The sequence below is a fragment of the Vipera ursinii genome, assembly GCF_947247035.1.
Source record: "Vipera ursinii genome assembly, chromosome: 5".
Classification (NCBI taxonomy): Eukaryota; Metazoa; Chordata; class Lepidosauria; order Squamata; family Viperidae; genus Vipera; species Vipera ursinii.
The window spans coordinates 91,096,309-91,147,519 of record NC_139518.1 but is presented as its reverse complement, the minus strand read 5'-3'; the positions used below and the strand labels follow the sequence as shown (position 1 = coordinate 91,147,519).

Sequence of the window (51,211 nt, the reverse complement as noted above, 5' to 3'; positions counted from 1 at the left end):
GACATCTCCACTCCGCCGCCTGGGCCGTTGGCAACCGTTATAAATGGGGCCAGCGCCTCCGCCCTGCCTCTACCGCTTGTCAAACTGCCGGGCAAGGGCGGCGTCTCCGCGGATCAGCTGTGCGGCGGAGGCGCTGACGGCGAGGACGGCAGCGGTGGCGGCGACGACTCTCCAGCCCCCAGGCTGGTCATCTATTCAGGGAGCCTGGCAGCGACGGTGGCAGTGGCGGCGGGGCGTCTCCAGGCCCGCCCCTGGACCACGACAGCCATCGCAGCCATCCAGGAGGGGCCGGAGGCTCTGCTCTGCCCCGGCCCCCTGACCGGCTCCCGGGCGGCGGCGGCGTCTCTGGGCGATCGGCGGAGACGCCGCAGACCAGCTGGACCAGCTGGGTGGCGGAGGCGGCGGCATCTTCGGCAGCGTCGGCGGTGAGAGCTCCGCGGGTCCTGGTCTGCGGTCTCCCACGATCCCGATCACCGGGCAAGGGCGGCGTCTCCGCTGATCAGCTGTGTGGCGGAGGCGCCGGCAACGAAATCAACAGCAGCAGCAGCGACGGCTCTCCAGCCCCCAAGCTGACCGTCTGTCCCAGGAGCCTAAAAGCGACGGTGGCAGTGGCGACGGGGCATCACCGGCCCGCCCCTAAGCCACCACAACCATTGCAGCCATCCAAGAGGGGCCAACATCTCTGCCCTGCCCCGACCCCCCCTGTTCGACTCCCGGGCTGCGGCGGCATCTCCAAGCGATCAACGGAGGCGCCGCGGACCAGCTGGGTGGCGGAGGCAGCAGCATCGGAGGCAACGGCGACGGCGAGAACCCCGCGGGGCCCTAGTCTGTCGTCTCCCCACGGGCCTGAACACCGGCGGAGGCAGTGGTGGTGGGGCGCCTCTGACCCGCCCCTGAGCCGCTGCAGCTGTTGCAGCCATCCGGAGTGGGGCCGGCGTCTCCACCCTCGGCTCCCTGTTATGCCTCCCTGGGCAACAGCGGCACCTGGGAAGATCAGGAAAGACCCCGCGGATCAAATGGATCAGCTAGGCGGCGGAAGAGGCAGCCGCAGCAACCGCCCTGAGCAGGACTGGAGTCGTTACTCTGCCTCACCTCCTGGCCTGCTCCTGAACAACGGCGGCATCTCCATGGGGTCTAGGAGACGCCGCAGACTGGCTATGCGGACCCGATCGACCACCACCGAGGGGCCTTTGACAGTGGCGCTAAGCTTCTCCAGGCCACGGTCGACCAACTCACCAAAAACCCTCGACGGCAGCACTACTAGACGCAGCGTGGCGTCTCCGGCCCGCACCCTGGGTGCCGACGGTGTCTCCGTGCCAATCAACAACCTAAAGATGCCACGATGCAGCTGACCAGTGGAGATGATGGCGACTAGACCACCGAGGCCATCATCATCTTGCCTCCACCAGCTCCGAACCCCCTGCCCTCCCTCACCCCACAGGACATGATGGGCCTGGGTGCAAGCCACAGTGGCAGAGTGGCCTGTCCTACACCTGCAGCCCCATAGAGGTGAGAGCTCTATGGGGTATGCTTCACCCAGAGTGGGTCCTGGACCACCCCCAGAAGCAGAGTCACAACCCATCGTGAGAGGATGGGGAGTGGCCTGCTTCTGAGGTTCACCCAGCCAAGTGGCAGTGGTTGGATGACGGTCCAGATACCCACCTACCCGACTTGACCCTCCTTCCAATGCTCCACCCAGGGGACCGCCTTCCCAATGCTTCCCAATGCTCCCTATGCTTCTCCAATATTCAAGCATAGATCTACTCGCTCTCAGGAGTTCCCCCCTCTCCTGGGTTCGTCCTGCCTTCAATACATCGAACCTCGATGACGGGCCCGACCATTGGGCCTCTGAGAGATGGCCAGGCAGGGTCAGGGGCCTTCATCACAAGACCAACAAGAGGCCCCTGGTTAAGTTTCTAGTCAAGTTTTTTGTCGGGTTAGGGAGGGGGGCGGGAAAAGACTATGGTTGCTCGGGAAAGGCAGGCCTTCCAGCTACCATAACGCAGGCCAGGCCTACGACCATCCGCGATGGTGAAAAACGAGGACCAGTCGCCGACAAAACCCAGTGGCGAACTGACGAACAGCCTATTCCCAGGATGGTGGGGAATGGCAGAAGGTGCACAAACAGAGGGCCGTATCGTCACCAGGAGTGTCATCTCCGCTCTGTGCAAGCGGTGAGACGCTCCGACCCTCTGTACTTCCCCGGAGGACCCGGGAGCGAAGGTGTGCAGCCTCCTATGCTAAGGCTGGTCTATCTGAATGCCAGGTCCGTAGCTAACAAGGCTCACCTCGTTCGTGACCTAGTGGAGAGCGAGCACACGGACCTGGCTTGCATCACGGAAACCTGGCTGGGCCCAGAGGGTGGTGTCCCTCTGGTTGACCTCTGCCCACCAGGTTTCCAGGTGCTGCACCAGCCTCGGACCCATGGGAGGGGCGGGGGAGTGGCAGTTATCATCAGGGAATCCCTTAGCCCGCAAGAGTCCACCGTCCCTCAGATGGTCGGGTGTGAGTCTCTCCTTCTGAGATATGGCCCGGGGGCGCAGTTGGGCCTGCTGCTGGTGTACATACCACCTAATCGTGCAGCGGCAGCCCTGCCCGAGCTACTCGATGTCCTCTCAGGATTGGTGGTTGAATTCCCAAAACTCATGGTCTTGGGCGACTTTAACCTACCGTCCCTGGGAGGATCGTCCGAACTGGCTCGGGAGTTCATGGCTTCCATGGCGGCCATGGACCTGTCACAAATAATTTCTGGACCGACTCATGAGGGAGGCCACACCCCAGACTTGGTGTTCTTGTCTGGACGGTGGCGTGATGATATCGGTGGGGGTGCCACGACTGTTACGCCCCTGTCATGGACCGATCATCACCTCCTACGGCTAGACTTCCCCTTTGCCACCCCCCGCCGTGGGTGCACGATGCCAACCAGATGGTACCGCCCTAGGCGCCTAATGGACCTTGATAGGTTCCAGGCAGCGCTTGGGGACGCACATGCACTCCCTGCTCACAGCTCGGCGGATGCCTTAGTGGAAGCCTGGGAAAAGGCAGCCACGGAGGCTCTGGACCGAGTTGTACCCCTGCGGCCTCTGACCCGGCGCAGATCCCAGCGAGCCCCATGGTTCACCGCGGAGCTCCGGTAGATGAAGCGTCGGAGACGGGGCCTAGAGAGCCGTTGGAGATCCAGTCGATCCGAATCCGACCGATTGCGATTAAGAATCCTCACCAGGTCTTATCTCGCTGCGATAAGGGTGGCAAAATCCAACTACTTTTCCACCCTCATTGCGTCCGCAGATAATCACCCGGCTGCCTTGTTCAGGGTGACTCGCTCCCTACTGAACCAAGAGGTGAGGGAAGAACCCTTGCAGGGTCGAGCCGAGGAATTTGGTCAATATCTGCTGGATAAAATTGCTCGGATTCGAACCGGCCTGGACTCCAACTGGGCTGAGTTGGAAGAACAAGACATGGACAGTCTTGTCGACGTCATCTGGGAGGAATTTGATCCTGTGACTCCTAAGGAAGTGGACAGGATTATGAGGAGGTTGAGCTCCTCCACATGCTTACTGGACCCGTGCCCTTCCTGGCTGGCTTATGCGGCTCGAGAGGGGACACGAGGCTGGTTCCTGGCGCTCATCTCTGCTTCTCTGAGTGAGGGTCACTTCCCCACCGCCTTGAAGGAGGCAGTGGTGTGACCCCTCCTCAAGAAGCCCACCTTGGACCCATCCTCATTGAATAACTTTCGTCCAGTCTCCAATCTTCGCTTCCTTGCGAAGGTTGTTGAGAGCGTGGTGGCGCACCAACTTCCTCAGGTCCTGGATGAAGCGGTTTATCTAGACCCGTGCCAATCGGGCTTCAGGCTGGGCTACAGCACGGAGACGGCATTGGTCGCTCTGATGAATGATCTCTGGAGAGCCCGGGACAGGGGCCATTCCTCTGTCCTAGTCTTATTAGACCTTTCAGCGGCTTTCGATACCATTGACCATGGTATCTTGCTGCGGCGCCTCAGGGGACTGGGAGTGGGAGGCACGGTTCTGCGTTGGTTCTCCTCCTTTCTCCAGGGTCGCTCACAGTCGGTGCTGGCAGGGGGAAAGAGGTCAACCCCGAGGCCTCTCGTTTGCGGAGTCCCTCAGGGGTCGGTCCTCTCGCCTCTCCTGTTCAACATCTACATGAAACCGCTGGGTGAGATGATTCGTAGCTTTGGAGTAGGGTACCATCAGTATGCTGATGACACCCAGCTCTTCATCTCAACTCCAAACAGCATCAGTGATGCCCTCGACGTGATGTCCCGCTGCCTGAAAGTGGTCCGGGAATGGATGGGGAGGAACAGGCTTCAACTGAACCCGGACAAGACTGAATGGCTGTACGTACCGGCAAGCCAGGTTACTTAGAGCATCCCATCCCTTAACATCGGGGATGAGTTACTACCCCCTGTTGATAGGGCCCGCAACCTGGGTGTCCTCCTAGACTCACAGCTCTCCCTGGAAGATCACATAGGAGCTGTGACCAAGGGGGCCTTCTCCCGGGTTCGACTGGTGCGCCAACTACGGCCTTATCTGGACCTGGATGCCTTACATACAGTCACCCATGCCCTTGTGACCTCTCGCCTAGACTACTGTAACGCTCTCTACATGGGGCTGCCCTTGAGATCCACTCGGAAGCTTCAACTGGTGCAAAGTGCAGCGGCACGGACACTTTTGGGAGCCTCCCGATACTCCCATATCACACCTCTCCTCCGTGCGCTGCACTGGCTTCCAGTTGCCTTCCGAGTGAAGTTCAAGGTGCTAACAATGACATACAAAGCCCTATATGGCATGGGTCTGGACTACCTACGGGAGCACCTTCTGCCAATGTCAACACCCCACCACCCTGTGTGCTCCCACAGAGAGGGCCTCCTCAGGGTGCCACCGCTCAAGGAATGTCGGCTGGTGGCCCCCAGGGGGAGGGCATTCTCAGTGGGTGCGCCAGCCCTCTGGAACTGCTTACCAACTGAAATCCGGATGGCCCCCGACCTCCGCACCTTCCGGCGCGACTTAAAGACTTACCTATTCCAGCAGTCCGGCCTGGCCTGATAGCTCTAATTGGGGTCCCAGTTTGTTTTGATTATTGTTTTTTTCAGTACTGTTTCATTATGTTTGCCTACCTTACTCTGTACACCGCCCCGAGTCCCTCGGGAGAAGGGCGGTTTATAAAAACAAACAAATAAATAAATAAATAAATAAGAGTCTCAGCAACCCCAGGGCACCACCACAGTCACAGGCACAGCACCAAGTGGACCTGCCAGGGCAGATGCCCTTGTGGGAACTGGCCTGGTAAGGCCAAAAAGTCAAAAGACGCTACTGCTTGGTGTGAAGTTCAACAGAAATCCCCAGCAATTGGAGTTCTTCTTGGCCTATGTCCTGACTTACATGCAGGAGTACAGCGCAGGTGGAGATAAACCAGGCACAAAACAAGTACTGCACGGAAGAAGTCACCTCCAGAGAAAAGAGAGACCACCTAACCTGCAGCCGCGCTCCTCAGTCTACTTTAAGTATGGCCAGGAAGGGCACCAAGCAGCGGAATGCAAGACCGGCCATCCCACCCAAAAGGGTGCTCCCAGTCCTACTGGGAAGGCCACCAAGCCATTGCAACAGCCCAGGGAGATGGTGCTGAAACAGATGGAGGTCATCAAATTTACCCCCTCCTCAAAAAGGAATGAGGGAACTCTGACCCCACAGGCGAAGGTCAGGGCTGACCGATACCAACCCTGGTGATGACTCCCTGGTAAGTGGTCCAATTGCACCACTAACAGGCTCTGTAGAGTTAAATTTCCAAACTTCAGAGCTGAGAGCCACCATACCAGCCCTCTTAGATTCAGGCTGCACCAGATACCTGGTCAGCCCAGCCCTCATAAAGGAACTGAGGATCTGTTTAAGGCGGCTGAAAGTACCAGTCGCATTTTGCTAACTAGATGGATTGGTAGAAGGAGGAATCCCAGCAACATTCATCACTGAGCCCATAGAGTTGCAGATGGGGGTCCATACAGAGACTCTAACCTTTATAGTAACACCCGGAATGGAGCGCCCCTTGGTGCTAGGACTGTCATGGCTGAGAAATTGGAGTAGGGGGCTGCTAAAGATCCGTGTGAACGGTTCCTCCCCCAGGGCTGAGAAGACCTTTATCTGATTTTGATTTTTTTTTATAAGTATTCTTTCCTCTCATGTTTTTGGGAGGGAGAGAAGGGCCAACTCTAGTTTCCATTTCTGAATTAGCCACCCCCTGTCAATCAACAGGGGTAACAGATGTCCTCCCGAGTCCTTTTGCATTGTTTGGCTAACTTTTTATAAGCTTTGCAAAAGACTCTTTCCAGGACACAATCTTACTTATGACTGTTGATAAAAGTTCAAAGATTGAATTTACAGTTTGAGCTGTAAGCAGACATTGTCTGGAAATGAATCTGTTACATTCTTCTCCCTTTTTAAATTCATTACATTCCCATCCTGTGTAAGCAAAACAGCTGCAGAGAAGTTCACTGAGTTCTGAGGATGGGAGATGTTTTCTGTGAGGAAAGAAAAAAGTTCTATAAGCTGTTTGCTTTCAAGTTCTGTTTGTAAGTCCCATTCTAATATGAGTCACATAAAGTAGATCTATCTGGTAAGGAGACTGCAGTTGAGTTACCTACTGGAGCAGGCTGTCTATTTGCAGTATAATCAGGGCTTTTTTTCTCATAGAACGCTCAGAACAGAGTTCCGGCACCTTTTTTGGATGGAACCTTGTAGGGTAGGCAAGGCGGGTTGTATGACATGTGTGAGTTCCGGCACCTTTTTCTTTTACAAAAAAAGCACTGAGTATAATCATCCATTTTTCTACTGTTTCAATGGCTTGGACGAGCTCTGTGCTGCAGAATGAACATGATGATGATGATGATAACTTTATTGTCACTTTGAATGTACACCAATCGGCATACATCAAAATGAAATTTTGTTGCATACAGCTCTCAAAGGGTCACCACCTCCGATATATACTCCTTGTTCGTGGCCCGCTCAAATTTCACATTGTCCATTTTAGTCTCTAGGGAGTGAACGATGGCACACAGGACAGATGGAAATGGGGCTCCATGTGGATTAGCCCTCAAATTCGCTTGTATTCTGACAACCTCACCTTCTTTCCTTTTTCTGATCCTGACTCTTCCACCCTTTCCTTAAAGAGGCCTTGCTTCTTTTTGCCCCTGGAACACGCTGCTGCCACCGCCACAAACTCCTCTAAAAGCCTCTCTGTCTGTCTCTTTCTCCTTTTCCCCATTCTTAAAAATCCTGGCTTGTAGTATTGTGAGTCAGACATGGGATAAAAATACAAGGTTTTGGAGGAGATCTTTACAGCCCTTGCTGCCTGTCCGCCATCTTCAATTCAAGTCCCGCCATCTTCAATTCAAGTCCTGTTAAGGCAGCGGCTCCCAACCTTTTCTATACCCCCTAGAACACTTCTGATATATTCTCGCACCCCTTACAAAAGTTCAAAATAACAGCTCTCTCTGTCTCTCTCACTCACTCACTCACACACATAACACACAAATACACTCAGTGGGGGAAGAGGACTGGCAGACCAAGGGAGAAAGGAAGGGAGGGAGGGAGAGGGAGAGGGAGGGAGAGGGAGGGAGAGAAAGGGGTGGGGGAGAGAGAGAATATGAATATATGTGATTGTCCTTACTGGACTTTTAGTAAAGAACGTTTAATGAAATATTTTGATTTTTTTTTAATTAAGAGATGAGGTATGGGGACAATTATGCTGTATTTAAAGATGGTAGATAAGCTACTAAAATTGTTTTTACCTGTTGGGATGAAGGAGAAAGGGGTTTTTTCCCCTCTTTCTCCTGTCCTTTTCTCTTCCCCCCCCCCCCCGCAATTTTTTTCTTTTCTATTTTTCTCTTTGCAGTTTTTATAGTTTGCACCGGCATTTTATTTCATAAATACGAGGAGGGCTCAAATAGACATTATTTTATTTGAAAGTAACCTTCGACCCAGCATCTCTTTTTTTTGGACTTCAAAATGCTTTTGTTGCATGCAGAAATAAAAATTTGTTTTCTTTGTATCAGTTCATTGATTTCATAAGTGCAGCACAGTATAGTTTTTTATACATAGCATAAAGGTAAAAAAAGTGATACATGCAGCGTTATCTTCATTTTAGATGTCGAAAGGGTTTTGTGGCTCCCAGTGTTTTCTTTTCGGTTCCAAGCGGCTCTTTCAGTGTTTTAGGTTGCCAACCCCTAGTCTAGGCCTAGGGCCTCTTATTTTTCTTTCTCTGCGACATTGTATTAAATTTGGTTTCTATAATCTCATTTTCAGAGTTTCCTAAGCATCTTGAATTGTTTTTCCATTTAGGTTTCCATCTATGGAAACCTTCCTAAAAACTCTTGTAGTTTGTTGAATCAGATCTCTTAAAGTCTAAGACAGTATTTTGATTTTGTTCAATTATTTGTCCCTGCATTATGTTGAATTCCAGTATGACATGATCACTCCCTCCCAAAGTTCCCACAACTTCAACCCCATCTATCATTTTATCTCTGTTAGTAAGAATTAGGTCCAGTATACCGGTAGTTGTCCCTCTAGTTCCCTCCTCTACCTTTTGGATGACAAAGTTGTCAGGAACCTATTCAATCTCCCACTTAATGCAAAACTTGTCTCCCGGTTGATGTCAGGGTAGTTAAAGTCTCCCATTAGGACTGTGGTGTGTTTCTTGCACACTTTAACTAACTGCTTAGCAAAAATTTCATCTATTTCTTCTGCTTGGTTGGGTGGCCTATAGTATACACTTATGGCAATGTCATTCTTTTTCCCCTGTATATTAACCCATATGCTTTCATCCTTGTTTTCATGTATTTCAGTAGAGGTGTAGTGATTTCTTAAATATAATGCACCTCCACCTCCTCTTTGGTTAGGTCTGTTGAATTCTCCCAGATTTCCTCTCTAACTCAAATGGTATGAAGAATGGTGAAGTTGTTCTCAGGACGCTTCCACTGAAGTGAAAGCAGTTTGTGCTGGCCTTTTGGGTATAAATTGGAAAAGAAGCAGAAAAATTCTCCATCAGGAGCCATGTCAGACATGGATGGACAGAGTGCCTAATCACAGCAGTCAAAGTGGAGGAAGGCCATGATACTACAAAGTGATGTTTAAAGCCAGCTTCATTTACAGCTGATTTATGCATAAGAGATGAACAGCTGAAGGTTGCAATGAGAAAAGCCCTTAATGCTCAATCACACATATCTGTAAGATAAGACAGCAAACACACACACACACACACACAGAGAGAGAGAGAGAGAGAGAGAGAGAGAGAGAGAGAGATGCACAAAAGTAAATTTCTTTTAAAATTAACAAAAATACTTTTTAAAAGGTTAAAAAATAAATATGTTGCATCAAAGAAAATACATCTGCCTGCTATGTCCATTGCTGGTTAAGAAGTTGTAAAATATTCCATGTCATGTTTTATTATCCTTTCTGACCAAAAGCAAAGTTGGAAAGAAAATATCTTCTTGATAGACAGATTACTCTGAACTAATGCCGGTTAACTATCCAAAAATAAAACACCAAATTTAATTTAATTTAATTTAATTTATTGAGATTTTTATACCGCCCTTCTCCCAAAGGGACTCAGGGCGGTTCACAGGGCATAAATATAAACACCAATACAAACATTAAAAAATAATTAAATTAATGCCCAAGTTAAAACCAGAATACTAAAACAAACCAATAAAAAACCCAAGTACCCCCATCAGGCCAGACCCGCTAGTTCAAATAAATGGGTCTTCAACCCGCGACGGAAGGATCGGAGGTCTGATGCCATCCGGAGCTCGACCGGCAGTTGATTCCATAACGCCGGAGCACCCACAGAGAAGGCCCTCCCCCTGGGGGCCACCAGTCGACATTCCTTGACAGGAGGCACCCTGAGGAGGCCCTCTCTGTGGGCGCGCACAGGGCGGAGGGGAGTCGACGCCGGCAGCAGGTGGTCCTCGAGGTATCGCGGACCCATGCCATGTAGGGACTTAAAGATCATAACCAAAACCTTGAACCTTACCCGGAAGACAACTGGCAACCAATGCAGCTCACGGAGCAAAGGTGTAACATGGGAGTACCGGGAAACTCCCAAGACAACTCTCGCGGCCGCATTCTGTACCAGTTGGAGCCTCCGAGTAGTCTTCAAGGGAAGTCCCATGTAGAGAGCGTTACAGTAGTCTAGGCGAGAGGTCACGAGCGCATGAGTGACCGTACACAAGGCCTCCCGATCCAGATAGGGCCGCAACTGGCGCACCAGGCGAACCTGGGCAAAAGCCCCCCTAGTCACGGCCACTATGTGATCCTCCAAAGTGAGTCGTGAATCTAGGAGGACTCCCAAGTTGCGAGCCCTATCCACAGGGGGTAAAAGCTCACCCCCCATAGAAAGAGGTGGAACATCCCAGGTGTCTCGGGAAGCCGGAATGTACAGCCACTCAGTGTTGTCAGGGTTGAGTTGAAGTCTGTTCCTCCCCATCCAGACCCGAACCGCCTCCAGGCAACGGGACATCACAGCGAGGGCATCACTGGGGTGGTTTGGGGTCGAAATAAAAAGTTGGGTATCATCAGCATATTGATGATACCCAACTCCAAAACCACGAATGATCTCACCCAGCGGCTTCATATAGATGTTGAACAGGAGAGGCGAGAGGACCGACCCCTGAGGAACTCCACAAGCGAGAGTCCTAGGGGTCGACCTCTGCCCCCCTGCCAACACCGACTGCGAGCGTCCCAGGAGATAGGAGGAGAACCACTGAAAAACCGTGCCTCCCACTCCCAATCCCCTGAGACGCTGCAGCAGGATACCATGGTCGATGGTATCAAAAGCCGCCGAGAGGTCTAATAGGACTAGGACAGAGGAATACCCCCTATCCCGAGCCCTCCAGAGATCATTCACCAGAGCGACCAATGCCGTCTCCGTGCTGTGCCCGGGCCTGAAACCCGATTGGTAAGGGTCCAGATAATCCGCTTCATCCAGGACCAGAGGGAGCTGATGCGCCACCACACTCTCAACAACCTTCGCAAGAAAGCGAAGGTTGGAGACTGGACGGAAGTTGTTCAATACAGCTGGGTCCAAGGCAGGCTTCTTGAGGAGAGGTCTCACCACCGCCTCCTTCAAGACGGTGGGGAAATAACCCTCACTCAAAGAAGCAGATATAACCGCCTGGAGCCAGCCTCGTGTCCTCTCCCTAGCTGCGTAAACCAGCCAAGAAGGGCACGGGTCCAATAAGCATGTGGTGGAACTCAGCTTCCCCATAATCCTGTCCACTTCATCAGGGGTCACAGAATCGAACTCCTCCCAGATAACATTGACAAGACCGCCCGTGTCCTGATCGTCAGACTCTGCCCAGCTGGAGTCCAAACCGGTCCGAATCCGAGCGATTTTATCCAACAGATGTTGACCAAACTCCTCGGCACGACCCTGCAAGGGATCCTCCCTCACCTCCTGATTAAGAAGGGAGCGAGTCACCCTAAACAAGGCGGCCGGGCGATTGTCTGCGGACGCGATGAGGGTAGAGAAGTAATTACACCTCGCCTCCCTCATCGCAGCGAGATAAGACCTAATATAGGTTCTTAACCGCAATCGGTCGGGTTCAGATCGGCTGGACCTCCAGCAGCTCTCTAGGCCCCGTTTCCGCCGCTTCATCTCCCGGAGCTCCGCGGAGAACCATGGAGCTCGCTGGGATCTGCGCCGGGTCAGGGGCCGCAAGGGTACAACCCGGTCGAGTGCCTCAGTGGCTGCCCTTTCCCAGGCTTCCACTAAGGCATCCGCCGAGCTGTGAGCAATGGAGGCAGGTGGAGACCCCAGCGCCGCTTGGAATCTCTCAGGATCCATTAGGCGTCTGGGGCGGTACCATCTAGTTGGCTCCGTACCTCCACGGCGAGGGGTGGCAAAATGGAAGACCAGCCACAGGAGGTGATGATCGGTCCATGACAGGGGCATAGTAAGTGGAAAGCCCCCACCAAGATCATCCAACCACCGTCCAGATAAGAAAATCAGGTCAAGGGTGTGGCCTCCCTCATGAGTTGGCTCAGAAATTACCTGCGTCAGGTCCATGGCCGTCATGGAAGCCATGAACTCCCGAGCAAGCTCAGATGAACCTCCCAGGGATGGTAGGTTGACGTCTCCCAAAACTATAAGTTTGGGGAACTCAACCACCAACCCTGAGAGGACATCGAGCAGCTCGGGCAGGGCTGCCGCTACGCGACTAGGCGAAATGTACACGAGCAGCAAGCCCAACTGCGCCCCAGAGCCAAATCTCATAAAGAGAGACTCACACCCGACTATCTGAGGAACGGTGGTCTCCCGCGGACATAAGGTCTCCCTAACGATCACCGCCACTCCCCCACCCCTACCCTGAGCTCGAGGCTGGTGTAGCACCCGGAAGCCTGGTGGGCAAAGATCAACCAAAGGGACCCCACCCTCTGGCCCCAACCAAGTCTCCGTGATGCAAGCCAGGTCCGCATGCTCACCCTCAACTAAATCCCTAATAAGGGGAGCTTTGCTGACCACGGACCTGGCATTCAGGTACACCAGCCGGAGCTCAGGAGGCTGCACATCCTCGCTCCCGGAACCTCGGGAAAGAAGCAGAGGGTCGGAGCGCCCCACCGCTTGCAAATAGCGGAGACGGCGCTCCCGGTAACGATATGGCCCCCTGTCTATCCGCCTGCTGCCATTCCCCGTCGTGGGAATTGGTAATCCCACGACCCGCTCATGAGCCCCGGAGACAACGACCCCTCGTTCTCCCCCCGCGCGGTCAGACCCAAGTCTGGCCTGAACTATGGTTGATTGGCCGCCCCCCAAAGCCAAACAACCCCTATCACCCACCCCCCTCCCCAACCCCGTAAAAATTTTTGATAAAAACAAAATCAGGGGCCTCTTGTTACATTTATGTTGACGGCCCCTACCCCTACCCAAATAAGGTGTTAAGGGAAGAACTAGCAGAAGAAAAACTGAATTCAAACAAGTGATGGGTCAGGCCAGGAGCTCTGGAAAAAAACATTTCTGAAAAATCCAACCAAAACGTCAATGGGGGTAGCTGCTCAGAGTGGGCCATGTATTGTAAACTTTTTGTTTTGTCTTCTGAAGACAGCTATCTTTGCCTATTGCACCTCTTCTCTGTTCCTAGCTAAACATAGCCAGTGTGTGTCTCTGTGTGTGGCCTATTATCAACATGATTTCTTTCTTCTGGATGTGGTCCAATGTGTCAAAATCCTTTCTAGAATCTGAAGTAGGCTGATCAAAGCAAAAAAGAAATAAATGAATTCTCTTCATTTATTCATAGTTCAAACTAGTACCTTGACTCTGATTTCTCACCAATCTTCTCTGATAACCTGAGCAAGAAGAGCGTCTCACAAATCTGTCCTTGTTGGCCTCTGGCCTTCCTCCTGAAGCTGACTCTTCAGTCTGGGATTCAGCTGGGGAAGAGAATGGGGAATATCTCTTCCTAGCCACTTGTACTATGCTCCAAAACAAGGTCCTTCCATAGCTAAAAGTTGGCAAAAAATCTCTCCTATAAGAATTTGTGATACATTTGTGTGCCTTTCTGCTACTTTTAATAATTAGACCTTTTGTGCATCATGCAAACTGCCTTTGCTGAGAGTTGGAGAATTGGATTTCTTTCTTCTTTCCAATGGCAGCAGCTGAGGAGCAAGAGAGAAAAGATTGACATACCTATGGCCACTAGGTGGTATAATTGTTTCTCTGTTCTAGCAAGATTTTAACATCCACCTGCTACAGTGATAAGTTGGCAGGATTTAAAATATTATGGTAGGCTTACTAAATCCATCCTCCTAATCTTTTGCTATTTGGACTTCACAGCGAATACTAAATACCACATACTTTCAGGGTTGCAAACAGAACCACTGGAAATAATTTTTATCTGCAACAACACAATTATAGGCTCATTAAAAAAATTGGCTCCATCTTGCAGTCAGCAATGATTTCATAATATAGCCAACATGTGTTGGTCATGCAGACTATTCTCAGGAGGACTTGCATTAATGTCTACAGGAGCTAGAGCAAAAAGATGAGCAAAAATGAACCAACCAACTGAAAACAAATATATCTCTGCCCCCCCCCCAAAAACATGATTTGAAAACAAGAATGGAATCCATATATTTCAGAAAACAAGCAAATCTTTCCACACTGTTCCCCATCCTGAGTTGATCTCTTTTGTTTGAAGTAGCATATCAGAAACCTCTGTTATGGAACTTTATATATTGTGGTTTGTTGCGAAGTCAATCAGATGTTCAGACTGGATTTGGCATTTTTATCCACCTATTGAGTCCTTCCCAAGGTCCTGGGATAGACAGATGTGGATGTTTGATGGTGTTACAGATATCATTGCAGGATATAAGTTGTTCAGAGTAAAGCTGCCTTTTGAAATTGACAGATGGTGAATTTGTCAATGCCGATGGTGTTCAATTAGTGCTCAAGTTGTTTTGAGATTGCATCTAAGGTGCCTATTACTTTTTATGCTGATTTTTGAATGTCAAAATTCTCAAGATTTTTGAATGTCTTTGAATGAGATTGACAAAAGACAAGTTGGGATGTTTTCAGAGCTAAAGAAGATTCAGTCTTTAACTGGGCTGAGAACTCCTTATTATGTTTGTAACCATGCAGAAAATGGAAGAATATGGAAAAAAATCTCTAAGACAGTGTCTTGTATTGTTTTATTTTGATAACATGTGGTGTAATATAAATTATTAGGATTTAGTCCACAGCAAATTATTTGGTACTCATTATATTCTTTTTTTCCAGTCATGGGGAGAAATTAGTTTGAATTCCAAATGTTACAGAATAAAAAGAATCATATATTTATTCACAATTATAATCTTCAGTTGATGTTTATATATACGCCAAGTAAACTGCTTACTATATGATGTGACTGGCTAATCAAACATTAGGTTTCCTACTTATAAATAGAAAAATTGCATGTACCATTACCTTTATCTATTTTCTACCTCTACTTCCTGTTTTATCATAAAAGAGTTATGCAAAATTTTAAGAACTTGAAAGTGAACTGAAACCAGAAAAGTGGGTTCAGTTTCAACCAATATCTATTCATTTGGCTGATGAAATCTCTGCTGCCCCTTGAACTTATTTTTTTGCCTGAGCTCTGTTCTGGGAGGTGGGATAGCAAGAGGAATATTTTGCTGTTTGTGTAGATGTCTGTTCATGTGATGCAATGTGACAGGCTCTATGTGAATATCAATGTGTTTAAACAGTATACTGATATTCACCTTTGCGGGATCTTTCATATTCTCATCTTGATACACATGCAATCAATATGTGTGCGTGCATGTGTAAAATAAATCATATTTCATTTTTAATTCTGTGTGCTTGTGTGTGCATACACAAATATAAAAACATTAAGGGTAAAATATAAATTTTTGGCAGTTAAAAATTATTCAAATTAGTGGCACACAAGCTTTTTCAATAAACTTCTTGTTCAATGTATTTATCTATACATTTAACAGATTTTTCATAATCGCTATAAAGTTTCCAAAGTAAATAAAAGCTCTAAAATCAGCACAGTGAAAATAGCAGGAATGATATAATATGATGACATGTCAACACAAATTCAACTGAAAGCTGGAGCAAATAAGCCTCTAGGTTTTCGGCCAGTACCAAAAATCACAAGATTTGTCATTGGTGAGGGTTGTACATTATGCCGGTAAGAAATGCTACTTCTTCATTTTATGAAATACAGGAGCAAATAGTATATATTGAGATATAAGAATAATGTGTATTTTAATGTTTAATGTTTCAGATACACAATATCTTTTTGGGAAAATACCTTTCTTTGGTTGCCTTCTTAAAATCACTTTGTAAACATGTTGAGTTAGTAGCATTATGGATTGCTCTCGGCAATTCTAGCCAGAGGCTCAGATGACAAGCCCTGTGCAAGTGCAGCAAGTGCAAGTGCAGCCTTGTTAGCCATGACCCTACTCCTGCAGGAATGTAAGCAGATACAAGTATTCAGGACTGGGAGCACTCATAGCTATATCTTTTTAGAAAGAGGCTTGACATTTTTTACTTTTTTAAAAAAAGCTGTCATGCCAATGACTTTAACTCTAAGGCCATGGATAATTCAGCAAGTTCGTTCTTTTGAAACATACAGACAAGCAACACTAAGTGTGGTAGATTTACGCCAGATGTGTCACACTAAGTCCACAACGTGTGTTCCCTTCAGACATATATATATATAGAGAGAGAGCCAGAGAGTGAAAATAGCCTCTGCTGGGCTGGAGAAGCTTCAGCTGGAGAGCAAAAGTGTTAGTGTATCATCTTTCAGAATGAGGGAAGCCAAAACCTGAACGCAGAAAATGTTCAGGCATTAAAGTTCCTGCACTGGAAACCCAGAAAGGGTCTAGCAGAGTCCCCAGCAAGAGGGGGACACAGGAGGCCCTTTGTGGGAAAAGCAGTGTGGAGGTGTATAGGTCCAGATTGCTGGACCTTTGCTGTTGCTAAAGGAGGGGCCATGAGGAACGCACTGCATTTCAGTCTAAGTGGGAATCACACAACAATGTATAAATTCAGAAGCTGCACTTTTCAATCCACAACAACTGGATTCCAGTGGCTGCCACAATAGGATTTTATATGTGTGCATTTCCTTATTATTGACAGACACTCTTTTATTCCTGTGAAAGAATAATAATGATGCAAGAATTTTGCATCATTAGCCAACTAAAGAAATAAAGCTAGCAAAGTTTCCAAGGATGCCCACTTGCACTTTGCCATCTTGCCATCTTTGCCCACAGCCTGTGGACACCACAGCCTGTGGACACCCGAAACTTTCTGTCCACAATTCCCTTTCCTTTCTGAGCAAATTTTCCCACTCCTATCAGACACAAGTTAAAGCAAAACACTTTTTAAAACAACATTTATTTTAAAATTTAATTTTTGAGAGGTGCAGGGATAGGATTTGATTTTCCTTTTGTGTCTTTCTCCCCTCAGCAGCATTCCACAGACAGGATTAGAGCCTATGCATATCAACTGGATTGTGAAATTACTCCCACGAGGATGAAATATATTTTATTTAATAGTGTGCAAGGAAAGATGATAAAAACAGAACCAGAGGGAAGAAAAACAGAATATTGAAGAGAGCGCACCAGGAGAATGTAACGAACAATAGTTTCTTGTTTGCATCTTAACCCTTCTTGCTCACTTGTAGCGGACTCAAATTTCAGTATATTATGTATCACAAAGTATGTCTGATTTTCCCATTCCTTTGGGGGCTTTTCTCAAATACTGCCACCCTAAATATGGTGAAATAAAAAAGTACATTCTAAAAATTCTTTGACAGCAACTTTACAATGTATGGATTTCATGGTGACTGGGGGATTCTGGGAGTTGAAGTCCACATATCATAAAGTGGCTAAAGTTGAGAAACATTGCTCAGGGTGAATAAATAGGTTGATAGAGACTGCACAGATAGCAGAGACTACAATTGCTCAGGTACAATCCTAGCTGAGGTTAGAGTCTAGTCCAGAACCTACGTCAAAAGGGCTGGCAAGGTGGATGTAGTTGTCTTAAGAATCATTAAAGACATATCTTAACCCAAGGAACGACCTACAGCCTCAGTGCACCACTTGGTGTTACAATTCAAAGGTTTCCATTTTGACATCTGACAACTCTGATTTCATTAAATTTATGAATAGGGTTTGATTGCAGTATGGATAAATAGAGAATGTGATAGATATTTTCAAAGTGCAGAACGAAACTTGGAAATGACTTCTAGGAAACTTCTCTAGCTAGTTTTACATTCTCCAGCCTCATGTTATGCCCTTGATTTCTCTAATATAAGCTTTTAAAGTACCAGATTGTTTTACACTATTGATAGACTATTAAACTCTTCACATTGAAGTTTTGAATTGTCAGGCCCAAGGCCATTTCCTTGAGTTTCTTCCTCAAGCATTTATTCAAGCTGGGCTTGTAAAAGTTCTCAACATAAAATATTTTCTATGTAGCCACTGTGTGACCTTTCCTCACTGCCTGGTCTTTTCATATTTATTATTCTGTGGGTTTTTTACAATACCTCCTTCTGTCAATTTTTCCCCCATCTCAACCTTTCGTTTTTTCAGGAAAAGTTCCTTCCATAGTTTCCTTCACATCAGAGATCCTTTCTACATAGGCAGTTTATAAACGGCTTTTACACTTAAATAATATTTTATTTAATTCTTGTGTTGATAAACCTGCAAATTTGAAAATAACATGCTTTCTTTCTAAGACTGAAGAATAGGGAAAAAAAGCAACAGATAACCATCTGACATGGAGCCATTAACCTGCATACTATGAAGCTCTGGAGTTCTGCTTGCCATGCCATCATCAATGGATTTATGTGATTTACTGGAACCATATGGAGTACACATCATATTTATACAAATGTAAACAATGCTGTCTGCGGGAAGAGAGGGATGTTTGGACCTGGTCCTGGAGTTGCTTATTGAGGGATGCTAAAATGTCCTTTCCCCCTTCCCAGCTTTGCCCCTGCTGATGCTATCTGAGATCCTTGGACTCTGAGTTCCCATTAACTATTAATAACTCCAGGATGCCTGTGTGAGCAAAATCTCCAAGAGTCAAATGCAAAGCACTCCCCATCAGCACTTTGTGCTGTGCAGACCAGGAGCAGGGTGTGCAGGCCCTGGAGGGTCACCGGTTACCAAGCCTCCTGCAGAATCCTTCAACAAGGGAGCCCAGAGACACCAATCCCTGCTCTTGCTACCGGAGGCTCCGTCGAGCAGCCTGTGGATGTGTGCCTAAGGTGAGTTCTCTGTGGTTATAAGACAGTAAAGATAACTAGAAAGGGAGATAAAAGAACAAAATGTCTAAAATCAGCATTATCTCGCATTTTTTGCTAGCAGTTGACTGTTGGGATAGAGGGTTATCAAGAAAAGCATTGTGATAAAAGGCAAAGGTGCCAACAGAAGCACTTGTGTCGACTGACTTCTATTGAAATCCTCTTTCCTCTCTCTGAACACTAAATGTTGGCTTACTTTGGAGTGATCTTTGTCAACCAAATCCAGCAGGAGCCTTTTCTTCCATTAGAAAAACGGGCCACAGGAAAAATATTCACTTAGAATTCCTGAATGCTGTAAGAATCCACTGAAATCCCTTTATGGTTGAAGCAATCCATTCAACATTTTCACTGACTGTCCTTAGAAGCTTTAGCATTCTGAATTAGCTGTCTGGAGCATTTTGGATGGCTGCCCAGCTTTTCCTGTCATTTTCTTGGCCTTGGTGAATGTCAAAAGAGATTGGATCTTCTTCTTGGATGTATTTCAGTATTTCCTTCTCCCAGGCTGTCCTGCTTGCTAACTTATTTCACTAATAGAGCAGAAATTCCCTACCATTCCCCACGTGATAAGCTAGAATGACTGCTGTCTTGTCAATGCAAAAATAAAACTTCCCAGCTTTATTCTCTCTACTGCTGCCCCAATTTTGTAACTGCATGAGACAGGTTGGCATTTGCCAAAAAGATGACACAGATTCAACACTTCTAATAGAAAACTGATCTAAATTAGTAATTAAACCCCACCCAGAAGTCATTTTGTTGAAGGACATAGACCTCTTATCCGTTGACTAAAGTGTCCATAGCAAAGGTCAGCCTTCACACTTCACCTAAAAAAATTAAAAAATACTATTAAAATAGATTGACTTTGAGCAGAGCCGAATACCCTGACCAGAATAGAGGAGTGTAAATCAGGAATTATTATGTGGAGAAAGAGAGCATGAGAGAGAAATACAGTCTTCTGCCCAAATGGGCAGATGAAATAATAGCCTTTCATTATTTAAAATGGGTACACTTTATAAATCCTCTCTGTTTATGCCTGCAATTCTAGTTGGATCCTGGAGAAGAGATGGCAGAACCAACAGAATTTAGAAGTCCAGCTAGCCAGTTTTTCCTTCTACTTTAAATAGAAGGAGGAATCAGCTCCATGGATGTCTGAACTCTATAATTATACCATTGGTCAGGGATGTCCTCTTTATTTTACTACAACTCAAATTTCAGTTCAATGCTTGTTTCATTTTTAAACACACCCACAGTTTCAGAATTAATTTGGGATAGCAAATCAAGACAAATAAAATTGATTTGTTGAATTCCTTTTTTCAAGCATGAACAATTCTTCCAGGGTACAGAAAAAAAGCTACCTGTTTCCTCTGTTCCAAGGCAATTGAATTCGTAGAAAATATGGATATTGTTATTTCTAAGGATTTTGTCATTCAATTTTTCCATGCTAGTATTTAACATTTTGATGTAAATAATCTGTCCATGAAAAAAAAAGATTTTTTTACTGCTTACAATCTTTTTTTTTGAGAAGGAAACATCCTATCTTTGAAAGATTCACCTCAAGACTATATTAAAGATATAAATGTTCAACAAATTGTATCTCTTCATTTATTATATTAATAACTTCTGTCTAGTGAAAAGATATATCTATATTTATGATTTGTTTTAACTATCATCCTATAGATAAAATACTGTATGCTGAGCCAAGAAAAGACAATGGATAATAGAGTGGGGAGATTATGGAAGAAATATAATGAATGTTCAGCTTGCTTCTATAATGCTGCAAGATTTCATAGTATTTTTTGAATCTCCAGTAAAACTATCTTCATATATCTAGATATAGGGAACAGAGCCAATATGCCTTTAAAAGTGTAGGTGCTGATGACATAGAGAAATGTCAGAGAGATGGCTTGGATGCTAAATATAGTTTGTTAGGTAAGCAAGAAAAGATGGGATCTCCATCTTAACTTTTTCTAAAATATCATATTCCAATATAATATTAATATTCCAATATAATATCATACTAGAAAGACAAGCAGGGAGATATATAGTTGTCATTATTTATGGATGAGAAACAAAGGCTGTTGTTTTTTAACTAAAAAATATATAGCAATAATACATTATATGAAGATCAAAAGAAATGTTAGTACTATGTTTTATACATGGCAAAGTTATTGGTGAAATAATGATGGAAAAAACTACTGCAGAGAAAACTGAAATAAAAAGGTTGAAAATATCAATACCTAGTGGAAGCACTGCTACAAGAGACTTCCTCATTTTTCATTGTAAAGTAATTGCTTGAAAACATAAATAAACCTACTTTCTCAAATATAATTTGGACTGAGAGACATTAACATCCCTTCTTAGTAATAAAGCAAATTGGGATAGCCTCCTCAGTTATTCCATTTATTTCCCTGCCTTTATTATTTTATAATAATAAAGGCAGCAAACATGGACAGTACTCCTTCCTCCTTCCATTTTTCCCATAACAACAACCCTGTGAAGTGAGTTGGGCTGAGTCAGAAGGACTGGCTCAAAGTCACCCAGCCAGCTCCTATGCCTCAGGCAGTGCTAGAACTCACCCTTTCCTGGGTTGACGCCTTAACTACTAGACCAGTGGCTCCCAACCTTTTCTATACCCTGCACCCCTAAAATGCTTCTGATATATTCTTGCACCCCTTACAAAAGTTTGAAATAACAGCAACATATTATGCATATACACTATAATTTTGAAAACCCAAGTTTTCGCACCCCCTGGAATATTGTCTCGCAGGGACCCCTGCACTAGACCAAACTGGCTCAGTGAATTTAAGGAAAATAAAATAGTCCAATCTGATGCAGTCTTGAGCCACTGGAGGAAAGACATAATATGCAGACAATAAATAAAAGAACCATGAATTTAATGATGTTCAGTTTATGAAATAAGTTAAGATTGTAGTTATGGGCTGAGAGTCTATGGGAGCAAGCACTTCTGAAAAATAAAACAACTATGATTTTGTGCATTAAATTTGTGTATTAAAATTGCACTGCTGAATGCATATTGTACATTCACCCAAATGCATCAGATTTTTGCAGCCTAGGTGGAGGAGGCCTTTTGAATATGTCAAATGTCTAGCATAGACTTTATTTCTATTTTTTATTATTAAATTGCTTAAATGGCCTTTCTCATGTATAAGTACAAAAGTCTACAGAATTAACACACAAAGCCCACAGATGATTTTCTATCGAAGCCCCTTAAAATAAAACGCATTAAAAAGACCTGTGTATCAGATGGTTTTTCTATTTTGCTTCCTGTGTTCTTACTAAATTGTCTTCATTTTTCTTATCCTCTATATTAAAACATAAATATTAATAAATATATATTTATCCCTCCATGTGAAGTGCTATCCATTTTTGCCAGAAACCCATCATCTGGATAACCCAGATTAATTTTATATTATTTCTATTATGGAATTCTGAAGCACTAATAAACTGTCTCCTCAGCTAAGCAGTCACTCCCCTGATAATAGAATCTGAACACTTCCAGGAACATTTTCTGTTGAAGATTCATACATGACAAGCATTTTCATCCTACTAGCCACTTAGAGCAGTAGAGGAAGTCAAAGCACAGTACTTCTAGGCTGCATTAACAGAGGGATAGAATCAAGATCATGTGAAGTGTTAATACCACTTTATGATGTAAGACCACGCTTGGACATTGCAATCAGTTTTGGTCGCCATGATATAAAAAAGATGTTGACTCTCTAGAATGAGTGCAGAGAAGAGCAACAAAGATGATTAGGGGACTGTAAGACAAAACATATGAAGAATGGTTTCAGGAATTGGGTATGTCTAGTTTAATGAAAATATGGACTAGAGATGGTATGATAGCAGTATTCCAATAGCTAAGAGGCTGCCACAAAGAAGAGGGGGTCAACCTATTCTCCAAAACATCCAAAGGTAGGACAATAAGCAATGGATGGAAACTAACCAAGAAGAGAACCAACCTAGAACTAAGGAGAAATTTCCTGACAGAATAATTAATCAGTAGGACAACTTGCCTCCAGAAGTTGTGGTTGCTCCAACACTGGAGGTTTTTAAAGAAGAGATTGGACAGCTATTTGTCTGAAATGGTATAGAGTTTCCTGCTTGAGCAGGGGGTTGGACTAGAAGACCACCTCAAAGGTCCCTTCCAACTCTGTTATTCTATGATTCTGACTTTCAGGTCAATCACTAGGACACATGATACAGGGGTGGAGCTTCAATCATATGGAAAAGGTGTAGGCAGGGCTTTTTTGTCATAGAACGCTCAGAACGGAGTTCTGGCACCTTTTTTGGATGGAACCTTGTAGGGTAGGCAAGGCTGGTTGTATGTCATGTATGAGTTCCGGCACCTTTTTCTTTTACAAAAAAAAGCACTGGGTGTAGGTATTGTATTTCATTCTTTATCTCCCATTCTTGGAAACTACCTAACATTCTTCTAATTGGTTAGACCATTATTTTTCACACTTGGCAACTTTGAGATGTATGGACTTCATATCCCAGAATTTCCTAGACAGCATTGCTAGCTGGGGGAATTTTGGGAGTTGAAGCCTAAGCATCATAAAGTTGCTAAGTTTGAAAACACTGGGTTAAATGCTCTCAAAGCTGTCATCACGTCTAGCTCCTTCTTGTTGTTTACACAATCCTTCCTTTGTATATGCCAGGTTCCATGTAGTCTAATAGTCTACAAGGTCTTTCTTTAACTCACTAATAAATATTCCTTCTTTGTTGTGTACAAGTCTCCAGAAATTATTTTGTAAATTGCAAGTTTTATTTCTGTTTTTCTTGGCACACCTGATTTGGTTGCACAAAGCTACTCCCACCATTTTGGACATCAAGCTCAATGTCTTGCTTGTTGGTCAGAAATCCAACAAAAGACGAATGGATGTTCAATCTGTGCTTGAAATCCTCACATAGAAGGGAGCACACCACTTCCTTGGTAAAAATCCAACTTTTTTCTAACATTCAGTTGGGACCTGCTTTTATATAATTTAACATTATTATTCTCTGCTCTGGAATGGTATTTCCAGGAAATCTTCTCATTCCAGAGAGCAACATCACATTTCTAGCTACTGGAGAAGCCCCCTATTCATTAACTGCAGTCAATCTGGACTACTTTAAGTAGAAGGATATCCCAGAAAACTTCACCAGCTTGAATAGTACAAATCATTAAAAACTATAGGAATACAGTCAGAAAACTGCCAAACTCAAGAGTAGCTGTTAACCAACAACATACTGGCTATTGCATAAAAATTTAAATAGGATAATAGACCATGGTAGTCTAAAAATCTTGACTGCATGGAGTGCATAGGGCATTACATAACATTGGGCAACAGGCCTAGTTGTTACTGCATTATCTGCAAGCAGGAAGAGAATAGAATCTTTGCCTTTTATACTTCTGCCATACTTAAATAAAATTATTATTTTTTTAAAATAATATGCCAAGATAAATAAAAAGGTCAGTAGTGAAGTATGTTCTTTGTTGGCTCACCATCTTAAGTGTGCTGATGGCAGCATATCATTTTTAATCAGGGTAAAAACTCATCCACAATTTGGGCTAAGAGGTTGGTAAATAGGGAGCAACTGAGAAAGGTTCTTGGGGTAAACCAATGAGGTAGAATACTTAGTAGGAGCTTAGAACTTTGTGGACCCTTAAATAAAAAAATCCACATGGGATGTCTCAAAACCGACCAAACATACATATTAAGCAAAAAAGCCACAGATTTTTAATACAAAATGTATTCCCTTTTAGCCATGAGGATTGGCAGGAAAGTCAATAAGCCAGTGGCTCAGCTGGCAATGCTGCATGCATGCTTCAGTTATCATCAAGTTCATCTTGACTGCTTCTTCCATGCTGGTCATAATTTTGAAATACTCTTTTCCCTTCCTCTCCATTCCTATTATGAAAATGAAGAAAGGGTTAAGGGATTCCATATAACATTTCATGAGTAGACAGTCGATGGAGAATAGGTCAAGGCTTATCTTCTTCAAATATCTGAAGAGTTACAGTATGTGTTATACAGTGCTTTTTTGTAAAAGAAAAAGGTGCTGGAACTCATGTCATACAACCTGCCTTGCCTACCCTACAAGGTTCCATCCAAAAAAGGTGCCGGAACTCCGTTCTGAGCGTTCTATGAGAAAAAAAGCCCTGGTGTTATATAATATACTACATATCATATCTCCACTATTATTTTCTCTACTTGAGTCTGAACAAACTCACTTCCCTCAATCTCATTTTATATCTGCCAGTCCCTGAATATCTGTCTCTTCACGCCATCCACTTATCTGTTGTTTTTTCTTTGCACGTAGTGCCCAGAACTGAACATTCAAGGTAGGAATTGACCAGAGCAAAACAGAACAAAGCACAGTTCACTTGATACAATCTAAAATAATATTTGAATTATTCCTGTTATGTCACACTTCACATTCTTATTCTTATATACACTAAAATACATACCTAGAATAAATTCTATCCAATGCCATAGGTACTTTTCCTGTACCATTATATGTTTATTATTCTTTCTACAGGTGCATTTCCTCTAAACAAACTTGTAACTTCATCCTTGATATCAAACTCTTGAAAAAGAATCAAAAAAGCTCCAGGTAAGTTTACTTACTTGTCTCAGTTATTGTACAGTGGAATCCTATAACCTCATCTTAACCCCATGGAGTCTATAAGACCAGAAACCATCACAAGTAATAGAAATGTTTGAGTCAATACAATTAAACATTTTCCTTACTTTTTTCACAGGGCTTTATTTTTATATTTTCTTTGGAACAGTTCCTCTGTTCTCTTACTGAAGTTAACAGGATAATTTGTTCCTCCATGTTTTCATTAATTTTCCATGATGTGTATAGATGATGGCCACTTCCCATTTCTTTCTGCAGTGACCCTATTCCTTCTTTGATATTTTTTTATTGATTTTTTTATTTTGAAGATTCATATGGCCACACATCTTAGAGGACATCTCTGGACTCTCCGTATAGTAGTCCCCAAGATGTCTGAAATCTTCTCTCAGTGACCTGGGTTACATTCACTACAGCCATTGCGAGAGAGGCTCCCTGCAATGATAAGGGATGAAGCAGTCAGCCTTCCCCACTTCCACTCCATCTCTTCCCAAATGGCTTCACCATGTTAGTTCTGGGTGAGGACAAGGAAAGCTAGCCTGGCAGCCCAAAGCAGCCCTTGTATCTCATGTGAGGCCACTAGGGAGTTTCAGAGGCCTTGGGAAGAAAAGGGAGGGGAAGGGAAGGGATGGGAAGAAGGGAAGAAGCCAGGCATTGACAGAAGTCCCTACCAATGGAACACCGTCACCTCCCTGGAGTTCATGTGTCTCAAATTGCAAAAACAGATGTTTTCCAATTTTGAATTTTTTGGCAGCCCAATAAGGGATAAGAAGGTGTGGCAGTGCTTTGAAAACAGCGCCTCTCTGGAAGCAGGGCCAAACCCCATGTGGAAATGACATCATGCTAACAACTAATGAAGATAAAAAGCATAAAACAATGCCCACACAAGTACGCAAATTTCCATACCAATACACAATATTTCCACCCATTCCAGCATCAAAAGTTTAGGGAACTGAAAGCTACATATGTTCTGCAATAGTTCCACCAAGTAATCTAGCTAGACTTGTTACCAGGGTATTCCAATTCAAGACCATAAGTCTACATTTAGTTTTGGCCACTATGTCTCAGGAAAACTTAGAGCCTCCCTCACCCCCAGCAAAAGACCCATAGCCTTGCAAATACATATATGTAAGACATATGGAGACACAATGCAACATAGCTGCAATGCTACACCACAGAAAATCTGGCTATAAAAAAAATCAAAATATAATGAGGTGAATTGTTTCTATCCCAGGCAGAACATTTAGGAATCTATAGAAATTCATAGTTCTAATGGGAACCAAACAAAAGAGAAGGTAGAGCTCAGACAGGTTAACACTGCAGCAGAGTCATCTGTGGAAGAATTAACAGTGTGATAATGGTGGGTGCAACCCAGCCATCAAAGCCTCACTCCATAAGGAGCATTGCACAAAAAGTGGCCAGGATCTGATTACCCAATTATGCCAGCCATTTTCACACTGTTAACCTGCTCCCACCTCTCAGCCACTGCACTGCAGCAGATCATTATGGTGATGTAAGCAGGGCCATCTTATTCTAGGTATTTTGATCTTAATAACAAAGCTGGAGAGAATCCCTGGAAAGAGACTGCATTAGAAATCTGAGCAAGCTTGTCTCCTCACAGTTTGGAGATTGGATAGGCATGCCTACCATCTGCTGGAATCCTACATATTTTTATAAACCTGAGCTCCCCATGGCCTGCTAGATCCTCTCTAATAGTCTAAATCTGTAGATGAGACAGGACAGTTCAAACAGTGGAGTTTGTCTTCTTTCTGCCCTGGAACACCACTTTGAGAACCTACAAGGAGCAAGGTCTTATTTCCAATAGATCAGGTTTTGCAGCTGTGGCAGCTTTTCTTTCTACCTTCTATGTCCTAACAAACTGGAATTCTAATCTATGTTTCTGTTTTACAACCACTAAATGTTAATTGTCCATGTAGAATTTTATGTGTTTGAACCCTAGGCTGGACTGTGATTAGCTCACCTATCAATTCTACCACACATGCCTTTAACAATACTTGAATTACCTAATTACTATATCATATTTTTGGGACAGTAACTGACAACTACTGTTCCTCACAGCTTTTCCCATCGACAAGTCAGGTTGCCTTGAAATTATGTTTTTATGTAGCACCAATAGTAGAAGAGCCCTGGTGGTGCAGCAGTTAAAGTGCAATCCTGCACTTTATTCTGCCCACTGCCTGAAGTTCGATCTTGACTGGCTCAGGGTTGACTCAGCCTTCCATCTTTCTGAGGTCAGTAAAATGAGGACCCAGATTGTTGGGGGCAATATGCTGACTCTGTAAACTGCTTAGAGAGAACTCATGAAGTATGGTATATAAGTGTATATAAATGCTATTGCTAGTAGACTTCAATGTCATAGAATGTTACAGGAAACTAGAATCCAGGAAGCAAATATGACTTTCAGTTCTGGCTCACTCATTCTGTTCTGCCACGTTACAGTTCTCATTATGAAAACTGGGCTAAACTCATTATGCTAAGCACTATACAAGAGCTGGAATTGGGAGCTTGATTAAGTACTTCCTATCCCTTCCACTCTAAATGATTGTGATGATACATTGCACTTTTTCTTCTAACAAACAACCCTTTTAGAAAGTGTTGCCTCAGATAAAAAGGTGCATTGGGCATCTAAACAATGTCCCTGAAAAGTAAAGGCAGCAGAGCATGTACCATTATTTCACTCAGGAGCAATTACCATCAAGCAGTCATTTGTTTTTTTTATGATTTTTTTATGATAAAACCCTACTGGGTTAGACAAAGTCTTACCTAATACAACAATCTCACTCTATAATAGCCAATGACACCTCTAAGAAGCCTGAAAGAAATATATGCATACAACAACAGTCTCACACATTCATATCAAAGCAACTTATACTGAGAATCAGAGTACCTTTGACCTTTGAGCATGAGCAGTAGACTCTTCATGGTTATTATTTTGTGTATCACAGTGCGATAAAAAACATTGCTATAGCTCTATAGAAAATTTTGATTAACTGAATATGATAAATCAATTAAGGATACATATTTATTATAACAGGCTAACTTGCAGAAATATAAACATTGATACAATAACGTCACAGTATAACTTCATTACAATAATACAATAATAGATAAAAGAGATAAAATAAATTTGCAGATTTATTTTCAATTAATGGCAAGTAATTACATAATTAAGGTTACAGGAAACAATCTGCCATGTAGACTAATGTGAGAGTATCCAATTGAACCTTAATTTGAAATGACAGTAATAAAGACAGGGCGAACTTTATCAAATTCCAAACTGATTCAGTCCAAAGTCTTATTCAAACCAAGATTTCTTTCCAACTCTGCTATTCTGTTATTCAGGAGCTGATTTACACAATGCCAATGTTAGATTTGGAACTAGTTAATTCTGCCAGCCTGTAAAGATCTTGGAATAAGTACATTGCTTTTAGATCATCTACAATCGTAATCCTGGAAAGGACATTTGAGATCATCTACTCTAACAGCTTGCTTACTGTCAGAACATCAATCCAGTCTGTATTTAAAAGTCTCAATTGAAAGAAAACTTTCCCTTTCATGTGGCAGGAATTGGTTTTAAAGACCACTCATCATGCTGGACCTTTTCTGAAGCTGCTCCAATTTGTCATTATCTTATTTAATTTGAATGCTCAGTATTGGACACAATATTCCAAACTGGGTCTCATCAGGGAAAAATGATTTTGCAACTAGCTCTTTGGTATGTTGGGCAATTTTGGTGATGGGTTTGCCTGGGAAAATGCAGAAGGGTTCGGTATGCACTTTTATGTCCTTTTGTTTGGGGACATAAAGGTGGCTGTCACCTTTTATATAGATATGTGGAATTTAAAATTGCTCCATCATGAAACATCATTAGTTCTGCATATGCATCTTACAAGAATCAGATTCATTCCACTATTCCATTCTCACACAGAAAACCCCTCGAACAGCATGCCTCTTGCAGGAACCCCAGCTCCCAAAAAGAAGAGAAAACCTACTAAACTCATTTTAGAATTAACCCAAGAAGGTAAGAGATATCCCATGAACACAAATTCCTTTTCCAATAATTCTTCCCTAGTATCTAGAGAATGATTTACAAAAAACATAGAGGTTATTCTCCCACACAGAGGAATCACTTCGACATAATATGTAGAACTACAGTTTTTGATAAGACAAAGAGATGGAGAAGGAAATTATGATAAAATTATGGTGATAGCCAAAGAGCAACACATTTGGAAACAAATTACAACCACAGAGGTTGAAATCCAAAGGAAAAAACAGGTGTTTCTCATGAATGTAAAAATATCGAGGTCATTCAACACCTGTTTTTATGTCATTAAGTCAATTGTTTTAGTTCATTCAGCTCTATAGAAAGCTAAGGAGTCAGTAAAACTATATTTGGTTGAGGACACAGAGGAGATATTTTAGATGTCCATGATTTTCAATCATACTAATTAACATTCAGACTTATGTAGGATCAGCAGTTAAAGCTGCAAGAATGTCTCCCATTCTCCCACAGAATTCAGGAGTTTATAGCTTTACTCATCTTCAGATAGGTTAAAATAAGGCAGCCTCAGTTGTGAATGTTAAAATCTCTCAAAGTCACCAATCCCAGGAGTTTTCAACTACATGTCTTGGACTACTTGATTAATTTAATTAGGAGATAGTTGTTCTGGCGGAAGAAAGGCAGTCCCAACATCAAATGTAGTCTTCCCAACATCAGGCAGAGTAACAAATCAGAGAGATGGAATTCCTTCTTAAGCTACATGTTATTCCTAATAACTTGGCATATTTAGGAGATGTTCACATGTCCCCTTCATCCTACTAGATTTCAGTGAGGCCAACTGGCCTGGTTTTTCAGGGAAAGTTAGTGATATGATATAGTAATCAGTAATAAGAATCAGTAATGGAAGAGGAGAAAGGGAAGATTACAGTCAAGCCATCAGCTGTATTGAGGCAGAAGTTTAAATGAAATCTTAGACAGCAAATATTGAGCTCAAGTAGGAACTATATGTTCCCAAGAGTTGAGATAGTCACATATTAGAATTTCTAGTATGCATTTGCCCATCTTTATTTGAACTACAGTGAAAATCACACAAAAAACTACTAAAAATTTAGCATTTTGCCATTTGAAGTACTAATGGCATAGCCTCATTTACAAGGGTGCTTCAAACATTCTGAAAATGTCTTACTGAAATTAGTTTTATTGATCTTTCCTTTGCCTTTAATGCTGTAAATAATGTGGGTACAGTGATTTTCAAACCATGATGTTAAACTAGTGCACTGAGAACGGAAGGATGGTATGAAGATCACCCATTTCCCAAAAGAATTCCTTAACATCTAGAATAATATTACTTTTCCCATTTTTAAATATACAGTATTTATTTTTACTGCCCACCTCATTTCCCAGGCTCAATACAACCATAATTGCTGGTAAACAGTCATATCCTAAAGTTTTGGTATATAATTCAACATCACATTAACATCTTTAACATTTAAAGGTTATCCCATAAATTGTCAACTGTGCAGCTAGCAAATTCCACATTGAGGAAATTTTACAGCTTTCAGGTGCCATAAAAGATAAACTTTATTGAATGCATATCTCAGTACTGAAGAAGCAAAATCAACTCTAAGTTTCCTGCATGAAAATCTGGTTAGTTAACAATAGCTTTCCACAGTGCTTTTTTTTTGTAAAAGAAAAAGGTGCCGGAACTCACACATGTCATACAACCTGCCTTGCCTACCCTACAAGGTTCCATCCAAAAAAGGTGCCGGAACTCCGTTCTGAGTGTTCTGTGATAAAAAAAGCCCTGGCTTTCCATAATCTCACTTCTTTGGTTTGTTATGAGAACTTCTCCATCAGACACCTGCTTTTGTGACCTTGGTTCTCACAGTCCATGGATGGCTTCTTAACACTCCCTTTTCTTTCCCAAGTTTCCCCTCCTCCCTGTTTCTATGGCAAGTTGAGTAGGGACAGAGGTTAGCAAGCAGTTTAGCTATTCAATCTTGACATAAATCTATTTACACAGCATATCCTAAATACAAGTTTTTAACAAATCAACTTTAACCTCAAATCTGTTGATACCATTAATAAACATCTTTTTTAAAAAAATATATTTTCTTAATTTTCTATTATTACAATTCATTAGTGTTTAATGAATAATGAACTACAGGGCTGCTGGGGCAAGACAAAGGCCCCAGGATCAGCATTTCCAGTTCACCCAGAAGAGAAAGGAGGGCAGAGACAGGAGAGGCTATAAAAGGAGGCAGTTTTGGTGGGAGAGGGAGGGGGGGAGGCGCAGGCTTGGGAGGAGTCAGATGGAGCTGCACCAAAGAGAAAAGAAGGAAGAGGGGGGAGAGAGGAAAGGAGATCAAACAGTTCGTCCAGATCTACAACTTTGTGGCAGCCATCCATGCCAGGCATGCACACAGGTGGCAGCAAAAAACAGTGAAAGGGAAGCACTCAGAACAAGATCAGCCTGCAAAGCAAAACAGTCTCCCAGGATGCCAGGCCCCATGCGCTCGCTGCCCAGGGAGGTTCGGCTTCTTGCCAGGTTTGCCCCACCCAGCCCAGCCGCACAGTGAGGAGAGGGTGCTGCTTCCTGCCAAAACCAGGCAGTCTAGGGGCTGGGCAGCATAGTGCAAGTAACATGGACTCTCACGCTGCTCGCAGCGTTCCCTCCCCCAGAGTCCACAGAGCCGGGTGTGTGAAGTGGGCAAGGGCCATTTGCTGGTATCCTTCAGGGGATGGTGCCTTTCCTCATTCCTCTTGGAGGTTGACCCCTCCCCTGCTGTATTTCTTGCCTGTTTTTCTCCCTTCCTCATTGTAAATATCTTCCCACCACTCTGCTCTTAAGGCTGTGCGGCTCTTGTACAGGAATTTACAGTGGCCTTTCAAGCCATGGCCACCAGCCTCTCCCCCTCCCCTTGTCCCTTCCTGGCCACATACACCCCTCAGCCATTGACTTTGCTTGTCAAAATTTTGCAAAAGGGGATCACATGACCCTGGAACACTGTGACCGTCATAAATATGAATCAGTTGCCAAGCATCCAAATGTAAATCACATGATCCTGGAGATGCTTCAACAGTCATAAGTGTGAAAAATGGTCATAAGTCACTTTTTCAGTGCCGTTGTAACTTTGAACAGTCACTAAGCAAACTGTTACTTTTTTCCTTTTTTTTTTTTGGTCATCAAGTTTTTGACACCTTGCTAGGTGACTGGTGGTACTCAAATACTGCCATATCCTAAAAGTGGTACAATCTGTGAAAGGTTGAAAAGCCCTGCCTTAGAACATGCTTAAGTTGAAGATATTATCACTGTTGCAAACTGCGGGGACAAATTCAACTTGAATCAGAATGGTGGAAATGACTAGCAATTTAGAGATGCAGATAATTTGCATTTGCCATGATCAGGACATAATTAATCAAAACTAGCTTTGGGTTAAGTTGCAGATGACACTCTAGGTAGGCCTAAAGATCTAGCAATAACGCCAGATCCAGAAAAAGCCAGATGAAGATACCTACAGAGAAATATTCAAGAAAGGAAGGGAAAAGGAGAAGAAGGCTTAGCAATTCCAGAACATGGTGGTTTTCTCCTGTAATTCATCCTTGGGCATTTAACTTCTTATGAGTGCATTCTGTCAGGGAAAGCAACTTTTAGTAGTAATACTAGGTAGAGAGAGGTTGTTAAGCTGTTCTAGCAGCCTTGACTGAGGAACTGAAACATGGGTTAAGTTTTATAATAGGCTTCTTCTGCTTTTATAATAGGCTTCTTCTTGTACCCCTTCAGTCATGCCGCAAGAAGGGTCCAAGCTGAACCTGGGGAAGAAGATCAGCATTCCCAGGGATGTGATGCTAGAAGAACTCTCTCTCCTTACCAACAGGGGATCCAAGATGTTTAAACTTCGACAGATGAGAGTAGAGAAATTCATATATGAAAACAACCCTGATGTTTTCACCAGCAATTCTGTGGTAGGTACAAACAGGAACAGGAATGGATGATCTGGTAAATTCACATTGTCAGACTGCATCTAGGTAATACATATGTAGATGGAAAGAGAATTTCCATTTGTAATCCACTCAACTTCTTTTCCATACCATAAAATCTCTAAAAGGGAAAAGTTGGAATAGCTGCATTCAAGCCCTGTCCTTTTGAAAGCACCAAGAATTGCATTTGGGGAGAAAAATAGTAAATTTGTGTGCATCTAAAAAGAAAAGCATTTTTTAATCGTTTCTATCCTTCCGTTTTATTCTGTAGTTCTGATACATTGTCAATGGCATACAAAATTGCTTTTGTTTTTGTTTTGTTTTTCATTCATTGATCTTCCTCATTAAGTTGGGACAAAACATTGTTCAGGTCAGCAGGAACAGAATTTCTTACTTTTCTAAGATTTGGCAGCTTTTAAAAAGGGACTGGACAGCCATTTGTCTGAAATCGTATAGGGTCTCTTGCTCAAGCAGAGAGTTGGATTAGAAGACCTCCAAGGTCCCTTGCAACTCTTATGTTAATTCTGAGCTCACTAATGTGAATCACTCCAAGACTGCAGCAAAAATATATGAAAACTCTAACTCTGCTGCTATCCAGTTTTTTTACAGTCCAGTTCTTAGGAAGTACTGCACAACCATCTCTTGGTAGATTAAAAACATATTTATGATGAATTATAATAGAGACCAAAAATAATTTTGAAATACGTGCAATTCCTGTTCTCACTCTTCCTATCTGTTTCTTGTTCATTTTATATTTATTCATTTTCTGTTTTATAGCTTAACTATAGATTTTGGTTACTATCCCTTTCCTTCCCGCTTTCCCCCCCCCAAATCACTTGTTTTGCACTTTTTTTTCAGTGCCAGTCTGAGGCTGGTTACGCTCAATAGGTGAAGGTTGCTCATCTCCCCCTGTGGCACAATGCCCTTCCTCTCTCTCAGCCTTCAACGGAATTCTCTGGGAGAAGGCAGGTGTGTCTGTTGCTGGCCGCCTCCTCCTCCTCCTCCTCCTCCTCGCCCTCTTGCCCTCCAGCTACTTTCTGGGCCATTCTTTCTTTGATTCTAGCCTTGTCTCTGCATAACAAAGGGATGGGAGGGGAGAGACAAGGCTGCCCCACTCTCAGCTGTCATGGTTCCAACAGAGACAAATAAAGCAGAACTCCAAGGCTTGCAAGTTCCTCAAAGAACATGTATATTTTTTTCTTTATTAAAGAGTTTTACAAAAACAAAATTTTACAATATATCCCCAAAACCCTCCCACCCCAAACCCACCCACTTCCCACCCACTTCCCAGAGCTAAATACAGGATTATAGTTACGATAATCATATTCTAAATAAAAATTATGCATAATATACAATTAACCAAATTCATAATGTGCTTTAACTCCCCTTTAATATAACTACAAACAACGTGCTAATAAGAATATCCCACTAAAATCTACTCATAAGCTAAATCAGGGGTGTCCAAACTTTTTTCAAAGAGGGCCAGATTGGATGAAGTGAACATGCTGGAGGGCTGAACATTTTTCCGAACATTATAACAACCTCAAAATTCAGAGCTGTTTTCGAACAGGTACAAAATTCTTGCATGAAAATACCCTTGGGCATATGTGTGTGTGTGGGGGGGTCGCTAGCAGGAGGCCCCCTAAGCACGGCCATCTGGAGGTGCGTCCTCCCTCCCTCCCCTCCCTCCCTCCCCTCCAAAGCATGCAGCAGCCCCCCGCCCTTCCCCGGACGTTGCCTTCACCCAGGAGAGCCAGAGGGCTTCGGAGCCAGGGCAACTCCCGGGCCAGGCCTGCCCTGCCGCTGCCTCACCTTCCTCCCTGCCGAGGAAAGAACCAGCGTCGCACGCCCCAACCCGCTAGCCGCACCCCGGTAGCCTCCGCTGCCCGCACCGGGCTCAGCGCCTCGCTGGGAAGGAGGGGCGCTCCTGCCCCGCCCAGCGGAGCCGCGGCTTACCTGGGCCGCGACTGGAAGGCATTCTGCACGTGCCCAGAGGCGCCACGCCCCTCCACCAATGCGGGCGGCCCCTCTCTTGAAACCAAAAAGCAGCTCTCCCCAATTTCTGTAAGCCCCCCTGCCCCCTTCCCCTAAAGAACGCCACAGCCAGCTTTCCGTGCAGGAGCCTTGCGCCCCCTGCGCGCCGGCTCCCTTGCCCGGTCAGCCCCTCCAGTCTTTCGCAGAAGAAATGGGCTGATAGATGTTGGTGGAAAGGACCCCCCACCCCTTGCCTCGCCTTGAGGCTGCTGAAGAGCCTCCAGCAATGACCCGACCTACTTCCCTCGCTTGCCTTCTCCAACTCCAAACTCGCTTGTCCTACGCTCGTCTTCCAAGTTTGGGCGGTGACGTCAGGATCAGGCTTCCAATGCGGCCCTCTCACCGCCCTCTCTCCTGTGGCACAGTCTTCTGCTTGCCGCCCTCAATCAGAAGGGAGGGCCGCATTTACACAGAGCAGGGAGGGCTGTTAGAGGGCCGTATTAAACCGCCCCCCGGGCCGCAAGTGGCCCCCGGGCCGGACTTTGGACATGCCTGAGCTAAATGGAACTTTTTAGTCCCATATTTGTTCTGAATATAATTTATCCATCTCCAAACTGAAATATATCTTTCCTGTGAATGATCTTTCAAATAAGCAGAAATCTTAGACATTTCTGCAAGATTTGAAACTTTAAACACCCATTCTTCTATAGTGGGCAAACTATCCTTCTTCCAATATTGTCCCACCAGTAACCGTGCTGCTGTTATCATGTTCAACATCAAATTAGTTTCTTTAACATCACAATCTACAACAATACCCAATAGAAACAATTGCGGAGAAAACTTTATCTTTCTCTTAAAAATCTTTTGAATGTTCCACCAAATTTTAATCCAAAAAGCTTTTATATTTCTACAAGTCCACCACATGTGAAAATAGGTAGCTTCTAAACTACCACACCTCCAACATTTAGACTGTAAATTAGGATACATGTTGGACAACTTCTTGGGATCCAGATGCCATCTATAAAACATTTTATAAAAATTTTCTCTTAAATTTTGAGCCTGAGTAAATTTAACGTTTCTGACCCAAATTATCTACCAGGTGTCCAACGAAATTGGTTCCTGAATATTTTGTGCCCACTTTATCATACAATCTTTACCTAATTCTGTTTCCGAATCCAATTCAATTAAAGCATTATATATCCTCTTTATATGTGCACAATTTAAATCTCTAATTTGCTTTACTAAATTTTGATCTGTAATTGTGATGCCAACCTTTTGATCTGACTTCCACCTAGCTTTCAATTGGGTATATTGAAACCAAGAGTAACTTATGTTTTCGTGTCTTAACTCCTCTAATGGTTTAAGTTGCCAATCATTCCCTTGCAGTCTAAGTAATTCCTTATAAGAAACCATATCCATACTCACTCCCATAGATACGCCCTCTATCGCGTGTCCAGGAATTCCCCAAATCGGTATTTTATAATTTAACTGATAATAATACTTTTTCCAGACACGCAATAAAGCACTTCTAAGAATATGGGATTTAAAAGCCCTGTCCACCTTCTTATCGTAAAGCAAATATGCATGCCATCCATATACCAAATCCCATCCCTCAAGATGAAGTATTCTCTTGTTGGTTAAATTAAGCCAATCACTAATCCAGGTCAAGGCAACCGCATCATAGTACAATTTCAAATTCGGTGCCTTGAGTCCCCCTCTTTCCCTGGCATCTTGTAAAATCTTAAATTTAACTCTTGGTTTTTTCCCCGCCCAGATAAATTTGTTAATACCCTTCTGCCATTGATCAAGGTTGGCATCCTTTTTCAATATAGGTATCATTTGAAACAAAAAGAGAAACTTTGGTAGAACATTCATTTAGCAACTGCAATTCTTCCCAGTAATGATAATTGTAATTTTTTCCAATTATTTAAGTCCCCTTGTACCTTCGACCATAGTGTTTCATAATTATTCTTATACAATTTTACATTTGAGGCTGCAATATATACTCCTAAATATTTAACCTTCTTCACTATTTCAAAACCTGTTAATTTTGATAACATATCCCTTTCACTCAGAGATAAGTTCTTAGATAATATCTTGGTCTTATTGCTATTCACCTTAAACCCAGAAACCTTACCATACTGAGTTATAATTTCCATCAAATCTATAACCGACTGTAACGGTTGGGATACTATCACAACCAAGTCATCAGCGAAAGCTCTCAGTCTATAATCATTCTGTTTTATTTTAATTCCCTTTATCATAGAGGACTCTCGAATTTTGATTAATAAAATCTCTAATGTTAAAACAAACAATAATGGTGATAGGGGGCAACCCTGTCTTGTATTTTTTTCAATTTTAAAGGTCTCTGTTAATCCCCCGTTAACTATAATTTGTGCAGTTTGTTGTTGATATATAGCTTTACTAGCATGTAGAAAACCTTCTCCAAAATTCATCTCCTCAACAATTCTTAATAAAAATTGCCAATTCAATTAGTCAAAGGCTTTCTATGCATCCAAAAATATCAATGCTGCAGGGACTTGGTTGTTCTTATCCAAGTATTCAAGCAGGTTAACAATTTGTCTCACATTATATTTCATATACCTCCCAGATATAAATCCCGATTGATCACTATGAATCATTTATTTCAAAACTTGCATTAATCTATTGGCCAATACTTTAGCAAAAATCTTATAATCTGTATTTAAAAGCAATATAGGTCTATAATTTTTAGGTTGAATAAGGTCTTGATCCTCCTTTGGAATCAACAAGACAAAAGCTGTCCTCCATGATGGAGGAACTACACCTCCAGTCTGAATTTCATTAAACAAAATCTTTAAGGGTTCAATCATTTCAGGCAACAACTTTTTATAGTAAATTGCTGTTAATCCATCCGTTCCCGGAGCCTTGCCCAGTTTCAACTGTTTAATAACTAAAGAAATTTCTTCTGATGTAATTGGGCAGTTCATCTCAAGTTGTTGTTCTTGTGAAAGTCTTGGAAAGTGAGCTCCCTGTAAATACTTGCCTATATCTAAAGCTTGTATATTTTCTTTAGAATATAATTTCAAGTAGACTTGTGCCTTTTTTAGACTTGTGCCTTTTCTTATCTCAAAGTTCTCAATATAGTCTCCATTCACAATCACTTTCACTGTTTGTTTATTATATATTGTTTTTATCATGTTTGTAAAGTTCTGTCCAAAGTCCATTATTTGTAATTGCTGAATCATAAATTGTCAGGAAACATTATCAAATGCCTTTCGGGCATCTAGAAATATTAATGCCAGTTGTTTCCCTGGATGTAATTCATAATTTTCTAATGCATCCATTATCACTCTTAAATTATTTTTAATTTGTCTCTTTGGCAAAAAAACCATTTTGGGCTGAATGTATAAATTCAGTTACCGGTAAGTATCTTTTCAGTCTCTCTGCCATTATTGAAGTAAAAATTTTATAATCCACATTGAGTAACAATATCGGTCTATAATTTTTTATCTGTGTCAAATCTGAGTCTTCTTTTGCTATTAAGGTAATATTTGCTTCTATCCATGTATTTGGGAGTTTAGCCTCCAACAAAAGTTCATTGCAAATGTACCGGTATTTCAGCAGTTCAATTAGTATATCTTGTAAAGCTTTATATAACTCCGCCGATAGTCCACCTGGCCCTGGTGTTTTCTCGTTTTTGTTTTTGATTTGTCTTCTTATGGCCTCTGTTATTTCCATCATTGTTGTTTTTTTCCCTCTAACATAAACTTACAGGTTTCTGAAATTTTTGCAAGGTAATTTTCTTCCAGATATTGGATCATTCTCTCTCTTTGAGTTTCTTCTATATCATTCAGTTTCTTGTAATATTCTTTAATTATCTTTTTTATTTCTTCATTTTTAAATTGTAGGAAACCTTTTTCATCTACTAAATTATTTATCATTTTCTTCTCCTTCTGTTTTTTAAGTTTATAAGCTAACCATCTTCCTGGTTTATTTGCATTTTCAAAACAAAATTGTTTTGCTCTTTTTATTTGCTGCGCCAATTTTTCTGAATCCAACAGATTTAGTTTGTGTTTTATTGTTTCAATTTCTCTTTTCACAATCTTCTTTTGCTGATGCATTTGCAGTTCTGATTCTAGTTTTCCAATTTTTTCTTTTAATAGTACATACTGCAGTTTTAGCTGTATCCCATACATTTTGTAATGTTGTATCTTCTTTTTTGTTTTCTTTGAAGAAAAACTCCATTTCTTTTTTTGCTATTTCCCCTCACTCTCTTGATCAGATTTCTCTTTCTGTTCTTCTATTTGTATAATTGCTTCTTCAGTTGCTTCTTCTATTTGTTTGTGATCTTTTCTCTCCTCTTGTTGATGTTGCACTCCTTCATCTAAGAATACTCAATTTCTTTCATCAAAGTCTTCTGTTTTCCAAACTGAATCCAATCGGTATCTTGTATTACTCCAGTTGATGAAAATCCATTCTGGCATTAACGATCTGAATAATAATAATAATAATAATAATAATAATAATAATAATAATAATAATAATAACAACAACAACAACAATAACAACAACAACAACAACAATAATGACTACTGGAGAGACCAAACTGCCCTACAAGAAAGACCAAATAAACAACAGAATAGAGGCATGGGAAGACAAAGCATTACGTGGCCAGTACATTAAAAAAATAGCTGGGAAAGCAGATAATAACAAGACCTGGCAATAGCTAAGAGCAGGAAAGTTGAAGAAAGAGACCAAGGGACTAATTCTGGCTGCACAAGACCAAGCCTTAGGGACAAATGCATACAAAGTCAAAATTGAGAAGACAGCAACAGGCAGTAAGTGCCACCTATGCAAAGAAGCTGAAGAAACAGTGGACCACCTGGTAAGCTGCTGCAAGAAGATCACACAGACCGACTACAAGCAGCGGCATGACAAAGTAGCAACAATGGTGCATTGGAAGATCTGCAAGAAATATCATTTGCCCGTAAGCAAGAACTGGTGGGATCATAAAATAGAGAAAGTCATAGAAAATGATAAAGTTAAACTGCTCTGGGATTTCAGAATTCAAACAGACAAGCACCTGCAATGTAACATCCTGGACTTAACAATTGTTGATAAGAAAGACAAAAAAGTCTGGATAGTGGACGTGGCAATGCCTGGAGACAGCAGAATAGACGAGAAAGAACTGGAGAAGATAACAAAATACAAAGACCTACAAATAGAAATAGAAAGACTGTGGCAAAAGTAAGCAAGGGTAGTACCAATAGTAATAGGCCACTTGGGTGCAATCCCAAAACAACTGGAGCACCACTTGAACACCATTGGCATTGACAAATTCGCCATTAGTCAATTGCAAAAGGCGGCCTTACTAGGAACTGCTTCCATCCTGCGACAATATCTGTAATACCATCAAACATCCACATCTGCCTATCCCAGGTCCTTGATAAGGACTCAATAGGTAGACAAAAATGCCAATGCAGCCTAACACTGTGTTGGCTTTTTTGGCAGCTGCAGCACAGTGCTGGCTCATATCTAAGTGATTGTCCACTAGGACTCCGAGATTCTTCTCACAGTTGCTACCACTGAGCAAGGTACCACCTATACTATAACTGTACATTTGGTTTTTCTTGCCTAAATGTAGAACTTTACTTTTTTCACCATTGAATTTCATTTTGTTAGATAGCGCCCAGTGTTCCAGTTTGTTTAGATCCTCCTGTATCTTAAGCCTATCTTCTGGAGTGTTGGCTATTCCTGCCACCTTGGTGTCATCTGCAAATTTGATGAGTTCCCCATCTATCCCCTCAACCAAATCATTGATGAAAATGTTGAAGAGCACTGGGCCTAGAACAGAGCCCTGGGGCACCCCACTACACACTTACCTCCATGTAGATGTAGTTCCATTGAGGACCACATGCTGAGTATGGCCAGTCAGCCAGCTACAAATCCATCTGGTGGTGATGCTGTCTAACCCACATTTTTCTATATTTTCAAGTAGTAGGTTGTGATTTATCAAATGCCTTACTGAAGTCCAAGTAAATTATATCCATAGCATTCCTCTGGTCCACTAATTTTGTCACTTGGTCAAATAATGCAATAAGATTTGTCTGGCATGATCTGTTTTTGACAAACCCATGTTGGCTTTTAGTAATGACTTTGTTTGCCTCTAGGTGTTCGCTGATTTGTTGTTGATTATCTTTTCCAGAATCTTCCCAGGTATTGAGGTCAGGCTGATAGGTCTGTAGTTTCCTGGATCGAAGTTCTCCTTTCTCCCTGTTGCTTGTCAGCTTCTTGCCACTTTCCCCCACTAATGGACCAATCATTTCCTTAACTTTTTTCTTATTTTTTACATGTTGAAAGAAGTTTTTTTTGTTATTTTTGACTTTGGTCACAAGCCTTAGTTCATTTTGAGCCTTAGCTTTCCTCATTTCATCTTTGCAGGCTCAGACTATTTGCTGATATTCTGCTTTAGTTATGTACCCCTCTTTCCACTTTTTATACTTGTCCTTTTTATCTTTCAATTTATCAGAGAGTTCTTTATGCAGCCATGTTGGTTTGCCTTTTTCAATTGCCTTTTGTAATCAGTTTTGTAGCTAAGAAATGATATTGTCTTCGAGTATCTCTTACTCTCTTGCATATCTGCTTTAAGACCACAATTTCTTTATTTTTGTAGTGTAATGGCTCATCTCTAACTTTTCTCAGTATTTCATCTCTTGTTGTTTTCTTTATAAATCTCACATGCACTTCTCTGGGTAATTTGTATTTCCTTGCGTAGCTTGAATTCATTCAAAATATTTCATCTATCTCCATTTGCATCTCTGCTCTGTCTGCTTTCAAAGCCTCTGCCAGGAGATCAATAATCACTACTGCTATATTTTCCTGTAGGTTACGTAGTCTTTTTTTGAGTCAGTCTAAGTTCAGTTTTTAAGAGTTCTTTTATATTCCTTAAAAATCCTTCCCTCTCACCGCCTTTAACTCTCTTGTCCCCTAGTCCTTCTGGGGTCTTTACTTTATAGCTCTTCCCAATCAGGGGATCAACATTTTTAGGTCCAAAAGGAAAAGGAAAAAGAGCAGGCTCACCCAGTTTCAGCACACTGTTGACAATCAGCTCTTTAGCGGAGCACCGTGGTTCCTCGCTTTTCTTCCGGCTGGTGACGACTTGGACTGCCTGGGCTTACCAGGCAGCCTTTCCTCTGTCCTTTTACAGGGTTTCTTCAGTCCATCTGGACTGACCACCATCTGGTCCAGATTCCTGAGGCATCCCTCCTTCTTCGTTGCCCCTCCAGGGCAACTTTGTGACCCTTTGGGGTCGCTGGGCAGAACGAAATCGGGCTAAGAAGCGGGAGCCCCAGCTTCTTCCACCCATCTCGTTGAATGCCAAACCGGAAGTACACCTATCATGCCTCTCCTGTTATCCTTAAAATAGGGCACTCATATAGGTATCAGATAGGGAGATTCCCCGGAGCTTTGTCAGGATCATTTGCTAATGGCTTTGTGCCAGATTGCATATTAAAGTGACCTGCTCTGAAGCTTTATGACTGGTGCTAAATGCAGCAAAGAGAGTATTATAACTCAGGCTTTGGGTGTTCCATTTCTACTCACCTATATTTAGCAATCCAGATAGCTGATACTGGAAGCCTGTTTACAGCCTACGGAACTTTCTTCCCTAAACTGTGCTGCAGATAGAAGAAATCAAATGCATGTGTTTCTATGTGCAAGCAGTAGCCAGTTGTGAGGCAGGAAGAAGGGAGACTTCCACTTGGAAAAGACTAAGTTCATAAATTTGTCCCCTCATAGAGCAATATAGTAATTTAAATCTTGATTCTGCCCTTTAATGCTGGCCTATCTGTAGCTGTGTCTCAAGGATACCCCCTTCTAATGATTTAGTTCTCAAAATTAAAATAAACTATTGAAAATACTACAATTATCAGTGGCAGCACTTCATTTGCATATAAATCAACCTATTGTTGCTCATCATCAAAGCACAATAGGGTTCAATAATATTAGCATATTAAAAAAGAAATATGAAATGTGTTTCTTGATAATTATTTAATTTGCCCCTTTCTTTTACTTTATCCTTCTCTTTCTTACATTTCCCTTCCACCTTCTTACCCAGGATCACTTCCAGAGGTTTATCCCATCTGTTGGGGGACATTATGGAGCTGATTCCTATAAATACTCTCATAGTAGTGGGAGGATGGTGAGTGGTATAACTGTAGGACCATATGGATCCACCAAACTGCAATATCCCCCCACTCCTCCTGCAAAGCCTGGGAGTAAAGGTGGTGCTGGAAGAACTGGAACTGGCCACAGCAAGGGATCTGCCGGCAGAGAGGGAGGAGTGGATGGAGGTGGAAATGGAAATGAGACTGGGAGCGGAAAAGGTAAGTATTTATTTTCATCCAATAGATTAGTAAAGAAAAATGCTTAGTATTGTTGAAAGAAAAATCTTCATCAGGGTCCAGTCCAAGCTGGGAATAAACAACATGGAGACTGCTTTAGAAAGAAGGTTGCAGTTTATTGAAGAGCAAAACCACAAGACAGAAATGTGGCTCTTGGAAAGCTGACCACACGTTGCTGGGAGTTGTGGGTTTTTATACCTGCTGGGGCTTTTGTGTTTGAGGATGTTTCCTGTTCCTGTGGCATGAACTTTGACCTGAGCTTTTGAGTATGTCCTTTTCGTGGTGGTGGGTTAATCCTATTATGTCCTAAAGGTCATATCCTGCTTCCCTGGGGCTGTGGCTGATGGCTATATCAAAGACAAGATAGGAAATAAATTAGAGTGAGTAGGTGTATTTGTGTACTTTGTAGAATGATTACTAAACAGTTAAAAGTAAGTGAAGAACTGTTCATGGTCCAGTGCAGAGGATGAACATTTGTTGAAAGAAATGAAAATAGTTTTATTTAAAAACCCAACTTGTTATCAAGGAGTGAGAGCCTTACAGGTTAGATATATATAAAACTGTGAATGGGGTACTAGGAAAGTGTAGGTGGTATCATGAAAAAAAGTATAAATAATGAATGGTGATGCATGTGGCTTGAACACAAATGTGAGTAAGTACACTGAGGTAGTTTTATCATAAAGAGAAAAGAAATAAGGATCAAATTGCCGAACAAATATATGAAGGAAAAGTGAGTAGTCTGAGAGGAGGGAGAGATTCAAGGGAATTGTGGTTGAATTGATCTTATAAAATTTATTTATTCACCAAATTTTGAAACCACCCATCTCCCTCACAGAGGGACTCTGGGCTGTATAAAAGTATGAAAACATAAAAAAGTATATAAAATGTTAAAAAGAGCAAGAATAATTAAAAAACAATGCTAAAAGTTAATTAAAAGGAAGGGGAGGGGTTTTCAATGCACTAACTAATCCCACATCTGCATGTTCCTCTGTGAGTCCCATGCAGTGCAGAGCCATGTTTTCACACCTTTCCAAAAGACCAGGTGAGTGGGGGCCTGTCTCATTTCTGGGGGTAGAAAGTTCCACCGGAGGGAGGGGGGAACCTACAAAAAGTTTGAAAACATTAGTATTTGGATGTGGTGAATCAAGGATGGATTGCAAGGGTAGAGAAATATAGAGAGGTATAGTGACTTTTATTGGTGTAAACTAGATTTAGTTAGATTTCCTTTTTTCTCATACCTTTAATTTCTTTCTCTTAGTATTTCTTACTCATTGTCTGTATTTTGTATAATACAGGTAGTCCTCAACTTAAAATAGTTCATTTAGTGACCACTCAAAGTTACAATAGCACTTGGAAAAGTGACTTATAACCGTTTTTCTCACATATGTTGCAGCATCTCCAGGGTCACATGATCAAATTAAAATGCTTGGCAACCGACTCATATATGTGATGGTTGCAGTGTCCCAGAGTCACATGATCACCTTTTGTGACCTTCTGACAAGCAAAGTCAATGGAGAAACAAGATTCAATTAACAACCATGTTACTAACTTAACAACTGCAGTGATTCCCTGCAGCAAGAAAGGTCGCAAAATTCGCTTAGCGACATAAATTTTGGACTCAGTTGTAGTTGTAAGTCGAGGACTACCTGTATTGCTTTTCACAGAAGAGAAAAGGGATATGGGCAGGGAGGAAACGATATGGTTCATAAAAATGAATCATTTATTGAATATCCATATTCTGAGCACAGACGTTTAGTTGCTTTGGTTAAGTATATGCTTGAAACAACCTTTACTCCCATCATTCACTTGACTCTGCATAATACAGGTAGTCCTCAACATAAAACCATTCATTTAGTGACTGTTTGAAGTTACAACAGCACTGAAAAAAGTGACTTATGGCTGCTTTTCACACTTACAATGGTGGCAGCATCCCCACAGTCACGTGATCAAAATTCAGGCACTTGGTAACTGGCATGTATTTCTGACAGTTGCACTGTCTGAGGGTCATGTGATCCCCATTTGTGACCTTTCCAGTCGGCTTCTGACAAAGTCAATGAGGGAAGCCAGATGCGCTTAATGATCACATGTTTCACTTAAGAACGGCAGTGGTTCATTTAACAATTGTGGCAAAAAAGATTGTAAAATGGGGTGCAACTCATTTAACAACTACCTTACTTAGCAATGGAAATTTTGGGTTCGACTGTGGTCATAAGTGGAGGAGTACCTGTATTCATTCCTCAGTTCAGGATGTTGCTTTGTATGTTTTCTCCTGACTTACGTTTTCTTGTTTTCCTTTATATTGTAGGTGAAAATAAAAGTGGGAGTGGGAAAGGAAAAGTTTCCCTTCTTAAGACATACATTTCTCCATGGGAAAGAGCCCTAGGCCTTACCCCACAAGAGAAAAGTGAATTCAGCATTGATTTATTGTCTTATGGCACCAAAGCAGACCTCTGTCATTATAAATCTTTCAATAGGTAAGGGAAACTGCTTGCAAGAGTGGTGGGGCTGGCAGTAGATAGAAACTTGAGGGTTGATGAGATAAATGATATGTTGATTGTCCTGGCATTTCAGCTTCTTGACCAGGAATGCTTTCTTTCAAACTAATGAGGAGGCATGAAAAACAGTCACCATTGAACACATTCTCATGCTGTGTTACTTGCAGAAAAAAGACAAATCTTTCATGAGCCAGGGATGGAAATTGTATGAGAGGAACCATCATTTCTCAGACTCAAGTGTACCATAACCTGTTCATAACCAAGCTGTACTCTATAGCCTTGTAGATCTGTTGACTAAGAAGGGCAGTAGAAAAATGTCTAAAATTTAAATCCTGGAAAGTAGACCCCAGCAGGTGTTGTTGCTATGTCTTGCAGCAGGCAGTTATTTTCTGTGAATACAGCTCATTTAAAGAAACTAATCAAGATGTGTCACGTTTGCAAGATTTCTGCTAAGTAGTTTACTAAGGTTAGTATTTAAGTGTCCGTAGAAAAGAGACTTCCTACCCTGCCTCATGTGAAGTTTGATAGCAGGATCTCCAAGCACTATGGGACGACAGCCTGCATCTGGACACCAATAATTAAGCAATGGCTACATACCCTCTATGACAGGTCTAGGAAAACTCACCACAGCCAACTCACCACGATCACAGCCAACTCACCCCACGTTGTATTGTTTCATTCAGTTATTTTTATTATAGGTGACCATGTTTACGTTGAAATTATTGTAATTCTTGTATTTCTGGAATGACTTTCTTTATTTTATTATTATATAATTATTGGCCACAATTCCATTGAAATTAATTTAACTTTAGTATTTGTTGAATTGCAAGTTGGCCGCAGTGAGTTGGCTGTGGCAAGTTGGCCATGGCGAGTTGTCCCTTTCTGTTAGTGACTCAGTTGTCTGTTAATCAAGTTATCAGTGCTTTACTTTAGTATCAGAACCAAATGGCAATCCAATTAGAGTGAGGTAGTAAACCAGCAGCACCAGGACTAGTCCACCAACTATTGCTCTAAGCAGCTTAAGCCAGTGCCATTCTTCCAAGGCCAAATACCTGTTTGACCTGAGCATTTCCCCATTGACCTCAAATAGGTTTTATCATATACAAACAGCCCATACATGAGACTACACTATTCCCATTTTCTCTAGGGAATTCATGATGCTTGAATTTCCTTAAGGGTTAAGTTAGTGCAGGGGTAGGCAACCTTGGCTCTTTTATGACTTGTGGACTTCAACTCCCAGAATTCCTGAGCCATAGCTGGCTCAGGAATTCTGGGAGTTGAAGTCCACGAGTCATAAAAGAGCCAAGGTTGCCTACCCCTGGGTTAGTGATTTACCCCAAAGACTCCTACAAGAGCTCTACTACTCTTCATCAATAGAAAGGATCCCCTCACTGCTGCAGTAAATCATGTCTAGTTTTCTATCAGTTTTGTCATCTCCACACAATAATCTAAGAAGCTGAATGCTAACTTTACACTTGGACCAGTCCCTGGAATAGCACAGATCAATCATATGGCCTTTTCTTAAGCTTCCAACCAACCTGAAAATACATGCCAGCCTTCCCTCATTACTTTCTAGAATACCTCATTTGTCTGTGTATAGCTCTGTCCCCTGTTCCCACATCTTATTGTGGGAGTGGAAGAATTCAATATGGAATGTATTTTGAATTCTTAGCACACAAGAGATAGATTATAATATCTGATTTATTAGCAAATAAGGAAATCCACTTCTAGAGTCTTCATCTTCTAGCACATGAAGTTAACAATTCGCCAGGAAGAACAAAACATTTAACCTAATTCCTACTCATTCTTTTTGGAACTGGACAGTGACTGTTAGTTAATAGAGTTATTAGAATAACTAAGTATAATAGGTCTAATAGAACTAAGTATAATAGTTAGAATAACTAAGTATAATAGATCTGACCTAAGGGACTGTAAATCCTCTGCACATCCTATTCTTTAAGAAGAAATATATAGAAATATATAGTAAAGATATAAAGAATCAACCATAAGAACAATAGAGGATACTCACTTAGGACATAATCAGAAGCAGAAGCTTTCATTAAAGATACAGTAGTCCTGAAACTATTCTATGTTTGGTCACATCATGTTGATAAAGGAATCCTACAATTATATTTTAAATAGTGAGGAGACCACAGTTTTAGTAGTGTAAGAAAAAAGGCATTAGGATAACATATACACTGGAATGTTGTCACTTGTCTTCCCTGAACTCTTGTAAAGAGTGAGTTATTAATACAGAAGCAATCTTACTTAGTTTTTTATCACTATGTATTTTTTTTACTTTTACTATTATTTAATAATAATCAAAAGGCACCTGCCACATAACACTCTAGACTTAACAATTGTTGATAAGGAAGACAAAAAAGTCTGGATAGTGGATTTGACAGTACCTGGAGACAGCAGAAGAGAAGAGAAAGAACTGGAGAAAATAACAAAATGCACAAACCTGCAAATACAAATAGAATGGCTGTAGCAAAAGAAAGCAAAGGTAGTACCAATAGCAATAAGTGCTTGGGTATAATCCCAAAGCAACTGGAGCATCACTTGAACACCATTGGCATTGACAGATTCACTATCAGTCAATTGCAAAAGGCAGCTTTACTTGGAACATCTTACATACTGTGATGATATATGCCTATTCCAGATTCTCAGGAAGGACTCGATAGGTGGACAAAAATACATCTGGCTGACTGCAATGTACAATAACTAGTAACAATGGTGCATTGGAATAGCTACAAGAAATACTATTTGGCTGTAAGCAAGAACTTACATGGTGGCTCAGTGGGTTAGGACGCTGAGCTTGTCGATCAGAAGGTCGGCAGTTTGGCGGGTCGAATCCCAAGTGCCGTGTAACAGAGTGAGCGCCTGTTATCGTCCCAGCTTCTGCCAACCTAGCAGTTCGAAAGCACGTAAAAATGCAAGTAGAAAAATAGGGACCACTACGGTGGGAAGGTAACAGCGTTCCGTGCGCCTTTGGCGTCTAGTCATGCTGGCCACATGACCACGGAGACATCCTCGGACAAGCGCTGGCTCTTCGGCTTTGAAACAGAGATGAGCACTGGCCCCTAGAGTTGGAAACGACTAGCACGCATGTGCGGGGGAACCTTTACCTTTTAAGAACTGGTGGAACCATAAAATATACAAATATACAAATGAAGAAACTAAAGTGCTCTGGGACTTCAGAATTCAAACAAAAAAGCACTTGCCACATTATACCCTAGACTTAGTAAGAAGGGCAAGATAGTTGCAATAGTGGAAGTTGCCATTCCTGGAGATAGCAGAATAGAAGAGAAAGGAGAAAAATTACAAAATAAACTATGACAAAAGAAAACAAACTTATTACCAACAATAATAGGCCCTTTGGATGCAATCCCAAAACATCTGGAGCACCACTTGGACACCATCAGCACTGACATTTCCAATTCTTGGCAGTTTTGCTTAGACAAATCAACCATCAATAATCAAATCAACATGTACATACCATTCAAAAGAGACAATCAAAAAGTGATAGCTTGAAAACATTACTAGTATTCAAAAATAAAATTGCTACAAATTGAACTTTGTTTATATAGTTTGTATCGACCAACTTTTTTACATTAAACCAGCATTAAATCTGGATAGCTGCTTTTAAATAATTTTCTTAGAATTTAATGTGCCTTATACAATCTACAATGTAAATGATATATAAATGTTATATATACCTAATTATTAATATATTTCTACACATTTCCATATCACATTTGTGACAGAGGCTTTTGTCTACCCATTTATTTGTTTGTTTGTTTTTTCTGAAATGCACTCTCTGTTTTGTGAGAGAGAAATGGACCTGGTTGCTTAGAAATAGAACTATGAATAGTTATTAATACAAGATTGGATTGGTTGGGTTTGTCAGAGCAACATAAATAGCTAAAATCTGTTGAACTATTAAGTTGGAGGGAAAAGGCTATAATGTCTATAAACCCTGATGGTTGATTCTGCTTTTCCTTAGGACTGCAATGCCTTATGGGGGATATGAGAAGGCAGCCAAACTGATGACCTTCCAAATGCCTGAATTTGACGTTGGCCCTTTGGTACCTGAGCCTCTTATTGTGTATAATCAAGAAGTCTCCAATCGACCCTCCTTTAACAGGACCCCAGTACCCTGGCTGGGGTCGGGAGAACCAACTGAATACAACATTGAGGTGAATGTACCACTGGCAGGTGAAACAGAAGAATTATAGAAATCCCCTTTCCTTTCATTAAATATGCTTATTTGCATGTCTGTATTTAAGGAGCTGAACATTCAGAAATTTCTCAACTTTGCCCTAAGGACAACCACATTTTAATACATCTTTGCTGTGGTATTGATCCATATTGGGGTTTGAAGAAAACAAAGCACTAAAATAGCAAGGGGGAGAGAGTCTTTTTATTTGCACTCGAAAGCATAAATACAAACCCTGTGATACTTAATGCTTCTGGTCTGGTCTGTCCCAACTTTGTTCCATTGTTTTGTCATTTGGCAAAATGAATAAAGCATCTACAAAGATAGAAGACAATATGATATTTCTTTCTTGGTTTTATGGGTTCTGTCTATGAGATCATCTTTCCTTGATTGATTTTCATTCAGGAAACAGCTTGATTAAGAAACTGAGAGCCAGATTGGTGCTGTGGTTAAGATGCTGCCCTAGAAACCAGGAGACAGTGAGTTCTAGTCCCACCTTAGGCATAAAAATTGCCTTGGTGACTTTGGCTCAGTCTTTGGCTCTCTCTCTTAGCCCAACCCATTTCACAGGGGGCTGCTGTTGTGGGAAAGTAGGAAGAGAAAGGACTACTGTATTATGTTTATTGCCTTGGGTTACTTACAAAATAATAAAGGTGGGATAAAAGAAATCTAACAAAT

At 42.1% G+C, this 51,211-nt stretch overlaps 1 protein-coding gene across 4 annotated transcripts; it reads left to right on the top strand.

Annotated features, from left to right (window-relative positions):
- Nucleotides 1-18,604: 18,604 nt before the first annotated feature.
- MYOZ1 (myozenin 1) lies at nucleotides 18,605-50,883 on the top strand. 4 transcript variants are annotated; one of them, XM_083364260.1, is made up of 7 exons: nucleotides 18,605-18,784; nucleotides 25,361-25,435; nucleotides 29,409-29,501; nucleotides 33,265-33,446; nucleotides 43,534-43,801; nucleotides 46,125-46,293; nucleotides 50,321-50,883. In XM_083364260.1, the coding sequence occupies exons 3-7, from the start codon at nucleotides 29,426-29,428 to the stop codon at nucleotides 50,550-50,552; spliced, it is 927 nt and encodes a 308-aa protein (XP_083220386.1). In that variant the 5' UTR covers nucleotides 18,605-18,784; nucleotides 25,361-25,435; nucleotides 29,409-29,425; the 3' UTR covers nucleotides 50,553-50,883. The 4 variants fall into 4 exon arrangements, with proteins under 4 accessions (XP_083220386.1, XP_083220387.1, XP_083220388.1 ...); XM_083364261.1 differs by lacking the exon at nucleotides 29,409-29,501 and having other exon boundaries at nucleotides 18,606-18,784; XM_083364262.1 differs by lacking the exon at nucleotides 29,409-29,501 and having other exon boundaries at nucleotides 18,606-18,784; nucleotides 33,243-33,446.
- Nucleotides 50,884-51,211: the final 328 nt, after the last annotated feature.

Excerpts from the sequence above, each read along its gene's own strand:
- MYOZ1 (XM_083364260.1), top strand. The coding sequence starts at position 29,426 with ATGCCTCTTGCAGGAACCCCAGCTCCCAAAAAGAAGAGAAAACCTACT. Across the intron at positions 33,447-43,533 it reads TTTTCACCAGCAATTCTGTG|GATCACTTCCAGAGGTTTAT; the intron begins GTAGGTACAAAC and ends CTTCTTACCCAG. Across the intron at positions 43,802-46,124 it reads TGAGACTGGGAGCGGAAAAG|GTGAAAATAAAAGTGGGAGT; the intron begins GTAAGTATTTAT and ends TTTATATTGTAG.